The 71,415-nt window shown below is 35.5% G+C and overlaps 6 protein-coding genes and 2 pseudogenes across 8 annotated transcripts; 4 read left to right on the forward strand and 4 right to left on the reverse strand.

Annotated features, from left to right (window-relative positions):
* Positions 1-4,026: 4,026 nt before the first annotated feature.
* LOC143622904 (histone deacetylase HDT1-like) lies at positions 4,027-7,886 on the reverse strand. Its single transcript, XM_077093920.1, has 9 exons — positions 7,812-7,886; positions 6,672-6,742; positions 6,316-6,580; positions 6,082-6,144; positions 5,882-6,012; positions 5,035-5,094; positions 4,863-4,953; positions 4,625-4,745; positions 4,027-4,269 (listed from the first exon to the last, which is right to left on the reverse strand). Exons 1-9 carry the CDS (start codon positions 7,822-7,824, stop codon positions 4,215-4,217), a joined length of 870 nt encoding a protein of 289 aa, XP_076950035.1. The 5' UTR covers positions 7,825-7,886; the 3' UTR covers positions 4,027-4,214.
* A 1,813-nt stretch (positions 7,887-9,699) lies between these two features.
* On the reverse strand, positions 9,700-14,895 carry LOC143622999 (histone deacetylase HDT2-like). Its single transcript, XM_077094005.1, has 4 exons — positions 14,878-14,895; positions 14,149-14,219; positions 10,231-10,489; positions 9,700-10,161 (listed from the first exon to the last, which is right to left on the reverse strand). Exons 1-4 carry the CDS (start codon positions 14,888-14,890, stop codon positions 9,884-9,886), a joined length of 621 nt encoding a protein of 206 aa, XP_076950120.1. The 5' UTR covers positions 14,891-14,895; the 3' UTR covers positions 9,700-9,883.
* A 1,612-nt stretch (positions 14,896-16,507) lies between these two features.
* On the reverse strand, positions 16,508-23,328 carry LOC143623000 (serine/threonine-protein kinase CTR1-like; annotated as a pseudogene). Its single transcript, XR_013151810.1, has 15 exons — positions 22,903-23,328; positions 21,687-21,988; positions 21,386-21,530; positions 21,192-21,295; positions 20,493-20,695; positions 20,260-20,400; positions 19,577-19,617; positions 19,411-19,482; positions 19,223-19,323; positions 18,606-18,690; positions 18,434-18,532; positions 18,278-18,346; positions 18,055-18,186; positions 16,924-17,018; positions 16,508-16,818 (listed from the first exon to the last, which is right to left on the reverse strand). The product of XR_013151810.1 is annotated as a serine/threonine-protein kinase CTR1-like (transcript).
* A 1,928-nt stretch (positions 23,329-25,256) lies between these two features.
* On the reverse strand, positions 25,257-29,200 carry LOC143622905 (heat stress transcription factor A-6a-like; annotated as a pseudogene). Its single transcript, XR_013151799.1, has 4 exons — positions 29,145-29,200; positions 27,633-27,914; positions 26,478-26,737; positions 25,257-26,039 (listed from the first exon to the last, which is right to left on the reverse strand). The product of XR_013151799.1 is annotated as a heat stress transcription factor A-6a-like (transcript).
* Positions 29,201-31,617: 2,417 nt separating this feature from the next.
* On the forward strand, positions 31,618-33,859 carry LOC143622825 (3-dehydrosphinganine reductase TSC10A-like). Its single transcript, XM_077093867.1, has 3 exons — positions 31,618-32,265; positions 32,963-33,110; positions 33,533-33,859. Exons 1-3 carry the CDS (start codon positions 31,732-31,734, stop codon positions 33,838-33,840), a joined length of 990 nt encoding a protein of 329 aa, XP_076949982.1. The 5' UTR covers positions 31,618-31,731; the 3' UTR covers positions 33,841-33,859.
* A 2,437-nt stretch (positions 33,860-36,296) lies between these two features.
* LOC143622826 (3-dehydrosphinganine reductase TSC10A-like) lies at positions 36,297-38,478 on the forward strand. The gene is made up of 3 exons (XM_077093868.1): positions 36,297-37,121; positions 37,689-37,836; positions 38,176-38,478. Exons 1-3 carry the CDS (start codon positions 36,582-36,584, stop codon positions 38,472-38,474), a joined length of 987 nt encoding a protein of 328 aa, XP_076949983.1. The 5' UTR covers positions 36,297-36,581; the 3' UTR covers positions 38,475-38,478.
* A 4,048-nt stretch (positions 38,479-42,526) lies between these two features.
* Positions 42,527-44,582, forward strand: LOC143622827 (3-dehydrosphinganine reductase TSC10A-like). Its single transcript, XM_077093869.1, has 3 exons — positions 42,527-43,068; positions 43,880-44,027; positions 44,269-44,582. Exons 1-3 carry the CDS (start codon positions 42,547-42,549, stop codon positions 44,565-44,567), a joined length of 969 nt encoding a protein of 322 aa, XP_076949984.1. The 5' UTR covers positions 42,527-42,546; the 3' UTR covers positions 44,568-44,582.
* A 1,420-nt stretch (positions 44,583-46,002) lies between these two features.
* LOC143622828 (protein BUD31 homolog 2-like) lies at positions 46,003-47,794 on the forward strand. The gene is made up of 4 exons (XM_077093870.1): positions 46,003-46,083; positions 46,408-46,509; positions 47,221-47,408; positions 47,503-47,794. Exons 2-4 carry the CDS (start codon positions 46,416-46,418, stop codon positions 47,656-47,658), a joined length of 438 nt encoding a protein of 145 aa, XP_076949985.1. The 5' UTR covers positions 46,003-46,083; positions 46,408-46,415; the 3' UTR covers positions 47,659-47,794.
* The last annotated feature ends 23,621 nt before the right edge of the window (positions 47,795-71,415 follow it).

Genomic DNA, 71,415 nt, shown 5'->3' on the forward strand with positions numbered 1-71,415 from the left:
CGGTTACTTTATTTCCAAGGTATTCCTGGTGTCAATTCCCTGCGGGTGCTAAGTATGTGAAGGGTTTTGCCTTGACACTGTACCTGCACCCGTCTTATGGTTACTTGGTTGCCAAGGTAAGGGGTATTTTCCCGCCTACTTTTGAATCTTTTTTGAATTTTTTGAAATTCGAAGAGTTGGTGAAAGGATAAGAACAGTCCAAACCTCTGAAACGTCGTGCGACGGTTTCTTCTGACTGTGTCAGGACGTGCAGGAAGTTATGGTGACGTGACAGTACATGGTCATTCCAGACGCCTTTTCAGGCGCGTGGGCGCGATTTTTCGGGCGCGTGGCCGCGAAATTAATGGTACGCGTCCTTTCAACAGCTGTTGCCAGCTTGCTTTTTGCCACGTGTCATAGTTTCATTACACCTTCGATTTCTCTCTCTTCCGCATTAATTTCATCGCGTTAATTGCGATTAGTATATAAAGGGGGAGAGGGTTCTTTGTAATCCACACTTTCACTTTTCTCTTCATCTTCAAAGCGATTTCCGGCGAATACTCAACTTTTCAGTCGAGCATTCTTTCGAAATCGTTTTCTTCTTTCATCTGCAAGATGTCTTCTCACGATCTCGAAGCTACAGCCCAGGAGGCTGGGGTGTTCACCGATGACAAGAGTACTGCTGGCGAGTGCCAGTGTGCTCTGCCTGTCGATCTGTACCAGTACATCGTCAGGAAGTTCATGCTCGAGTCTCTCGAGCCTGAGTTTCCTGAACCCCATCAGACGGTGTATGATGCCCCCAGAGGCAAGATCGGGGTATATGCTGCATTCTTTGTTTATGGGAACCTTAGGTTCCCATTGACAAAGTTTGTGTACCGTGTCCTGGAGAGGCACGGTGTGCACCTGACCGAGGTGCACCCGATGGCGATCGCGAAGATTCGCCACTTCGAGTGGGTGTGCCGGATTCTGGGCATTGAGCCCTTCGTCGACCACCTGATGACCTTCTACTCCTGGAGGTGCATCCAGGGGTGGTATACCCTGATAACCCGAATCAAGGGTTTGAATATTTGCGCAACCGAGCGCAGTCTTCGTTCGTGGAAGAGGGAGTTCTTCTACCTCTCTGCTCGCGCCATCCCCCTTGCCATGAAATTTAAAAATGGGCAAGCTCTCCCAAGCCTTCACGCCTCCAACTACCAGGAGGCGGAATGGTTCTCGAAGATATCCCGGGTCCAATCTCCGGTTTACCGGTTTGCGGAGTCCGGGATGGTGATGCTCGGGATGAGCCGGGTGTGGAAGGATGCGGATGCGCGAAAGATCCCGATCGTCCTCGAATACGGTTCGAACTCTGTTCCTTATGGTATGCTCTGTTTCTTTTTGTTGATTTAGAATCTCTTCTAACTTTTTTCCTGTTTATTTCAGAGGGGAACGACTTGCAGTCACTCCTGCATCCGCGGGAGGCTGACAGTCCCGCTCGGATGGGTACTCGCGCTCTAGACGAGAACGAGTTGCCCATCCTAGAACAAACGGCGGATCGGTTCGTGGAGGTCTACCCGCTAGGCCACGAGATCCTGAGCGCCAGGCGGCCAGGTAAGGCGCTATTCGAACCTCGACCCCTCAATGTTGAAACCTCTGCTGGAATTCCTCTAATCTTATGTTCTGATGAGGAATCCGCAGATGGTCCTACGTTGGTGCGGAAGAAGAAGGCTGCCGGCGGGAAGGGGAAGGAGAGGGTGGCCTCCACTGCCGATCCGGTGCCTCGGTCTGACTCCGAGGCCGAGAGCGAAGAGGTGGCGGGGAACCCCGGTGGTGAGAAGACCACCGCTCCGGAGGCTGTGACGACTGTCACCTCCGGAGAGCCCCGGACGACGACGGTGAGCGGCGCAAAGAGGCCGGCTCCATCTGGTTCATCCCCGCCTGTCCGTACTTTCAGGCTCAAGAAAACCCGTAAGTACAAACTTTATTTTTAACTTCATAGTTTTCCCTCTAATACTTTTCTTTATGCAGGCGTGGATGTTGACGCATTCCAGGGTGGAGCAGGGAAGAGTACCCCGCCCATGACGGTAGGCTTGGTCAGCCTACCTGAGGCGACGACCCAGGCGGCTGCGCCTGCTTCCGCTGGTTCAGTTGCTCAATCCATTGAGCCAACTGTTCCAGCTGTGACGACATCACCGCCGGCTGTCAGTGCCATTTTTACAGCATCTTTCACTGAGCCGGCGGTTACTTTTGCTGCGGACTCTGCAACGGCGACCGCGGCGGACTTCACCATGCCTCCTCCGTCATCGGCATCGACGGCCGATCCTTCAGGTATGCATGGGGCTTCTCGCCAACCTCTGCCTCCTTCCCGTCTACCTGACCTCTTGGACGGATTTCCCTTGGGTTCAGGTGATGGGTTTGGCGGCTATCGGCCTGTTATCGACCCTACAGGTGCGTAGGGTTCTCTTGGCCTATTATTATATATATATATATATATATATTTTTTTTTTATATATCATCTTTTCCTAACTGCTTTTTGTGTTTTGCAGTGTCGGATTCCAATGAAGTGTATGTTCCACGCTGGAACATCCGCCGAGGAACAACCCTTCGCACCCCTGTGGAGTGCGTGGATTGGGCTCGTCACGCAGCTCCCAGTGGTGCGTTGGGGGAAGCCATGGCTAGCTACCAGGAGGGTAGGCTAACCAATGAGCTTCGGGTTCTCCTAGCCCGGATGCAGCCGCGCGTCGAGCTGCTTTGTCGTGAAAACGACAAGTTAAAAGCAGCTCGCATTCAAGAAGTGGCTCAGGCGCGGGCTGTCCGGGAGGAGAATAGGAGGCTCTCCGCCGCGGCTGCAGAGAAGGAGAAGGCGTTCAAGGCCCTTGAAGTTGAGGTTCAGGCCCGTCTCAAGGCCCGTTCCAAGGCTGCCCAAGCTGTTAACGAACAGCTTCGGCTGGCTAAGGAAACTGCTAGGAACGCAACTGAAAGGGCCACCAAGGCTGAAGCTGTTGCTGAGCCTCTACGCCTCGAGAATGATGAACTTAAAGCTAAATTAGAGGCGCTCCAACAGGCTCATGATGCCTTGGCGATGGAGGACGCGAAGAAGCTTCAAGAGATCCTGGACCAGAGGGGCGTGCTTGACCACACTGAGCGGAAGCTAAAGGGCGTCGAAGAGGCTGCTGCAAAGGAAGTGTTGCTTGCCAACCTTAATAAAAATGAAGCCGAACGCGCCTGTACCCAAGCTCAAGCCGCCCTCCAAGAAGTTCTGGTTGCCAAGGAATGGCTTCTTCGAGAAGCGTTGTCTCAGGTAAGCTTTTCATGTCTTTACGCTTTTCTTTGTAAATAGAAAAAGGTTTTGATACTTGTATTTTTTTTTGTAGGTTGTGCATCGGGTCTTTACGGAGACGTCTTATGACGATGCCATGAGCACAGCCCTCAACGCTTCTCATGAGGATGGGGAAAAGGCCGGCTTCCTGCTTGGTCTAGGGTTTGTAGATTGACAGCATTTGAATTAGTATGTGTTGAGCCAGTAAGAGGTAGTTCAGTGCTGTGCAGACAACGTCGATGTGGTGGTGGAGGTGGTACTTGAGGGGCAAGACTAAGGCTTATGAACACAATATATATAAAACTTCCATTAAACATTGTGAACTAAATATATTTTCATCTTCAACGGGAAAAGATAAAAGATTTGGAAGTGAAGAAATTTTGTGTTCATGTGATTTTTTTAGAGAAAACGAGAGAAGAAAAGGAAAATGAATGAGCTTTTTGGTGTTTATATCTTTTCTTTGAAATTAGAAGGATTTTGGGAGAACAAATGAGAAACATCACATTCAAAATTATGCTAACCGACTAAAAAAATGAAATTAAAGACTTACCAGACAGGCCATAACTAAAACCATGTACTCATTTGTTTACCTAATGATCAATTAAGTGGCCTTTCAATATCGCATAGCTCAACATAACAATCCAAAAGGTTAAGTGATGTTAGTTATACTCTCATTTGCATACTTAAGAGACGATCAAAACACGAAATCAAAGATATTGTGTAAAACTACTAGCTTAAGAACAATTTTTTACAGAAAATAGTTGTCCATTGGACTTGATTCATCTCGTACTTAGAATAAAAACAAAACTAGGACAATAATCATGTGACAGTAGCATAACCATCCAATTCACCGTCTTTCAAAACAAAATATGAAAATAGAACCCTACTCATCAAAAACCACTAGCCACAGTCATTCTTAAAGAAACATAATCAACCAGTTTTACTTGTGCTTGGCCTGGTTGTGAGATTGCAGAGCCCCATCTGATTTGAAGGTCCTACAAACAAATCAACAACCAAAACATTAATCTTTAATTTATAAAAACAAATTATCATCATCATCATCATCATCATCGTACTCAGTATATCCCACCAATAGCAATGCTATGGTAGGGTCTGAGGAGGGTAAGATGTAGACAGCCTTACCTCTATCCCATAGGGATAGAGAGGCTGCTTCCGGTGAGACCCCCGGCTCGATAGTAGTTTTGAATCAAGCCTTGGACATAAGACACATAACACTCAATCATCGGGACACCGGCTGATTGGTGCATGTGCCCTTGTCTTTCGGCTATCAACGCCACCACATGATGCCTGTATAAAAACAAATTATAACAATAATAATAATAATAATACCTGTTGCAAGACTGGCAATGTGCACCACCAGAAGTAGAAGCAGGGCTTTCTTTGTTTGCTGGAGTCTTCTTACCCTTTGCAGGATGAGGTGTTGCCACATGCACTGCACCTTTCTTACCATCTGTCACACAAAATATTTATAATAAAATATAATTGTAACACTATAAAAGGTTCAGTTCTATGAATATTTCAGATTTATGTTTTGTATTTCTGAAAAAAGTGTAGTAAACTAACTAACCGGTCTTTTGAGGGGTGGATGTTTTTGCCTTCTTCTCATTTGCAGGGGTCTTGATAGCAGACTCGTTAGGCCTCTTCTTTCCAGATTGTTGCTAATATAAGTAACAATAATAATAAGCCAAAACAATGATAAATATGGAAAAAGTAAGAGATTATGTCACAATTTCACTAACCTTCTTTGGTGTTTCTTCCTCCTCATCACTGCTATCATCGCTTTCTGAGCCCTCATCATCCTAAAAAGTAAAAAAGCAATTAATACCAAAAGATCCATATTCTATGTAATATATCAAAGGAACTAGGCACAAATATGAGCCATAGTTTAAATATCACAGGTTTAAATAAACGAGTTCGGGTCAATAGTTAGGATTCCTATGCCAAAATTTGAAACCAAGAGAAACAGAACATATTTAATAGTTTCATATAATGTAATTTTGAAACATTTTAGTATTTTCTTACTCAATTTTGTTTGTTCTTTTTTTTTGTAAAACATAAAAACTAAAAAATTAATATAAGGAAATCGTTAACCTAGAAAAGTTTCAAGTCAAACAGATCATTTTGTGCCAACCCGCATATATGCGTGCAGGGGTATTCAACGGATTGACACGAACACAACCAATTTGAGCCATAGTCTATTACTTTTAATTGTTTCATATATTAATACTTTAAAAATACATTGAGTTACACAATTGATGTCAATTTTCTTTTTAGAAATCATGATGTCATAAAAGACGAACCAATTTAAATTCTTACATTAAACACATTTAAAAAAAGAAAAAAGATAAAAAGGTTGAACAGATCAACATGCAAACCAAACAGTTTAACCTAAACACCCTCGTTTGTCTAAACTGAATTAATCAAAAACTAAGCCAAACTTGTTTACAAACAAAACACGCAAGTTTCGTGTTTCATGTTGTGTCAGAAAATCACACCCATAGTACCTACAGGATTTTTGGTATCAGTTCATGCCGTGTTGGAACCACAAACATAACCATTTTAGCACCTCTAGTTTCAAATGCATACCTCATCTGAGCTTCCAGACATCGAATCATCTTCAGAGTCAGACTCAGACTCAGCCTTCAAAGGTTCCACAATCTTCACCTTTTGCTTGTTATCTTTCTTGTCATCTGCCACCTTGTTCTCTTCTCTCCTGCCTGCAAGCCAACATAATAATTTTATTAACGTCAATCCAAAACTCATAACCGGTGAACAAAAATTCATACCATTAGGAACTGGAAGTGAAATAGCATCTATGTCCTCCTCAGAATCTAAACAAAACAGCAAATACAATAATCAATTAAAAACCTAATACTGAATAAAATAGTGTGCAAAACTGTTGACGTATTATGTGCACGTACCAGAATCATTATCAGCAGTGATCACACATCACAAAGAAAAACGAGTCAAGGAATCAAACAACACACAACTTCTAAATTGACATAACTATAGCTAATAACTGAAAATATTAAGAAAAATAAATAAAACTAATTGAAAAAAAGGATATGGTTCATCATAAGGCTGGTCAGCTTTGTATCCATAGAAGAACACACTGCCATTTTTCCAGTTGTGTGAGAGCGTAAAGTCTCTGTCAAACACCAAGTCAAACATTTGTTGAGGCAACCTCTCAGAGTTAAGGGTTCCGAGAACAAGCTTTTTGCCATCAACAATGACATGCAAGCAAACAGTTTCATTCTTAACATTCTTCATTTCTCCCAGACATGCCTACATATCAGGAAAAAGATAAGCCATCTATACTTTATATAACCAAATAAAATAACAGTAACACATATCATTGTATAATAATGTTTTATACCTGTGAAAGGTGCAAAACTTTATCTTCACCAAGCTCTACTAGAAGTGGCTGACCACTTTTAACCTCAGCAGCTGCAAATAAAACAATATTAGACTATTGAGAACAAAAGTTATGATGTCATATGCTGATACAACCGATCAATTTCTACAAAACTTAAAATACTATAAATCACGTGGTACACAGATATAAATTAGCCAATAATTAAATGTGCAAACAAGCTGAAAATACAAATTAGCCAAAAAGTTAAAGCAACTGTAAATAAAATCAATAAAAGACACTAAACAAGCCAAGCCTTATTGAGCTCGAGCCAAACCAAGCTCAAGCAAGCCTCTAATAAAGTGCATTTACTTATCAAACCCGAACACAAGCCTTGTATGAGAACATCATTTAAGCTCATCAAGACTTAAACAAGCCATGTGTTCTTTTAAGTTTAAAGGTTGTTCGATTTCTGTGTATTTATATCACACTACACAGCCGAGCTCGAGCCGAGCTGTGACGAGGCTAAAATACCACACACGAGCTCAAGTCAAGGCTCATTAAAAATTTTCTTAAACTATATATATATACAACAATTCAAATTCAAATTCAAATTCAAATTCAAATTGTGTATATATTAAAATAAATAAATAATTAAAATAAAAAATGTGTATAAATTAACATATATAAACAATTAAAACTAAACATGTGTATAAATTAACAAATAATAAACTAACCGCGCTCTCAAAACTCAAAACAACTCACAAACTTAACTCAAGCTCTCGAAAGTAAAAACAAGCGGTACTCGAACCAAGTATAGCTCGGCTAGTTTACAACCCTAGCCAAAAGTATAGACCATACTATATTGTTCACAAACCCTAGCCACTAACATTCCTCGTTAAACCCTAGACAAACGTTTCAATATCATTCTGACCTAATTACTCACACTAACTTCTAATTAGAAAAAGAAAACGAAGCACGTAGCATAATCGGAACAGCAGATACAACATGAGATGATAATATTAGACGAATAATACATAACGTAACCGTTAATAAACGAATCGATTGTACAGGTTTTAATCGCCTTTAAAGGAACAGTAATAACAGGTATGAAAAGGAATACAGAATATTATTATTATTATTATTATGAAGATATTATTTTACCCCAAAACTCCATTGATGCAGATAGAAGAACAAGTGCGGCAGAGAAGAATGAATGTTTGAGCACAAAAAAAAACGTTAGGGTTTTAGAGCAGATAGAGTGAAGTAGGATGGAGGTGTGGTTTGCTACATCGCGGACCACCGTAAGTTTTATAGAACGAATTTTTACTAAAAAAAATCAAATTACATGTTTTCCCTTTTTAATATCAAATTACTAATTTACCCCTCTTCAATATACAATACCACTACTAGGGGACTAGGGCGCGTGATTCGGTTTTAGGCTAAAATCAAAACTTCGGTTTTTGGATTTTTTTTGAAACCACTCGGTTTCAGGGTTTTCAGTTACGGGTTTTTCAGTTTCGGTTTTCCGGTTTTATTTTGGTTTTGATTCGGTTTCAGTTTTCTTGTTTTTTTGAGCTTGAAATTTTTAGGCCGAAAAGAAAGCTGGACGAAAATAATAAATTCAGGTATAAATAATATTGATAACTGTTAACTAAAAGACTATTATGTATTTGCCCAAAAGTATTTGAATTACATACTTATTAGATTAGTCAAAATAAAAAAAATAAAAATTTAGAAATTCGGTTCGGTTTTTATTACATGCAAAACCAAAACCGAACAATTAATTCGGTTTTTACAAAAGCATAAAACCAAGCCGTTGGTTTTTTTTTCGGTTCGATTTTTTCAGTTTAAGATCGTTTTTTTCGACTTCTTGCACATCCCTGACCATAATGAGAACCAAACAAAAGGTTCCTAAATATTCATTCCAGTGTTACAAAGATTAACTAGATGCATATGATATAATCAATTGTTTCACATTACTTTTAAAAGCTAATTGCCTCGAGATATCTCATTACCTACTCCAATGTGCTTTTTATAATATGTGATTGGAGGATAATGAGCACATGGTGCCGTGTTGTAATTTTATTTCAGTGATTTGGACATAAGCTTGTATCTAGGTGAGTTCGATTGTGGAATTACTCGAGTATCCATAAATGTAAAAAATAGTGAGTCACAATGCTGGCAAGGTCATTGGGGTGACATTAAGGGGGTGTTTGGGATTGTTTATTTTCATCATCTTATAACTTATTAACTTTTTAAAAAGTAATAAAGAATTTGGGATTGCTTATATTGTGAGGAAGAAACTTTCATAAGTTACAATGTTGTAACTTATTAACTTAATTAAAAGTTATAAGGTGGTAAAATAAGGAATCCCAATCTTGATCAAGAACTGGGCAAAATTGAAAGCACTTGATTGGGAGAAATGGAGCCGATTAGCTTTTAAAATTTTCTTTTTGATTGTAATGTCTTTTATCTGTTGTTGTATATGACTCTAGCTTTTGCTAGTTTTATAATATAACCGCCTTTCAAAAAATATTTAACATATATAAATGTAAATTTTATTATGATATAATAAAATCCTAAAAGACAATTTAATACTTCATACCATAAAAATATAAATAATGTTATCATATATACGTTAAGATTCACCCAATGAAACTACTAGAATGAACCGTTACTTGACTTGGGGTTAATGGAAGATAAACGTTATAAGTTTGGGGCAACCAATTCAGGTATCGCCTAGTCACATTACAACGAAAGCTAATCCCACACCTAGTCCACACCCAAATACATGTCTTGAATGTTTCGGGTTTGGTTTGATTAGAGTGACTTCCTTACTGATGGATAGATGTGATCCCAAGAAATCATTGCCACATCATGAACCCGTTTGACTTCAGACATCTTTAGCAAATGAGCATGAACGAAGGATATGGTTACTAAGATTACGCCCCCAAGGGGCGGAAATGGCGTAAAACATACTAAATGAACAAACTACTAAGTTCAAATTAACACCTAAATTAGAGACCACTTAATAAACAAAGTTAAGTTCAAATTTTAAGATATTAAGTTTGATTCAAACTACAAACATAATCGAGACTATTAATTATGATAACAAGCAAACATAGCCATTACAATCCCACTTGTGACAAGTACATTTTCCGCTATCCCATAAGAAAGACTGCTCCCGTTGAGACACGCGACACAAAAGATCTCTTTACTTAACAGTGCAAATATCATGCACCTTGCTTAAGCAACACGAAGCAAAACAAAGCAAAGATTACTACCATGCTACCAATGACAAAAAATAGCAGTAGAACTATCAACACTAGTAACGGTAGTAACATAGAGTTGGAATCATCTTTTTTAGGTTCCACAATCTTCACCTTCTGCTCACCGTTTTTCTTGTTAGAATCAGAATCATGTTTCTCAGTTTCCACAATCTTCACCTCAGACTCGGAATCATCTTTTTTAGGTTCAACAATCTTCACCTCAGACTCGGAATCCTGCTTGCCTGCAAAAGTCCAACATAAATGTTACAAAACAAAACATAAAAAAACTTTAAAAAAATACTAATCTATACCATTAGAAATTGGAAGTTGAACAATATCTTCTTCCTCATTGCATGATGCATCATAAATAGGTTGGTCAGCTATGTATCCATGGAAGAACACACTGCCAGCTTCCCAGGTGTGTGAAAGCTGAAAGTCTTGGTCAAACACCAAGTCAAACTTGTACTGAGGCATCTTCTCATAATGAAGTTTTGCAAGCAAAAGTTTTTTACCATTAATGTTGATATGTAAGCAAACAGAATGACACCAATACACGTGTTCTAGACAAGCCTATGCATCAAATAAATAACTTGTTATATAATCAATATTCAATACAACAAATAAAACATATCCCATGGAATGAGATTATTAAAATAGACCTGTGAAAGATACAAAACTTTGCCTTTCTTAAGATTTACAGTAAGTGATTCACCGCTTTTAACCTCCACGCCTGCAAATAGAATAATATTACAATATCAAGAACAAAAGTTTTGAATTTATATGTCGACCACCGATCAAATTCTACAAAATTTTAAAAATTGTACAAATGCACTTGTTCAATAAGCAACAGCATAGATTGTGCGTAAAATGAAATACGAAATAACCAATGTATCATAACCCATCCCAAAACAACCGTTTAATTTTACATTTTTTTCATAAACTGAATTTACAATTCAGTTTCGGTTTTGAGCTCTATTTCTAAAGCTTGAGCGCCACTAATTTATTAATTAGGGGGTGTTTGGCCTAGCTTTTTTAACAAAGCTTATAGCATTTTTAGCTTTTTTTTTTACAAAATAAGCTTAAATTAGTGTTTGGCTTAGCTTTTTAAGCTTATGCTTATAGCTTATATAAGCTCATTTGAATAAGCTTATTGAAAGATGGTTTTTTAGCTTATTTGATAAAGCTTATTTGTTTAAGGGTGAAAATTACTCATTTGTCCTCAAATTGTGGTGGGTTAGTAATTATTACTCTAACAAATTAAAGAATGATGGATTTAACAACTTATTAAGACACATAATTAACTTGTAGAATATAAGCTAATCCAAACACTTAAAAAGAGCTTATCAAAAAATGGAAAAAAAACTATAAGCTAATTTTTTATATAAGCATAAGCTTAAAAATAAAAGCTAGGCCAAACATCCCCAGTTTATATATAATTATAATCATTTATATATGTTTATTATGTAGTTTTTATCAGACTTTTACATATAATCATAATGATTAAATGTATATACAATAATAACTTAAATAAAAATCATATAAATAATAGGCTTATCTAGGCCCGTGAGCCGGCTCGAGAAGTGAAGCTCGGTCTCTGTCTCGTTCATTGAACAAGCTGATTTTTAGACTCGAGCTCGCTTAAACTTGGCTCGATCCGGCGAGCCGATCTCAAGTTGTTCGCAGACAACTTGAATCGTTTACACCGCTATTTGTATGTACCAAAAAACAAACCAAACCGACTTTTATAACCAAATAATATAGAACCTGACTTTTGTAAGTTATGTTATTAAAGTTATGGATTATAACTTTATTTTTCAACTGTTTAATAATTTTTGAATATATAATAAACATTGTAGCCAAAATAGTTTAGTCCAAGATGTGTAATAATTAATTGATAATTATTTAATATAAAATTTAGGTTCAATATATCACACCCAAATTTATTATTTTGTTTTTTTTCTTTCCGCACATAAATTTCAAAATGGAATGAAAAATAATAAAAAAATGAATCCGTCACATGAAAACGAAAGGAATATATGTTTTAATAATATCACGAAATGGAAACAGAAGAAGAATAAGAATAAAAACAAAAAAGATATTATACCCCAAAACTCCATTTTGTTGATGAGCGGCAAACAGAACTTTGAAATGAAAATACGTTAGGGTTTATATATAGACAACACACCAACTTTTCATATTAGGCGTTTGACCAAATTCTTAAACTAGCCGTGTGTCTGTACGACTTGTATGGTCCCATAGTATTCTCGTGCAACTAAATAATACTCATTTGGGACGTTTAGGAAAAGGTATTCAAATTCATCTCGTATAGTCCCATAGTACTAAAGGGCTATAAGCGAACCGAACGTCCGTTCGATAGGAAGTTCGTCCATTTAATAACTGAACCAGACACGGACAAACAAATTTTGTTTGGTAAGCTTAACGGATGAACACGAACAAATGTCACGTTCGTTCAATAGTGTTCGTGAACGTTCGTCCAATTACGTTCGGTAACGCCGCTTGGTAACGTCCGTTTAATAGTATTGTGTATGTTGAAATTCCTTAAAAAATGAAGAATTTGAAGCTTGTTACTCGTGAAACACTAGAAATTTAGGGATTTTGAACACCAAAACAATATTTTGATATGATTATGTGTTTGGTTATTATGTTAAGTGTTTAAGTATTTTTTGATATCATGTGGTGTAATGTTCATTAGTGTTTATGTTAAGTATTTTAAAATGTTTATGTTTGTTTGTCCATTAATGTTCACTAGCATCCATTGGTGTCGCTTTGTCCATTAGTGTGCGGTTGTACATTGGTGTCTGTTAGCGTTCGTTTACAAAACTAACGAACGGACACAAATGAACACGGACAATCTCAATTCCTTAATGAATGGACACGGACACGAATTTTCGTTCGGTAGAGTGTTCGTTAACCGTCCGTTTGTCTGACAAAAGCTTAATGAACGAACACAAACAAGGTCTCGTCAGGTTCAGTCCGCTTACAGCCCTAATCAATGCTCGTATGGGAGGTAGTCGTATAGTCAGTCTCGGGAAATTTGGTCAAAAGGAATTTGACAAAATAAGTTGTCATCTTGTATAGACCATACAACTCGTATGGCCTCCACTCGTATACGAAATTTCAAATTATCTCGTACGGGTCAATGCTACTCGAATGTGCGTAGCTTAGTTGAGGCCAGGGGTGGCCCCAACCCTCTCTGTTCTTTTGCTCGGTAGTATAAATTTATTGTTTTTGGGTAGAAAAATTTTATACGTGATGTAGTTTTACATGTTTTTGACCAAAATTTTGTGTCCAACCCCCTCTTGTTTACGTAATTTCTTAATACATGTAGAGCCCTCCCTCTCGTTTATGAAATTTCTTTAAAAAGGTGGCATAGAACAGACCTAAACATTAATGCCCCTAACAAGGTTTGAGGCCAAAGGAATTGCGGTTTGTAGAAGTCTCTAAATGAAGCATACCGCCTTGAAAGGAGTCCATTTCACTCACACGAAGTCCCTGAGAGATGATGCCAAGTCAACAACTTACGACATACAGACATAATATGTCTAATGTGCTGCACGATGCAGATTCTCGAACCAACTCAATGCCCAAAATTATCCGCTATGCCCAATAGGCAGGATTAACTACCAACACTTAAATTAGAGACCACTTAATAAACAAGCTTAAGTACAAATTTTAAGACATCAAGTTCGATTCAAATCGCGAGATTATTGATTATGTGCGGATACTAGTATTCATAGAACACATAAATACATAAGAAACATTATTACACATACTCAGATAACAAACAAACATAACCGGCATGGCGAGTAGAGTCCCATTCCCATAAAGCTGAAATGAGAGCAAACACCTTTATTGTTATACATATTCAGACTCATAGTTTTCAGGTTCAACAATCTTCACATTCTGCTTGCTATCTTTGTTGCTGTGTATCCATGGAAGAACACACTGCCATTTATCCAGTTGTGTGAAAGCTGAAAGTTTCGGTCAAACACCAAGTCAAACTTGATCTGAGGCATCTTATCAGTATGAAGTGTTCCAAGCACAAGTTTTTTGCCATTGATGTTGATAAAAGTGCAAACAGGGTCATAACTGTAATTCTTGTTTTCTCCACATGAAACCTATACATCAAAAAAATAACTTGTTTATATGATCAAATATAAAAAAAATAAAACACATCCCATGGAATGAAATTTATTATTATTTTAAACCTGTGAAAGATGCAGGATTTTTCCTTCACCAAGTTTTACATCAAATGTCTGACCAGTTTTAACCTCCACGCCTGAAATTAGAACAATATTAGACATTTAGACTATTGTCGGGTGCAAATGAGCCGAGCCCCTCGAGCTAGCCTCGTTTAACTTACACAGAGCTCGAGCTCGGCTCGTTCAACCTGTATTTTTAAAGCTTGAGCTCGGCTGAATAGTTTTTCAAGCTCGGGCTCGGCTGGTATACTATTTCTTAATTAACTTTTATATAATTATATATATATATATATATATTAGTTATAAATTTATATATAACATATAATATATGTTACTTAGCTGTTTTTTTCATAATATTAAATAGTTTAATTAATAATTACTAAATATATATAAAAATATATATTATAAAAATAATATTAAATTTTTAATGACGGATTCGTTTAGGATCACGGCTCAAGCTCGTTTAAGCTCAGCTCGTTCGAGCTTTTTCACTAACAGATCTCGAGCAGCTCGACTCGTTTGCACCCCTAATGTCCATTGAGACAAAAGTTGTGAGCTAGTCGAGATCGGATCGATTAAAAAACTCTAAACAACCCGAGCCTTATTGAGGTCGAGCTGCAAACAAACCCCAGGTTCTAACATTGTTCGATAAATTCAAGACAATGTCATTTTGACCTAATTATTTTTATTATTATTATTCACACTAATTTCGAATTATGAAGAAAGATATTTTACCCCAATACTCCATTGTGCAGAGAGAGTGAGTGAATATGAGCGGCAGAGAAAGAATGAATGATTGATTTAGTAGAGTAGACCACCGTGAGTTAAAAAAAAACATAAAAAGACAAAAACAAAACAAAACTTCGGTTTAATTATCAATTTTGTTTATTAGTTTATAGCTAGTAGGGTCTATTACTCTATTAATTTGTATTCATGTTTATTCACTTAAATCGGATAAATATTTGTGTTTATGTTCCCAAGCATAATTGAACGAAGATAGACGATTATAAAGGAGCATGTATGAATAAATGTAAACGAATACAATCAAACATAAATGAACACAAATAAAGACTCATAACTGATAAAACATCAAGTAGATGTTTTATCAAAACATTGAACATAAATAAACGAATAAAACCTGTGTCCCTGTTCTTTTTTTCATTATAACTGAACGCAGATTATTCATTTATGATCGTTCGTTTATTAAATAAACGAACTTAAATGAACTTCCAGTCAAACGGTTCACCAAACTTTCAGTCAGTTTGCAAGCATAGGCAAACCAAAGCAAATGAAAGCAAAAAATATCAAGACAAGCCTTCATCAACATTAAAAAAAATTAATCGATGTCTGTCTCAACTAACGAAATAACTGATAAATATTTTTAGGTGTATTGTTCTATATTAATCTTAATTATCATCTTTTGATCGATGTCGGTTTTAACTAACGAAATAACTGATAACGATCCCACCTCTTATCATATTTATCCCCAATGGTTCGCGACTAACAAAACCCTAACGCCGTTAGTTGTAGGTCGCCGAAGAAACGTTTTCGTCGGATAACTCTCATTTTTTCAAGCCAAAACTATTTTCCGGCGACCTGCAAATAACGACGTTAAGATTTTGTTAGTCACGGACAATTGGGAATACATACATTAAAAGATGGGATAGTTAGCAGCCAACTCGTTAGTTGAGACTAACACCGACCAAAATATGATAGTTGAAACTAATAAAAACTAATATACATTTAAAAAAAAAAGCCTACAAAACAACATATATTCTTGGATTAGTTTCTGGCTCGTTTTGGTCACCCTTACAATTGCAAAAGAAGATTTATCGTTGTATTATTATTTTTTTTAGTGTAAGTTCATAAAGCATATAATATACCAAAGTATAAAATAAAATTTATGTTGTGCAATTGTTATTCATGTACGTAAAATCAAATGAGTACAATTGTTTCAACTTATCAGAATTACACAAATTTAGTTTTGTATGGACCTATCATTTTTACACATTTAAAATTAATTTTGTATGGGATTGTATTTTTTATTAAGCACACATATCCAATAGGCTTTACCAATTGTAAAGAGTCAAATATAACTATTAACATCATAAGTTCAATTGTTTTCATCAATATATGTGTAAAATGTTGTTTTACGTAATTTGTAATTAGTTACTAAGTTATGTTAGATGCATAACTAACGAAAAAATACTTATAAATACAATTGTATACACATAAAAAAATCATTAATTAATATAATGTCAAACACAAGCATTAGAAATAAAGCTTATAACGAGTCAACTTCAAGTTCTCTTTAAGTTAAACAAACCGACAATCCATTTCGTTTACTTGCAAACGCAAGGGTTTATTATAGCAAACTGTACGGCTGCAACATTTTACAAAACGTTTATTATAGCAAACTATACAATTGCAACATTTTACAAAACTTCTATGTGGTTTGCCTAAAACAACGAATAATTTTTTTATAACTATAGCTTTAAACATAATTAAGAAAACTATATTACCAAATTAACACTCTAAAGCTAGAAATATTAAACTATTAATAGGAGTCCATATATCTGCACATTTGACACCAAAGCTTTCTGCACACCATCATGGGTTTTTAGAGGGGTCCAAAGATTCATGATACTTGAAAAAGAAGGCCTCTTTGATGGATCACTGCAATATCAACATTATATCAATTAGTCAAAACACTTTGTTCAAAATAAATAATATGTTTAAAATATAAAAGAAATGCGTAAATGAAAATATCAGCGAACTCACGGTGCCCAACAAGCTTCGATCAAAGCTGCCACTTGGCGATTTACATAGTGAGGGATTTTAAGCCTTTCGTGCTTACAGACTACTGCTGTCACAACCTACAATAAGAAATAAAAAAAATCATAAAAATTGTTGATTTAATGTTTTTTTTCCTAAGTTAAGACGGTTGTGAACAAGTCAAGTTCGACTAGGCTCTGGCTCGGCTTGTTTAATTTACGGGAGCTTAAAATCAGCTCGAGCTAGGCTCGTTTATTATCTATTGATTAATTTATATACATTTTTATTTATTTTGAAAATATTTTTAATTATTTATATATATATATATTAATTATAATTTTATATATAACATAATATATATTTTTAAGTTACTTTTATCTTAATTTTATAAATAAGAATGCTCTTGTGGCTTTAATGTGCCTTCATTCTTAGGATATTAGGAGCATTAATTTATGAGAACACATGAGATGGTGTAGTGTCAAGTACAAATCAAATACTTCACTTTCACTGCTCCAACTGATATTAGAGTTCTCTAGAAACTCAGCATAACGAGTTTCTACTGTGTGAGTAACATGGCAGGGCAATAGAATCTAAATCCCTTTGATTGATTGGGATATTCTATAAATTAGAAACTGACAGACCTCATGTCACGTTTCTTTAGCAGAGGATTATAAAATGAGCTCCAGTAGTTTGCGAGCGGCTTAAACTCATTCAATAAATAAACAAATTTTTAGGCTCGAGCTCGCTTAAGCTCGGCTCAATTTGAGCTTTTAGCGAGTCGTCCTTGAGCAGCTTACGGATGGCTTGACTCATTTTAGGCTTCCCGAGCTTAAACGAGCCTATTATTCTTGAAAGTTTTATTTCATAGTATTATTCATGTAAATATATATATTTATATAATACTTAATTATATACATAAAATTATGACAAAACAATTAAAAATCATATATTATAATTCTACATAAAAGTTATAACTATAAATATAGATAAACACAATAATTAAATAAATAATAACGAGCCGACCTCGAGCATGATATACTACTCACGAGTCGGGCTATAGCTGAGCTTGGGCTCGGCTCGGCTCGGCTCGTTTACAACGTTATCTAAGAATAATTATTAATAATCAATGGCACAGACCTGAGCAGCATTTAGATCTCCCCATGGCAACTGCATAGTAACAAGCTCCCATAAAATAACACCAAAGCTATAAACATCTGATTTCTCATTTGATGCCTCGTTAATTAAAACTTCTGGTGCCATCCACTGGGGCTGTTATTATTATTATTGCTATTATTATTACAAACAAATATAACTATAATCATACAAACATAAAATATATTTCACTAATAAGTTAACTCACAGTTCCTGCTGCTGATTTGGATGACAGGAACGTGTTCGCTTTCAATCGCGATATGCCAAAATCAGCTACCTGAATAATAAACAAAAAACAACACAAATATATAATCTAATCCATTATAATAGCCTTAATAGGGAAAAGAAAAGCCTCACTTTTTACCTTGACAGTATAATTTATGTCAACTAAAAGATTGGGAGATTTCAAATCGCGGTGAACAATGGGAGGATTGCGTTTATGAAGATAATTCATTCCTTTTGCCTGTATAAGAAAGAAGCATGTCATAATTATTATTATTACTATTGTTATTATATTGCAATTTAACATTTGTTACCACATCAAAAGCCATCCTCAACCAAAGCTGCTAATCCAATATCGTGTTTGGACCGGATTTGTGCAAAAGCCTAAACAAACTACCTCTACATCAAAACAAATAATTTGTAATGTTAGGCCATCATACATAATAATTGTTTTCAAAAGGGTCAAATAAAAAAAAAATAGGCTAAAAGGGGGATAATTGTTTTTAATGCATAGAATCTACAAAATTGTTTTAACTTAAAAGATATAGATTATTAATGTAATAATGTTTTTGTAACAATAAATAGTGTGCTAATAATTGGTCTAATTTTGGTAAGTATACACAACAATGTCTTGACTTAATAGTTATACCTTTTATAAATCAGTAACTTTGTCCAACTTAGTGTGGACACGCAAACGATATACCAAGGGCAGTACGGTAATTTTGAAATGGACTAGTTTGGTAATTTAATACTAAGCTACATGCTCATTAGAAAAACTGTCACATAAGCAAGAAACGAGTCATCAGGTGATCAAATGACCAAATTTCCCTTAAAGTGTTTATATATAACTTTAGAAAATCAACAAATAGGGTGTTTGCAGATCAACCCATTACCCAATCAGCCAGCCCGTTCATAATGATGAAAAACCAACCTTGGTAAATATTCGGTTACTATCGAAAGATTTGGGGGCTCGGTAACAACTCCCATAAAAAGAACAATATTTGGATGTTGCAAACGTCTCATTATCGCAACCTAAAAAATTAAACAAAGCAACATTTTAAAAATAATAAATTCACAATTTTAACAAAAACAGATAATTAATAACAAAAAATTACTTGCCTCCCGCCAAAATTCATTGAATCTTACAGAATGAAATTCTTGTTCCAAGGAAATTGTTTTTACTGCAACATCCTATAATATTAAAATAAAAATCTAAGAAATAATGCACAATTAACAAAATAAAATAAAAAATTAATAAAGAAAAATAAAGTGTGGTATCACTTACTTCTCCATTCCAATCAGCACGACGAACAATACCAAAAGTACCTGAAAATGGAGTTGGTAACTGTCTGAATAATTGGTCGATTTGACTCGTCTATTTCCGCCTAATCGGTCAATTTGGGTTATTTTTTCTCTCTAACGGGTCAAATGAGTATAATTTGACAATATACCTCAAAAGGAAATGAGTCAAATGGGTAAAATGGTTTATTATTGCAAGAGTAAATTGCACAAATGGTCCCTGTGGTTTGTGGAGAGGGTTGCACGCTTAGTCCCCACCTTTAATGATAATAGATTTTAACGAAAAAGTGATTCCATGTGCCGTTCATGTGAGAGTAATTGTGTCTTTTCAAATTTGGAATCATGATAAAAAACTCTTTCTAACCCACAAACTCTTAGCATTGACTTCAACACCTTTGATTATGCACTGAACCTTCGATTTTGCACCAATCGAAGGTGATGAAGTTGACGTTAGGAGTTCTAGAGTTTCATTTGGGGATTAAGTCATTAAACTTGCAATATGGTCAAACCACAGGGTCCATTTGCTCAATTTTCTCTTAATGCAACAACCTCCAAAATAATTTTATTAAATAAACTCAATTATTATTTAAATAATATAACCTTTGTAATTAATGTCGACACGCTAATTATGTATCGGTTCATACAAACAAATGAGAGAAAATAGCTTACCTTCTCCAATTTTCTCTTTCATAACCATATCATCCCATGGGATGTCAAAAACATCAACATCAACGGAAGTCCTATGTGGCACGATCTCCACCCTTTGATCAGATAAGCCAGCATGTGATTGATCATCCACATGTCTAACCTCTACATATGTTGTAAAGAGGATTCTTCATATAATAGATATGCTTCATTTAAAGAAAATTATTTAGAATCAGAACGTTTCTAAATAAACTTACCAATCGGTGGATCTTCAAATACCACATTTAACGAGTCACAAAAGTATTGTTTGGCAAGTGACTCAATATTCACCATAGAGTTGATACTTTTAAAACGCTGACTACTCAGTGGAGATAATATTGAGATTGAATTTGGACCATTGATCAAAGAGTCAGGTTCACTGAGGCCACCAGGGTTTCCAATTAAATCAACAAGAAGCTCCCTGCAATGAACGAACTAAATGTTCAGTGGATCGTTCAGCGGAAGTTCGTTTGTGTTTTATTTTAATAAACGGACGAACAAGAACACATATATAGTTTGTGAACATTCGTTTAGGTTCATTTATGTTCTTTAGTTTACGTTTGTTAATATATTCATTTCAAATTTTTAGGCCCATTACAATATAATCAAGTTTTAATAACTATTTAGACACAGCATATTGTTGTTCACAATGTTCGTTTATCTATGATTTTTAGTTACGTTCGTGAACCCTCATTTATACTGTTAACGAACGAACATGAACACATTCATTTTCTTAACGAACGAATACGTACAAGAAAACCCCGTTCCTTTAATGTCCGTGTTCAATCGTTTGTTTAGTTAAGGTTAAACAAACCAACACAGACATACTCTGTTCAAGTCCGTTCGGTTCGTTTACAAGCCTAGCACATAGTTTGTGGTAACGTTTGGAAATTGAACTAAAAAACAATAAATCTTACTTGTTTTTGTCAAAACGAACTAGACAAGATGTTGCATCATCTCTTTCACAATATTTGCAACCTTTGGCTATTCGACATGGTAAATCGATAGTGTCGGCTAAAACCTATATAAGATACATAAAATATGCGTAAAAATGGTAATATTTTAATAAAAGTATTCGACAATAACGACAACAAACAAGCGTATAACATACTTTAAATAGTAAAGCGCGGTGTCTGCAGAGGCCGACAGAGAGGCCACCAATCGGAAGCGTGACTGATTTTAAACGTTTCTTGAGTTCATCATTGCACTTCTTCCATAACGGAACCAATTCGCTTTCTCCATTTAAAGCCACACCTCTTGACAAAACGACAAATAAATTGGTAAGATAGTGCATAGATGCTACCGTTTGTGGATTTTGTAAAAATATTTAAAAAATGTTTGGATGAACTCAATGCTTATTAATTTAAATGAAACATAAAAATCAAGTTTCATGCTAAATTAAAAATTCTCACCCCATTTGATTGCAAAAAAGTGTTGCAAGTTGACTAACAACGTCGATTTTGGTGGCACTTTTACTGGAAATGTCATGACACTGGTTCTGAAGTTCCCTGAGGTCGGGATCAGTAAGACGGTCAATGATGGTAACTCCTAATGCAGATTCAAAATCAGAATTAACTGATTTTAATGATTCTAGTGATGGAATGTGACCACTTTCTTGTGGATCACTGCATACACTCCATACATATGGGTCCATCCCATTAATAAAGTAAAATCCATCTTGCATCTTGTCAAAGTAAGATAAGCAGCCATTTGCCTGGTACAAAAAGAGTATTAATATGTCAAATTACATTTTTCAAAAGTGTGTGAATGAGTGTAGGACAGATGCGCGTGTATCATGTATGGAGGCGCTTATTTACAACAAGAAACTGCATATCTTTGTTTACACATAAACATATTTATAAATTAAATCTTTCATAATTAATGTATGACTTTGTTTGTTTTTACATATAAACGTTAACTTTGACTAGGGGTGCAAACACGCCGAGCCGCTTGCGAGCTATTAGAGATCGGACAAAAAAAACTCGAAATGAGCCAATTAAGAGCCTTAAATAAAGCTCATTTAGTCAGCAAGCCTGGTATTTTCTAAGTTTCAACTCTTTTGGACTTCTTTATAAAATTGCACACTGCACAACGATGCTTAGCCTCGTTAAGGTTTTTCTAATAAAATATATAAATTTTTTAAAATGCTTATAAATTAATTAATAAATAAAAAATGAGCCGAGCCCGAGCCTTAAATAAAGCTCATCTAGTTAGCGAGCCTAAGTTTAAGCTTCGTGCATTTTTAAGTTTAAACTCTTTTTGACTTCTTTGCATTAATTACACACCAGCCGAGCTGGAGCCGAACTTAGGTTTGCTAAGGTTTTTCAAAAAATTTAGTAATATATAATAATGAGCCGGATCCGAGCTTAAAAAAAACTCACGAGCTGAGGTTGAGCCTTAAAACAAAGTCGAGCTCAGTCTTGGCACGGGTTGCTTACACCCTTAATTTAACCAATTTTGACCGAGAATTGTGCGACTTCGCCTTTAAGCGTATCTTAACAGTCAATCTATTTCCTTTACATCTAAAAAATTAGGGCTAGTGACCAATTGACCAAATATAACAATAATTATACACAGTTAATAATAATAATAATAATAATAATAATAATAATAATAATAATAATATACCCAAAATCTATTTGACAAAGCTTCTGCAGAAGACACAGTTGCTTCAGATTCATCCAGAAAAATAGTTAATAAATTAGGATCATTAGCTCTAGAAGCTTCGGAAAGGCGTAAAGCCAAGGCCCACTGCAACTGATAACACTCCATCATTTGCTGCGCCCAGCTTATTACTGACGTATTCACTCCGTCGTCTTCATCACCGCCACTGCTCATGTAAGCTCCCGAAGACGAACTTTCTGACCAACTCCATTGATTCGGCATCGGAGAAGATTAATTGTGAGGAATTAGAGGTTAGGAGGTGTGATTAGATTGTAATTCAAGCATTTGTGTTGGTGGAGTTAGAGATTGTGTGAGTAATTGACCATGAAATTCAACATTTTGATGGAGAATGAATGAATGAATTGATTGTAAAGATGAAGAAGAAAGCAAGGGGGGATGAACTTTATGTATTAATAAATAATAATAATAATAATATTCTGAGCTTTATGTTTTGGTTTGGTTTGTTTAGATTTTAGAAAGAAAGAAAGACTGGCTTCCGTTTTAAACGGGATACACCAGCCAAGTGGAGATGAATATAAAATAGTGGGGAGGTCAAATATAGAACGTATTAAATTATACTTTTTTTTATCGGTGAATGATTCGTTCAAATAAACTACTGGTTAAATTCATTGCATGTTAGCTACATAAATTACTGGCTAAATTACATTTTTTACACGTTAACTATTATTATTTAAGTAAATTTTGTTTTGTTGTTTAATTCGTTAATTATGTGCCACATTTTATATCTTGGAATATGTACTATGTGCTATTTATATGGTATGAAAAAGTGTTTGAAACTACATATGTCACAGAATGAGTCTTTTTAGGTTGTGTGGTATGCTTTAATGCATACGACGTAAAAGTTGAGTTGGTATTGTTTACGTGACGTGAAATCACTTTCTTAGGAGTGTTTAAAAGCCAGATTCATATAATATTAATGAGCGTGAAAGAGGGTAAAAGGTAAGGGATTTGTAAATGGGTGTTAAAGTTGCAAATGGATGATGTGCTTAAAGCGTACCACATGATCTTTTGTTTGGAATATATGAAAAGTTTACCCGTTTTAACATTAAAGTTTTTTAAACACTTACTATATATACACCTAAATCTATAGATTTTGTTGATGATTGATGATAATTATAGACACTTAAGAGATACATAAGACTACCACATTAGTAAGGAAAAAAAATATTAATATTGAAAATTCAACAAAAGATATCAAATAAAATAATTTAGTTGGGAAATTTGATAGAGGTTAGCTAAAATGAGCGACACACACATTAGGTAACGAGTCAAAAATGTTTTGTTAAGTTAGGTTCATGTTAACACTTAAAACATGTCAATTACAAGACGTGTCTGTTTGGTTAAAGTCAAAGCGAATTACAACAAAGAAAGACTTCGTTGAAATGAATTAATATAGACAAAAAACATAAATTTAAGTTCACAAGCTATATTTTTTTACAGGGCTAGTGTCAACGGGTTCAACAATTTAGCGTTTGTAGTGGACCCGCATAAACTCATGCACTTATTTATCGCTAGATCAACCACCTTCTAAATAATGAATCATAATTGCCACCAATTGAGAAAGTATAAAAATAGTACTTTGTAGTGTGAATACATGCATCTTTAGTGCGAAATACATGCACACCCTCACCGGCGTAATAACCATAAATCTAAAACATAGAAAGGAATATGCCATCATTTATGGTCACACTTGTATTAGTGATGTTCACAATACATTAAAATTGACCTAACCATCCAAATTTGTCAAAACAATTTATGGTTCAGAATTCACATATAGTGATTTGGTTCAGTATACCTGACTTCGGAGTTCGGAATTAACGTGCAAAGTTGAAACATATTACTCTTTATCTTTAACTTTTTTTTCTGTAATGGTATATGTATAATATATGTTATTTTAAAGAAATGAAACTCTTCACTTTAAATGCCCGCACCATTAAACCGAACCATTTTTTTCTGATTAGGCCGGCCAAACCAACCCGTGTGGTTCGATGTGAGACAAAGACATAGATGATAATATGTGTATTTACGTCTAAAGGGTTGTTTGATATCCTTTTAATGATCATTAAAAGGTAGCCTATCAAATAGCCCCAAAGCTCAGTTAATCATAGATTTACTTGTGAATGTAAGTAATGGTCATGACAAGTACGTTTGGTCAAAATTAGTCAAACAAACTTCTTTGGTCAAAATCATCTGATTTTGGTCAAACTGGGGTCCAATTTAACTATATCAAATAAAAAAAGAGAAATATTATTAATTTAATATACCAAAATGGAATTCAAATCAAACATTCTAAAGTTCTAATCCATTTTCTTATTACTATTATCATCTTGCCTTTCAATATCATCAAAACATATATCGTCACCCTCCCAATTCTCACCACCAGAAGTGCCTAAATTCCAAAACTCTGTCAACTCACCACCCGCGGCACCGATCTCCGGCAACTCCGGAAACTCATAGTTTCCAATATCACTCCAAATAGCCTCTTCTTTAACCAAAATGTCATCAATCCCACCCGAAACGGGCTCCACAAAGTACTCGGGCACACCCGTCGGTTCAACCTCTAAGACGTTCTTCCCTTTCGAATCATAATCTTTGGGTCCTGCACCCAATTCAAGATTTCTTGATGACCCGCCAAACAAAAGAGGATTCGGTTCATCATGTTGATGCTTAATAAACTTCCTAGCGGTCCTTGCAGACGATATTTGAGGCGTTTGCTGGGTTTTTCCACGCATTGAAGACACGAATGTCGGGTTTTTAAACACTTCAGCCAAAAACGAGACCATTTGTTTATTTTTATGCTCAGCTGCTTCGAGTTTTTGGTTTATTGATTCGATATATTGATGTGTTTCACGGTTTTCAGTTTTTAATTCGATAACTTGTTGCATCATTTCGGTCTTTTCTTTGTGTAATCTTTCCATCTCGGCTTCCATGGTGTTTGATTCTTCATGAACTAAAATGTTGCTAGAAGATGTTGATTGATTCGGTCTACGCCTTTGAATGTTTTCCAAAAGGTAACGTTTTCCTCTCAAAAAGTTTCTATTTGCAAACTCCCATTTGTCCGGATCGATCTTGTGAAAGCCCTGAATCGAATATCATAAACAAGTAAAAACAGAATGTGCAAGAAACTATAAATCATCAAGAACATATTTAATATAATTTAAAATCCACATTTAAACAAGCAAATAAACAAACAAACGTACCAGTAAAATTCCAGGCTCGAAAAACTTTTCATTACATGTAAAGTATAGTATCCAGATAATAGTAAACCTTTTGATACATATCTCTAAAACCGTTACAATTATGTGAAATCTAGTAATTACATTTCATTTGAAATTACATTGAAATCTATACATATGTCAAGAACACATACGGATTACAAAGAAGAAAAAACATACATAAACTGAAAAAAAAAACAAAACAAGACAAAAATAAATACAAAAAGAAGCAGACATATAACAAAGTCATGACCCCATGATTTGGGGTTCAAAAGTGTTTGAAGCTAATATTTTTTTACCCACATATGTGTTAAGTTGTCGAACGAAGCTCGAGAAATTGTTGTGTTTGAAGTTTCGTGGCAAGATTATTCTGGCGAACTCCACCGGGTCCCACACGACAAAGCTCTGCCCGCTTCCGCCCCATGAGATAATCGGGTCTAGTATTGGGTCGTCCACTAAATCGAAAGTTTTTGATAAAAATGCCGGAATTGGTGTTTCGTATAAACGCTCGAGCGGTTCGGGAATTATTTCCGTTTCCGCTACCGTGACCACCGTCACATCTCCTGTCATCAATTTCCAATATAAATATAAAAACATAGTAGAAAACGTACACAAACAAATAAAACAAGATATCCAGTAAAATTTCACTTATAGGAAAAAAAAGTAATAATTTGAATGAAATGAAATAGTCAAAATACTTGAATTTATAAAACAAAAATATGAAAAATTGCATCAGAAAAGAGTAAACAAAACAAACATACCTAGTGAATGGTCAACTTATTGAAGGGGAAAAAAAAAGGTGATTTACCCAAAATGAAAAATACTGAAATTTATAAAATAAAAATATGATAAACATAGAAAAGTAAATAAACTAACAAAACAACCACTTACTATCTATATCTAGTTAAATCTCATCTACATAAGGAAAAAAAAGATTTAGGTGTAAATAAAAAATGAAATTAGTAATATGAAAACCAGAGCAGAAAAGGGATGTAAATGAGTCAAGTCCAAATAAGATTTGTTTTGACTTACAAGGGCTCGAGCTCTTTTTTTAAAGCATGAGCTCAGCTCACGAGCTGCTTTTTCAAGCTAAGGCTCGGTTTGTTTATTATTTATTAATTAATTGATATACCTTTTTTTATTTTTTTGTTTTATTTTACGAAAAACCTTAAATGAGCCTAGGCTAGACTCGAGCTCGTATAGTACCTCAAACGAGCCAAAGCTAGGCTCGAGTTTGGCTGCGAACTGTTAACCTAAAAATACACAAGGCTCGTTAAGGCTCGACGAGCCTGAACGAATCTTCCATACAAGGCTCGAGCTCGGGCTTGATAACTAAACAAGCTTTATATTTGTCTCGAAAAGCCTCAGCTCGTTTCAATCTTTTTATCGATCCGAACTCGAGTAGATCGGCTTGATTCGGGGAAAAAGAAGATACAAAGCTACTAATTAAATACTTACCAAAGGCCGATGAAACCGGAATCGGGTGCTGGATCGGAACCGAAAGAGGAGACCACCCAAGTGAAACCGGGTCGGATCCTACCGGAGAAGATGAAGAAGAGGGGGGATCCATTGAAGATAAAAAATTGATTGAAATTGTAAATGGTCGGTGAGAATGAGGATGTTGAGGTATATATAGGTATGGAGTACAAATATCTTGTGAGAATGGCGGTGGAGTCCAAGGATGTTACTGGACAGCGTGTCAGTGTCGGAGCCGCCGACCATGGTACTTCTGTTCTGTTTCTGTGTCAGATATTTTTTGGTTAAGGTGGTTTGGTTTTGTCCAATCAGGTGTTAAGGATCTGAGGGTAATACGTGTGGGTCCGTGAGTGAGACTAAAAGACAGTCAAAAGTTCAAAACCTTCCGTGTTAAGCAAAACGTTAAGCTACTTTATTTTTTTTTAATAATTTATGATTGTGATTTAAGTTAAAACCTACCATAAGGTCCATAAGAGCATCACCAACTAGAGAAATTCTTAGAATGTGTTTTTAAATGCCAACAAGTCATATGATCCACCAAAATACACTCTCTCTTCTATATTCTCTTTCCTCTCTCCTACATGTCCTCTCACAAACAAATTCTTGAAGATTCTTGTGAAAGAATCTCATCACAACTTATTTCCTCTCCATTATCATCTCTCTCTTCCAATAAAACGAAATATTTAGTATAAATTGGGCTTGTCAAATGTTGAGCAAGCCTTGTTAATATATATATATATTTTTTGTTTTTTTACACAAGTTGATGCATCATGTATGTAAAAGGCAAAATAATATTTTTAACATATATGGTATATATTAAATTTTGGGTTATAAGTATATATATCAAAATTTGGGCTTTAATCTAAACAAGCTAACGAGCGAGCTTACCCTTCCCCTGGTTTGGCTTGTTTACAAACCAAGCGAAAATTTTTTAAAAAACACTACCATAAGATAAAGAGGCTACTTCTACTGAAGTTTAGCTAAACAAACACGTTTTAAATTAAAAATTATTTACAAAGAACATAGAATATAGTCTACTAATAAAATTGAAGTTAGAAAAGCACATATCGGTGAATATGACCATAACTAGTTTGGGGTGTGGACAACAAGGTTAATAACCGGGTATGACAATACACACGTCGGGTGTGGAACTGGGTTTTGAAGAGAAAGTCATATGACATATATCTTTTGGTTATGTGCATTTTCCCCTGTTTTGATCGGTCCAGGCCGAGTAAAACGGGATGTAACATGTTTAGATTAATAGGGTATGAAACATATCGTTAATTGATAGGAAGGGTCGGATATTGAGGAACCAACTTTTTTAATACCTGGTTTCGGGTAAGGTTTAATGCTCAGGATTTTCTTTTTGCGCATCTGTAAAAAGTGCCTTTTGTTGCAAGTTCTCCTAGTCGGTTGTAATGAAATATGTCTTTGCTTATTTGATTGGATTTGATTCAAAAGAAAATCCTTCATTGATCATATTATCCATCAAACATTATCTTATGCACCTTTGTGTAGCTACTCATACCTTTTGTGGGCTTATTGTGCATCTAGTTATCAAAGTTCCACACATGTTAGTTTGTTTATGTTTTGAAGGATTATTGTGTTCCTTGATACACGTTTTCAATAAACAGGTCAGCATCTATGGTTACACTGTTTATTCCGCTAGTAAGTATGGCCTAAGGGGTTTGGCAGAAGCACTACAACAAGAAGTTATCGCTCATGACATTCATGTTTCACTCGTATTTCCCCGGACACAGAAACACTTAGTTATATAGAAGGTCAAGATTTGTTTGTATAGAGCACAACCATGACATGCAAAACTATTACCGTCTATAAAGACTAAAAACACGTATAGACATGCTAGTCAGTTGCCGCATCATATTTCCAATAATCCTTTAAATTCACGTATTTTTAAACTACAAACATTCTTTAAAAATTCCTTAAATTTCCACACTATCAACACTTTTTATATTTAATTTTCATAGTCAACCTATTTGCTATACTAGATAAAAATTTTTAATAACCTTTTCTTCTACAACAATTAGTTTGTAGAACCCTCCATCTATGCCCTGTAAGGGTGGTTGCCACTTTGGATGCATGCATGAACACAAACCCTCTAATGGATCTAACATAAGATCTTATATATGATAATTGTTCATGGTTGTTGCAGAGGCAAAGAAAAGGCTACCATTGACAAGCATCATAGCAGCATCCTCTAGTACAATGCAGGCTGATGAGGTGGCAAAAAAGACATTAATTGGAATTAAATCTGGATCTTTCTTTGTTTTCTGCAACTTTAAAGGATTCATGTTGTGGATTGGAACCGCGGGTGTCTCTCCACAGAGATCATATCTCAAAGCGTTTGTTGAGGTTATTTTTGCTGGTATAGCACGTATTGTGGCTTCGTGCCATCTTTGGTCATGGTATGGTAGCATTGAGAAGTGGCACGCGAAGAGAAACAATAAATAGTGTTCTTAAAGAACTGAAAGAATTGAATTCTATTGAAGAAATTGGAATAAGATCGAAGTTAGTCTTTGAATTTCGTGGTGTTTATGTTTCGGGGCATCCGGATATATGTTGAAATATTGATTACTATTAGAAAATGGCTACCTTTGAAATTCTGAAAAGCATATAAGCCATTCAAAGTTGTAACATCCAAAACGTCCAAAAATAAGATTCCGGTTCATATCAATTTACTGTTTGGCTGTGAATCAATCAACTCTGAAAAAAAAAGTGTGATTCGGCTTGTTGATAATCAAGTTCTTTTGAGTTTTTTATTACGATTCAAATACCAAATACCTCTAACGTGAAACTTTTATATGACATTTGTTACTGTACATTTAGTACATAAATACTGGATGCGGATTATCTTTAGTGATGTGATGCGGTGTAACATATTCAGACGTATTGTGTTATTTGAAATAATTTCACTCCTGTATAATAGTAGGCATTGAGCATTCTCCTCGTAGTTCATATGGTTCTTACTTTATTTCTAACATATGAAAATTAATAGTACATTCCCAATTATAATAACCATAAAAAGAACAATAAGAAAACAAGGTATCTATCTATTAACTTTCTAACGGATAGCATTAACACATCCTACATATCCTTTAATCATACTTCTAAATCTACACACATATATATATATCATGGAATTTAAACTATCAACCACGTATAAAGAAACTCGTTTTCTGCACGCCTATACCTACAAACTTGCTTCCCATAGTCATGTAATTCATGCACCATGAGCATGCATGATCATCCATGAGGCGTCATCGATAGCGGGGTCCGCTCTGTCCACATGATTTCCCTTCCTTCTTTTGTTCATGCATGTTATTAGTTATTTTGTCTAAATTATGGGTGCAAATGAGCCGAGCTTTTCGTGAGCTACTGGAGCTCGTATTAATAAAAAACTTAAAACGATCTGAGCTTTTTCGAGCTCGAGCCAAACCCGAGCTTCAAATAAAGCTCAGTTAGTTATCGAGCTCGAGTCTTGTATGAAAAGCTTGCTTGAGCTCGTTAAACCTTGCATATTTACAATTTTACCTCTTTTGAACTTCTATATATGTATTAATATTCTAGTGTAGAATCAAGTAGCCAAACCTAGGCTTGTTTAAGCCTTTTCTCAAAATATATATAATAATTAAATTTTCATATTTAAAATAAATAAAAAAACAAAATGAGGCGCACCCGAATTAACTTGATCAGTAAACAACTCAAGCTCGGACTTTAGAAAAAGAGCTCGAAGTGAGCTGAGCACAAGGTCCCCTAAGTCAAACGCGCCAACACCAGGCTCGGCTATTTACACCCCAAGTCTAAACGCATGACATGATAATACCTTAATCCTAATCTCTTGTTAATTTCTCTTTGGTTGTAAACATGTAAACACTTCTCTTATTCTTCTTGATAGTGTTAGATCACATGACGTTTGGTATTAAAACATTAGCTACAAGTAAAATCATCATTTACTTAAATGGTTTAACATTTTGCAACTCTTAAAAAGTGTGCATTTAACACTCTCTCTTTAGTACTTCAAATACCTCACAAACTCTACTCTCTTCACCATCAAATTAACATGGCAATTGCTGATCTCTCACTTCTTGATCTCTGCATTCTCCTCCCAATCTTCATCCTGCTCTTCCTCAAACTCATCGTCCGGCCCCACTCCGTAAACATCCAGATCAAATCACGCCACGTATTTATCACGGGCGGATCCAGAGGCATCGGCTTGGAGCTAGCTCGCCAAGCCGCTGCCGAAGGTGCTCGTGTGACTATTTTAGCTCGTAACCTCGAGAGGCTCAAGGAAGCCAAAGACTATATCCGGGTTTCCACCAGAATAGATGTTAATATTGTGAGTGCGGATGTATGTGACTTTGAAGCAGTTAAAGAAGCAGTTGAGAGTGCTGGTCCTATTGATGTTTTGATTTGTAATCATGGCATTTATTCAGGTAATGTGGTTGAGAATCTGGATATCAAGGAGATTAAGAGTATCATTGGTATCAACTTGGTCGGGACTTTTAATGTGGTTAAGGCCGCGTTGCCGGGAATGAAGTATCGGAGTGATCGGAAGCCGGTTTCAATCGTACTCATGTCGTCTCAGTCCGGTCAGGTATGTTTGTTTGCATGTGTTTATGTTCTTCAAGTTTTGTGAGTGTTAGATGAGGGCAAACCTTATATCTACTTATATCTATATTAGATATGACTATAAACGGAGTGAGCCGGGCCAAATTGAGTTTGTGCTCGGCTCGTATTGAAACTGAGCCAAACTGGCTCGCCAAATTATCGAGCAAGCCTGGTTAACTTTTTTTCTAAATTTTTTTTACACAAGTTGATGTATGTAAAAGGCAAAATAACATTTTTAAAGTATATTGTATATACTAAAATTTGAGCTTTAATTTAAACAAGCCAACGAACGACTTATGTTGTTTCGGGCTTGGTTTATTTACAAACCAAGCTAAAACTTTTTGAATAAACCTTTTAAGACAAGAGAATGAGGACACCCTTTTTAAAGTTTTATATAATAAATATAAGAATAACATCAAATGCATTCTACTATTAGAATATTAATAAATTGAGCACAAATTGGGGTGTATGAACATAACTAGTTCCGGGTGTGATCAACAACGTCAAAGGCCGAGTTTGACAATAAGCAGGTCGGGTATGGAATTGAGTTTTGAAGAGAAAGTGATATGATTTTCGGTCCCTTATACCTTTTGTGGGCTTATTGTGTTCAAAGTTCCGTACATGTTAGTTTGTTTATGCTTTGAACGTTTATTATGTTCCTTGATGCACATTTTCAATAACAGGTTGGCATCTATGGTTATAGCGCTTATTCCGCTAGTAAGTATGGCCTAAGGGGCTTGGCAGAAGCACTTCAACAAGAAGTTATCGCCCATGACATTCATGTTTCCCTTGTATTTCCTCCGGACACGGAAACACTTAGTTATACAGAAGGTGAAGATTTGTTTGTATAGAACACAACCATGAAATTTTATTCTATTACCATCTATAAAGACTAAAAACACTATTAAACGTGCCTAGTCAGTTGTCGCATCAATGAATCATATTTCCGATAATCCTTAAAAAAATACCTTTTTTTTCATCCTACAAGCCTTCCTATTAATTTATTTACATTTCTGCATTATCAACACTTTTAACACTTAGTTTTCATAGTCAAGCTATTTGCTATACGAGATAAAATTATTTAACAAAGTTTTAGTTAACTTATTATAATAAACAAAAATTTTGTTGGTAAACATTTTTTTTTACAGTTAAATAACCCATTTACAATTTAAGATGATTTAAAGCTAGCTAAAAATAAATGTTATGTACAAGTTGTTAAAGTTTATGATTCATAAGGTCTATGGTTGTTGCAGAGCAAAAGAAAAGGCAACCATTGACAAGCATGATAGCAGCATCTTCTAGTATGATGCAGACTGATGAGGTGGCAAAGAAGACATTAAACGGGATTAAATGCGGATCTTTCTTTGTATTCTGCAACTTTAAAGGGTTATTGCTGTATATTGGAACCGCGGGTGTCTCTCCACAGAGATCATATCTGATGGCGTTTGTTGAGGTTGTTTTTGCTGGTGTGGCACGTTTTGTTGGTTTGTGTTATTTGTGGTTGTGGTATCGTAGCATTGAGAAATGGCATGCTAAGAGAAACATTAAACAATGTTTTTAAAAGAACTTAAATTTGTTAAAGAATTTGTAATAAGAAGTTATTTAGTACTAGAATTAGTTAGTCTTTAAATTTCTTAAATGTAGCACGCGTTGTTTCCATTCTGAAGCATCAAATATGTGTTTTTTTTTCTTTTTTTTCGAACGGTGACTTTCTCAGTTAAGGGTAATCACAACTCCTACGATAGGAGCCCCACCACCCCACTCAAGCCAGACTAAGCCGGATCCACGTTGGCATCCGAGTTTGGCTTGGGCGTTCCTGGTAAAACCCGGCAGCCCCAACCCGCTCGAAGGCACGACAATCGAGTTAACCAGAATGAGTCTGAAAACAAACGGTAAAATCCAGGCGGCATCGGGATTCGAACCCAGGCCAAAGGCCGGGTCATCCATCATTTGCCATGTGAAATGACCACTCCATTGAAATGTTAATTACTGTTTTGTTATTTTAAAAAGGTTACTATAAAAAATCTAATAAAAACAAATAAATCATTTAGAGTTGTAACATCCAAAACTTTAAAAACAGATGTTGGTTCAAATTAACTTAGCGTTTGATTGTGAATCAGTTGACTCCAAAAAAAAAAAGGATGTGACATTAACAACTTATGCATTAGTGGATTAGATGTTTGATTATATTCCTTAAATTTTAACTTGGAATTTTAGTCAATTGAACTTAAAACTAATCACTCATCTCCATTTAAGCAAAACTATTTTTCAAAAACAGACTTCTTTTAAAAGTTTTTATTTTATTTGTATATATGTGTATTAAGAAGAACATGTGTGTGCACATTTGCATATATGTACACACATGTTTAAAATTGAGAAGTAAGTATTATATATATGTATAAATTAACAAAATTAACAAATTATGTGATTAGATAAGGAAACGATAATGTATGTATATATAAATATATATACAAATTGTATAGATTGAGAGGAAAATAATAATGTACATACATACACACGCAATTAAGAGAAATGATAATGCATGTATGTGTACATTATTTAATTTGAAATTAATTGATAATGTATATATATGTACAAACAAAAAAAATGATTATTATAAAGGTTCTCAATTCTCAAATGATTATCACACGATTCCAATTTTATATATATGTGCATTATTTGAATTCAAATTTCAAATCTAATCGAATGATAATCATACATCTATTTGGATTATTGAAATCAAATCAAATCAAATTTGAATTTTTGAAAACCAAATATGATAAATTGGAATTGTGTTTTTCGATCCGGGTCCAAATATCAAACACCCCTAATTACGTTATACTCTTATTCAAATATAATATCTATTATAGTAAATTAGTAAATAGATGTTGGGTGCAGATCATCTATAACGATGCAATACACCGTATAAACCATTCAGATGTGGCGTCATATTGGAAATAATTCCACACATATAATAGTAGGCATTGAGTATCCTCTTCACCATTTACAAACTTGTTGCTATAACAAGATGATGATACCATCATGGTTGTTTAGACCGAATTGGTAAGAATGGACTATTGCTTTTTCATGATTTGAACGTGTAGTATGCCATTACACTCGTGTCAGGTCAAGTATTAGATGTTGCATTGGAACATTCATGTCGGCCAGGAGTTTAAGCGATCGGGTTGTAACTTGTTCAAAGTGTAACCTCCAACAATTATTTGCGTCATAAACTAAAATTCATCCGAACAAAAAACTTTAGTTTCCATTCGGGTTAGGCTTAACGTACCCGGCCTCCTCACTTGCCAAATGTACTCCCCCAAACTTTCATTTCCGATAACATGTTTACTTGACGTATTAGTTTTCTCTTAACATTTTTTTTATATTTTTATAATTTCCTCAAAATATCAAATATCGATAATATTAAAAATATAAACAATATTACCAATAATACAAAAGGAAAAAAGTTAATATTTTTTTTATAAGATATATAAAGAGTGTTATCAAGTTAAAAATGATGAAGGAACTTGTATGTAAGTAAATTATGTTGAATGAAAACTGAATCTATTGGAGAACTTTAAAGTGAAAGTACATCTAGTTAAAAGAGAAAATGTACGTTTACTAACACCCTTTACTCTTTCCATTAGGTTCAGTAGATTTGCCGGATAGAACATAGAAATGGCTCAAACATATATATTATTGCAACAAATGTAAACGGCTATTTTTCTTTTCAAAAGGCCGTGTGTACAGCTAGAGATGTGATCTTTATATACCACCCTCATGAATGTACAAACCTATATAGCTCGTATAGGGCTATACGGATAGGCCACACATGACTGATAAGTGTATGGATGAGAGACACAAAATAGTTTTTCCAGGTCCTATACGGGCCGTATAGCTATATACGAACCGTATAGACGAAAGATGATGCATGAAGATTAATGATGATGTATAAAGATAATGTGTCTATTAGTATTTAATTATGTACCTGGATTCAAATGGTTAATTATGAGTATTACATATAGATTAAAAAAGAATAAAGAAAATAATTGGCAAATATCTTTTTAAAATAAAACAAGACAAAATATACCCGAAATTTAGTTAATATGATGTTTCTTTTTCCCAAAACAAATATATTCTTTAGTACATGTCAATATCTTGACAGTGTTAGATCACCTGATCACCTTTGGTATACAAAGATTAGCTACAAGTAAAATCATTAACCTAAAATGATTTATAAAATGCTACACTTCTTAAAAAAGTGTGCCTTCAACATTTCTCTATTTAATATTTAAATAGTCCATGCAAACCCTTCTTCCTTCACCAGCTAATATGGCTATCTGCTTCTTCCTCCTAATCCTCATCTTAATCTTCCTCAAACTCATTGTTCGGCCACACCCCGTCAAAATCCCGATCAAATCACGCCACGTATTCATCACGGGCGGATCCAGCGGCATTGGCTTGGCGTTAGCTCGCCAAGCCGCTGCTGAAGGTGCTCGTGTGACTATTTTAGCTCGTAACCTCAAGAGGCTTGAGGAAGCCAAAACTTATATCCGGCTTTTCACTGGAATAGATGTTAATATTGTGAGCGCGGATGTGTGTGACTTTGAAGCAATTAAAGAAGCAGTTGAACGTGCTGGTCCTATTGATGTTTTGATTTGTAATCATGGTTATTCGGCACCTCAAGAGCTCGAGAATCAGCATTTGAAGGAGATTGAAAGTCTCATTGATGTGAATTTAATCGGGAATTTTAATCTGGTTAAGGTGGCCTTGCCAGGGATGAAGAATAGGAGTGATCGAAAGCCGGTTTCAATTGCGCTCATGTCATCTCAGGCCGGTCAGGTATTGCATGTTTGACCAACTTTTAAAACAAGCTGAGTCGGCTCAGCTCATTTATCGTAACAAGTTAAAATGTTGAGTTCGAGCTCTTCTAGTCAAAAGCTCGAGCTTGCTTGTTTACTTTTAATTTTGTATTTTTACACATGTGTTAGATGTATATAAAACCAAAAATAATATTTTGGCGTAGAATTTACAAACTACTTAATTGATAATTCATAGTATATTATAAAATTTTGGTTATATATATGTGGAAAACCGGGCTTTAATTTAAATGAGCCAACACACGAGCTTACCTTAGCTTGGACTTGAATCGTTTACAAACCGAGTCGTTAGCATTTTAAATGAGCTTAATCCCAAAAGTAAAGAGTCTGCTTCAAGTGAGATTTAATGAAAGTACAATTGACATGAATACATTATACATACTAGTGGTGTAAAATAGAAAGTGACTTGTCGCAATTACAAACATCTTTTAGGCGTTTTGTAGGCTTTCTGAGCATTTCTTTATTCAAGGTTCCATACCTTAATTTAGTTAATTTTTATGCTGAAGGATGCACTTTTTTTGAATAATAGGTTGGCATTTATGGCTATACCACTTATTCCGCTAGTAAGTTTGGCCTAAGGGGTTTGGCAGAAGCTGTGCAACAAGAAGCCATCGTCCATGACATTCATGTTTCACTCATATTTCCTCCGGAAACTGACACACCTGGTCTTAGTGAAGGTCAAGATTTGTTTGTATAGAAAGCAACAGTGAAATTTTAGATTATTTATATTTATAAGGGCTAAACACACCAACAAATGTGCTTATACATCTATCACATTAGAGTGATCCACTATTTTTTTTTAAAAAAAACACCATTTTTTCTCCATTTTACAAATATTAATTCTTTCAAAATCTTTACATTTTCATATCATCACCGCCCATTTCATTTATTCAAATTATTTACTATACAATATGAAATTATTAATCAAAATTTTAATCAACTTACTATAAATTAAAGTTTTCAAAATAAAAACACTACATATCGGCTAATTACTTATGTTTATGTGTGTTGCGCAGCAAAGACGAGAATGCCACAATTGACAAGCATCATATCAGCTTCCTCTGGTACAATGCGGGTTGATGAGGTGGCAAAGAAGACATTAAATGGGATTAAACGTGGATCTTTCATTGTTTTCTGCAACTTTGAAGGTTTCTTGCTGTGGATTGCAACTATAGGCGCCTCCCCACAGAGATCATATCTAATGGCCTTTGTTGAGGTCTTTTTGGCTAGTGTAATACGCATTGTGACTTTGTGTTATCTGTGTTCGTGGTACGGTAGCATATTGAAGTGGCATGCCAAGAAAAATAGTAAATGATGTTTTTTTTAAGAATTGGAAGAATTAAAATTTGTTAAAGAAATTGGAATAAGAAGTTAATATTCAGTATAATGTGTTAGCCTTTGAATTCTATAAATATGACTCAACTGCCGCATACTCGAATGAACGATTGAATCAAGTAGAACTGATGCGCATGAATAAAATACGATAGCCAACCAACGATCACATATTATTAAAGCTGATTCGGGTATTTTTCGTGTTAAACTAAATACCAGTTACTCAACCAGCTGCTAACTGATCCATATAACTATAGTTTGGTTCAGGTTTACAATTATAGTAACATGTTCTTCCGGTTTCGTTTAATTTGGGCTCGGGTGGCTTTTGTTTCAGGTCTCAGTTAAATAAGCGCGTGTTTCATATTAAATGCCTAAACATTGATGACCATATTACCCTTTTTGTTAAAAAATTTAGACTTTTATCTTTCATATTTATTACAAGTTTGACACTTCTATTATAATCCATAGATTAACATATTGAATTGTCAAGATCTATTTCTCGCACTTCTCGCTATAATATCACTTCTCGCATGATCGATTCCCGTAGTAACTTATTCCATTTCTAGAAAATATTGTTATATATTTCATTAATTGCTTTTAAATTATTCCATTTTTACAAAATATATTTTTTTATTTCCTTATCAATATAAAAAAATAACTTTGGGAAAAGAAAATTTATTAGATTGTCACACTGTTGATCGAAAACTTTTAAACTGGTAAAACAAGTTGGTCCGGCCGACTCATTCAATCCTGACGATTTGATGTGTCGTTCCCGAAACCATGGTTAGTAGTTCAGCCCGTAAGTTTTATTAAAATCGAGTGAACACAGGCTATAAGTTTTATTGAAACCTCTCTCTTTTTATACATCTTTATTCAATTGTTCATGTGAACGAATCGAACATATTGTAGAACAAATTTTCTTGTTTTTGTTTGCTCGTTAAGAAAGTGAAGTTGTTCGTGTTTGTTTATATTCATTCATTCGTACGTTAATATTTCAAATGTCACCAATTATAATACTAAAACTAATATCTAAATACCATCAACAACGTTATTTGAATAATTAACATAAACAAACATAGATTAAGGAACGAGACATATATATGTTCAAGTTTTTTTTTTACAAGTACACATTTTTTTTTATGTGGCAGCGAAGAAGACGATGCCACGATTGACAAGCATCATATCGACATACTCGCGTTCCATGCATGCTGATAAAGTGGCAAAGAAAGCATGGAAAGGCATCAAATCTCAAATCCGGAAGGTTTTCTATCATCTGCAACTTTGAAGGATTTTTGTTATCGATAGCAACCGCGAGTCTATCTCCACAGAGATCATATCTCATGGCGCTTATTGAGGTTATTTTTGTTGGCGTAATACGTATTGTGGTATTTTTTGTTCAATGGTCGTTGTATAGAACCATTGAGAAGTTTTGTGAAGTTAAATAAACTATGTGATGAAACGAACGTAGCTAATTATTGAATATTTGAAAATTTTATGGGTTGCATCAGTTTAGTGTCATTTATGTTTTTATTGTTATTGGATCAAGACTTATTTATGTTGTGTATGTATTATGGGTTAGGCATGCTTCTTTGCCCCAAGTGTGTCAAGTTATATAAACAAGTGTGTCCAGGGAATTTTCACACAGGGGTTGGAAATATTTTGGGCTGGTACCCAGTTATATATATATAAATAATATTTGTTTCCGATTCGCCCGTTCAGGTCGGGTCAAATCGGTATATAGTTTTTTTGCCCGGTTCAGCCAAAAATATACGTAAAATATAATTCCTACTTGCATAAATGTATATAGAATGTATTTTTTTCTTGTTGATATACAGCCAGCCACCTGACCATTTTAAGTTGTTAACTCTAGACTAGACATGTATACCGGTCAATATTTGTTTTGATATTTTTGTATTGAAGTAAGTTACAAAAAGACATATAATATAATAAATAGAAAAGATGATAATGTGAAATTAAATAAAATATAAATAAAAAGAATTTATATGATTTCATATTAAATTGAACAGAATAATAAAATAAATAGACAAACTACATTTATAGCTATCATTTTAGTTTTTATTTCTTTTTTACTTTTGAATAAAGAAATGGATTTTGATATCTAAATTTTTTACATAAAACCTCTATGGTATAGCTCCATTAAACACTTTCAAGCCCAAAAATATTAACTCTTTTAATTGGCCAAAAATAAACTCTAAAAATACCATATAACTAGAATTCAATTAGGGCATCTATCAAGAAAATTTTTTTATTCATGCTATTCATTTTTCTACTTTTCATTTATCATCCATCATATTTCAAAATTCTACAAGGGTCGGTGTCAAAATTTCACAGAGATCGATCAAGATTTTAGACCTATCATACTACTATTTGTTTTTTTTCATTGGGGTCGGCCGAGCCCTGCACGATAAAGGTAGATATGCCCCCTGTGTTTGTGTATGTCGTTATATCAAGCGACGCGGCTATTTATGAGACGGTTATCAAACAATTACACTGTTTCATCCTCTATTTGTATGTGTTGTCGATATAATCATATTCAAGAACAAGTTGCCTATGATCATTTCACTAATATTTACATGGGTTTGTTTATTCAATTCTTATTCTACTCTTACTCAATTCTATAGTATTGTATTGTTTATGTGTTGTTCATCATTTATTATGAAACCTTACTAGAAGAATCGCGACAAATTTAACCCAAATGGCTTGTAATTTGTTGATAATGTCCTACGTTATTACACATATGCTCTTGGGTATTGTGTTTCTTTATAAAGATGTCCATCGTGATCGTGTAAACTTGGCGTACAAGCGATTTGTTGGTGACATATTCGAGATCGGCTTGTTAAAAGCTTGAGTTGAACTGAACTTAAACAAGTTCAAGTCAATCTTGAATTTCTTACAAGCTTATATTTAGGTCCAAGCTCAAGTTTGTTTAATCTAGCTAGCGAGAGGATCTCAAGTAGCTCACGAGCGTCTTGACTCGTTAATCCCCTAAATGACTAAATGACGTATGTCAAGATGGGCTCAATAGCTGATCAACTTGACTCTTTTACTCGAAAAGTTATCATTTTACAATTATCTAGCTTTTAATATCATTTTAATAAGAAACATTAGCTAAAGAACATACCCAGTGCCTCAAATCAGTTGTAACAACTAATCAAGCAAACAACTCATGATAGTAACAAGAACATGAAACCAAGTTTACCTAAGAGCCTGTAACTTCCTCAAACTGCTTGATCCAATCCTCAACATCGCATCATCATCATCATCATCATCATATCCAAAACCACAACTTGCTATAGACTCCAAACTCTTAACAACCTCCCTCAACTTATTTAACCCCAATACTAACCCTTTAGGCAAATAATATTCCTCTTCTTCCTTAAATCAAAAGCTTCACAAAGTATGGGTTTCTAACACGATACGATATGTATAGTTAAAAGAAAATAAAAGTAAATTTGTCAAGCATGCCACATGATCAAACGAATAACTGAGGCAACAACTTAACTAAACATACAATTAAAATAATAAATAGTATAAACCTAAAGTAACATTACACCAAACCAAAGTAACAAAAAAAAAGTTAAAGTTAGAGCTAACAATTAATAAGTTATCTAAAAACTAAATTAAACAACAAACTAAATGTGCATACCATCTATTAAAAAGTTAGGGAAAACACTATAAAGGAAAACTCTATAAAATAGTAAACAAGTTTCATGTTTGTTCCAATTAAGTAACTCATATTTTATTTTGTCTAAATTAAGTCACTCTACTTTCAGTTTGTCTTAATCAAATCACTCAACTTTTAATTTGTGTTTTAAAACGAGGGGAATTACTATATTAACCTAAATGACATATTTACTAATAAAAAAAATATAAAAATGTTAGTTTAAATGACTTTTAGTTATTTATAAACCTATAATATGAAGGTGAAAATGATAGTGTTTAAGTTAAAACAAAGTTTAGGAACATGTTGACAAAAGTTGTATCGAACACTTCGCTACCTAATATTTGCAACCATACTCTCCTCACCGGAAAACATGTCGGACACGTATCTTTCACTTGTCGCTATCTGCGTCTTCTTCCTTATCTTCCTCAAACTCATCGTCCGGCCCCACCCCGTCAAAATCCCAATCAAATCACGCCACGTCTTCATCACCGGCGGCTCCAAAGGCATCGGCTTGGAGCTAGCTCGCCAAGCCGCTGCCGAAGGTGCTCGTGTGACTATCTTAGCTCGTAACCTCAAAATTCTCGAGGAAGCCAAAAACTATATCCGGGTTTCCACCGGAATAGATGTTAATATTGTGAGTGCGGATGTATGTGACTTTGAAGCAGTTAAAGAAGCAGTTGAGAGTGCTGGTCCTATTGATGTTTTGATTTGTAATCATGGCATTTTTGCAAGTCAAGAGGTTGACAATCATGATATCAAGGATATTAAAGGTATTATTGATGTCAATTTGATCGGGACTTTTAATCTTGTTAAGGCGGCCTTGCCGGCTATGAAGAATCGGAGTGATCGGAAGCCGGTTTCCATCGTGTTCATGTCATCTCAGGCCGGTCAGGTATGTTAGATATTTTAGTGTAATTAGATTGACTTGTCGATCAATGTAAAGGAATAGGTTATTCCCACACCATATAAATTATTTGGACACCATATGCACCTATACGAGCCGTATGTACCGAAAAAGTTGTCATCCGTAGATTAGTTAGTCATGTGAGGGCTATACGACTCGTATAACCACACTATGGGGGGTAGTGTTTGAGTATAACAACCCCGATGTAAATCATAATATGATGTCAAGGGCAAAAGGGGGTTCGGGGTCGATCTACCAAGGGGTGGCAGCCTCTAGCAACCCTGAAGGGCAACATTTCAGCTTGTTAAATAATGAGCTGAGCTGGTTCGGTTTGTAAATGAGTCAAAGCGGTCGACTACTCATCTCTTTTAAAGGTAAAATTTGCCCTCATATAACCCGCTCAAAAAACAAACACAAACATACAATACCTTGTTGGGGAATTTCGGCATTGATTACTTGAATTATCTGAAAGTTATATGCATTTTTCACATTGAACGATTTCGAATTTTAAATATTCATTAAAATCTGCCATATTTTAACTTACGTTATAAACGTAGTAGTATTTGAAAATTCATATTCTTATGAATTTTTAATACTACAATAATAGTCAAAATAATAAATTTTCCAGCCAAGGGCACTGTGCCTTAGACCCTGCCGGATCAGGCTTGCTGTTCAGAAGCTAGAGCTGCTCTTTTGGTCTTTTTCTGCATCCTTTGGTTCTAAGTTATATATCTGTTGTGTCTTTTTGATGCTCTAAAGGAATATTATTATGTTTTTTGATGTGTTTTTTTAATAATAGGTGGGCATTTATGGTTACACGGCTTATTCGGCTAGTAAGTTTGGCCTAAGGGGTTTGGCCGAAGCACTTCAACAAGAAGTTATCGCCCATGACATTCATGTTTCACTTATATTTCCCCCCGACACCGATACACCTGGTCTTGCAGAAGGTACCCCCAACCTTTTCTCTAAATTCAGTATGTTTTTTATTAGGGGTATGCATGGGTCTATTTTGGGTTCAAAGTTCAAACCGAAAAGCGTGGTCTTTGAAAACCGTTGCTTTTTTTTTGTTTTCTTTATGGGTTCGGTTTAGTTTTGGTGTTGTCATTTGAGCTTGAAAATTTGGCCGACAGTTTTGGCTAGGTTTTTTTGCATACACATAGTTCTGATAAATGTTTGTGTTTGTTGAAGAGTTAAAGAGAAGGATACCAATAACAAGCATCATAGCAGCATCCTCTGGTGCCATGCAAGTAGATGAGGTAGCGAAGAAAGCGTTAAACGGAATTAAATGTGGATCTTTCTTTGTATGCTGCAACTTTGAAGGATTAATGTTGAGGATTGCTACCGCGGGTGTCTCTCCACAGAGATCATATCTCATGGCGTTTGTTGAGGTTATTTGTGCTGGTGTAATACGTGTTGTGGCGTTGTGTTATCTACGATCGTGGTATAATAGCATTGAAAAGTGGCATGCAAATAAAAAGAATGTGTAATGTTTTTAATAGAATTGGAATACAAAGTTATTTAGTATTAGAAATTTAGAATTCTATATTCTAAAATGGCTACAATTGGATTTTGTATTCTGTGTTTAACAAAAGAATTAACAAAGAGAACCTATATGATTTTAACCAAGTTTTACCATAGCAAGTCTTCAGACAACGGGTTTTTCTTGGAACTTAAGATTGTAGGATTGGGCTACCCATTGTTGTTTGCAATTATGAGTGTATGGGGTCGTCTTTCTTTATTGGGTTACCCTGGATAGCCGGACTTTTATTCGTTGTTAGCTCAAAAAAAAAATCCAATAACTAAATTTTATACATTAACGACTTAAAAGGTTGGTAATACAAAGCCAATTTTAAGGGAAGTTTTTCAAAATAGCGGTACTAAAAAAAATTTATTAAAATAGCTTTTACGTTTTTCAACTATCTAAATAAGCTTGACTTTTTACTCCTACGCCAACACTTCATCTCCAGTGCCAACCACTATATCTCTTGCGCCATTTTTTTCCCTTCTCCTGCATCACATGACGCAACACATTAGGCCCTGCCCAAGGAGAGGGGAGGGTGAGGGACCAACTCTCCCAAGAGGCCCATAATTGTTAAAAAAAATAGAATATATACATATTTTATATATAATTTTGTTTTAACACAAAAACCTACAAAATGACTCTTTGGTTGAATGAAAAATTATCTAGAATATGGAAACAAAGGTCCGAGATCAAATTCTACAATTAGTGTTCTTTTTTTTATATAAAAAATAACTTTATTTGTGTTTTATGTGAGTCATTTTAGCAACACGTTTATTAGTTGTTTATTTTAGGCTTTTGAGTGACAACCTTATTAGTAAAATTGTCAAATTATATATTACATAATTGAGAAACCGATTTTAGGGCTCGTTATTTTAGCCCCAAAATTTTAAGGGGTTTTCGGAGACGGCCCTGCATCACATCACCTCATGCGACAACCTTAAACTCCTACGCCACCATTTCTCACGCGCCATTTTTCATCCTCGTGCGCCAATAAAAATGAGTAGCAATTTAAAAACTTGTGTTACTGTTTTGCTAAATTTTGTAGTCAACATGGCTATTATGTTGATTATCTCTAATTTTAACTCAACTGACATTGTATGTTAGTGAAAATTTGAGCTAGAGGTCGCAAGCTCTAAAGTCTGAATCCAATCTCAACCTCGCAATGGACCTTCGAGCAGCAAGTTTCCACCAAAACAGGATATGGTGGATTGGTGGGCTTGTGCGACCAAAGCTGCATGTTAGCGTCATGACGTCATCGGATAGTTTAAGTTTAAATTCGATCTCAACCAGATTTTACCACAATAAAATATCTTGCAACTAGTTTTCTCCGAAACTCGAGACCATAGAATAAAGTCGATAGAAAGGGACCATCGCCGCTCTTTTCATCCCCCCGCCTTATTAGTCTCCACTAAATCGATCATCCTCCGGCGACTCTACTCGACGGAACCACCACCACTGCAGCTCCGGTGATACCTTCTCCGGTAACGCTTCTATCCTATGTTTCCGGCTAACTTATTCTCCTTTACCACTCGCATTTGAAAACCCTAAAACTGCTAATTCCTTCTATACTTTTTGATTAATTTGTTTATTGTAACATATAACTCAGACCCTTGAATTATATTGTTCATTAATTTACCCGTTACTCTTAATTTGAACTCGAATGCAAAAAAGCCCTAATTTTGAATCTGCAAACCCTAGATTGATTTTTTTTGTGGGTAGCTTAAATTAGATAAATTTTTAAGCTTTATTGTTTAAGAAATAAGGAGTACATAGTTTTAATTTATGTATTGGATTGATTATTGCAGTCGGATCCATGCCGAAGGTGAGGACGAACCGGGTCAAATACCCAGAGGGCTGGGAACTTGTGGAGCCAACTCTTAATGAATTGCAGGCAAAGATGAGAGAAGGTTTGGTTTATATTTAAAAAAAAAATCTTAATTTTATACATTTGATGTCATATTAATACGCAACAGTTTCTTTGATTTGTAAAGTTTTGAAGGACTAAGGTTATTACCAGCAGTTAATATGTTAAAATGCTACATAGGACTGTAAACTAAACGAACTAACACGAACGGGGCATGTTCATGTATGTTAGTTTGTTACTAGTATAAATGAACGATTCACCAGCGTAAACAAATATAAACGTATGAGTATTACTGAATATAGGTGAATGAATACAGATGAACATAACTTAGCAAACACCAATTAAAATAAACTGGAATATTAATTTGTCGTTCTGTTGGGCCTATAAAGGTAATAAAACTGAATTTTAATATATGAGATTTTGAATTGATAAAACTAGACTAAATTGTAATGGGCGTAACAATTTAAATGAATACATAAAACAAATGTAAGCTAGCGAACATAAATGAATGTAAACGAACTAGCATAAACGAACGTTCACAAATATGAATGAACAAACGAGACATGTGTTCATGTTCATTCGTTTAGCTAAATGAACAAAAATGCTTGTTCGTTTATTAAATAAACGAGCTTCCTCCCAAACGGTTCACTGAACTAATATTATATTATGAAACAATGTTTAAAATCAAATGCTATGCTTTATTTAATATGATGAATTGAGTAAATATTTTTTATACTTGTTTTTTAATGTACAGCTGAGAATGATCCACATGACGGAAAGAGAAAATGCGAGGCCTTATGGCCAATCTTCAAAATTTCACACCAAAAGAGTCGTTACATCTTTGATCTTTATCATCGTCGAAAAGAAATTTCTGCTGAGCTGTACGAGTTTTGTTTGGATCAAGGGTATGCTGATCGCAATATTATTGCTAAATGGAAAAAGGCAAGTTATTGTTTTTTTATATACATATTTGCAATAAATCAAACATACATTTTATTTTACAATGCATTATTTTGTTTTTGTGTTTGAATTTCAGCCCGGGTATGAAAGACTTTGCTGTTTAAGGTGCATTCAACCACGCGATCACAATTTCAACACCACGTGTGTTTGCAGAGTGCCGAAACATTTAAGGGAAGAGAAGATGATTGAGTGTGTGCATTGTGGTTGCAAGGGATGTGCAAGTGGAGATTGATTGTTGTTTCAAGTTCTAGTTGTCTTGTTTTCTTTATTTGCAAAACATTTCGTGTTAAACATGTGTTTGTAGCCTATGTTTATGTACTCTTGATGTTTTCTGGTAGTTGGAACTTAAAAGACAAGTTTATTCATGAGACGTGTTGCCCATGTTTTCATGTTTATATTTCATGTTTTTATTTAGTTGGAACTTTAAGACTAGTCAATTCTTTTTTTCTTTTAAGAATTGAAACTTAAAAGAATAATATTTGGAATTGATGTTTTAAAGTAATTGGAATTTGAAATAGCATTTGTAATATGGTTGGTTTGTTATATTGTTTAAAGAAGTTGGAATATGTACATGGTATGAAGGTAATGGTAACTTGGTGGGGGTGGCGTTGAGGGTCTGACGACAATGAGGGTAGCGGCTTTTAATGGTGGTGTGCAAATGGTAGTGTTGGCTGTGGTTGCACGGTTGATGGCAAAAATATGGGTGGTCATTGAGCTATGACTATGATAGCAACGATAACAGGGCTAGTGACGACTAAAAAACCTCAGATAATTTATTTCAATTCAAATTCCTTCTTATATGATACTCTTTGAATTCATATTCATATCCTAACAAATTAGTCAAAAGTCAAAACATAAAATTCAAATTTTAGTTATATTGAATCTCAACGAACTAAACATTTAAGATACTACTCACTACTTAGAATATAGAACTAGGATACTGTATACATCAAGGTGAAAAAAAAAACTGTCTAGAAAAGTATTTAAAGTGCTCATAACCTTTTGACTTAATTTATTTGATATTTTTTTATAAATAGACAAAATAAATAAATAAATAAATTTCTTTTGAAAACTCGACCAAACCATTTCAACAAGTTAGAATCAAAACATGGTGCTGGTTACCACAATCAGTTAGCCCAAAGTAGTTGGGTCAAGTCCAATAGTAGACTTAAAAGAGTTAAAGCAATAGATAATATCATAAACAAAAGAAAAGGAATAAAAAAATGTTTTTCTTGTAGATGAAGATATGGATTGAGGTTCTTCTTTAATCCTGTGATAAAGACAATAAAAATATTTGGTGATAACTTTAGGAGAAAGAAGATGACCCCCATTATACCACCGGCACTTTGGTGGTTCATGTGTTCCCATCACTATATATATATTCTATATAATTTAATAACGATTTCCAACTATAATTAAAATATGTATTTGTTTTAATTAAATATTTCTATAAACATGATAATTATATTTATTCTTGAACTATCTTGACATTGTCTAGAACCAACTAAAAATGTTTTCAAATTGATGAATCAACACATGCCTAGTACTTGCATACTTCTTTTAACGTCTTAATAGCTCCAACCTAAGTTATACATGCATTTTAAAGCCAAACGACTAAAAGAATTCTTTTGCATGCGTATGAAATAATAAAAATATCACATGTGCTTAAGTGTATATAAAAGTAAATAAAAAAATACATTTAAATTTTAGTGTTATGAGCTAATCGGATTCTTCCAAGTCATCTCCGGATATCTAAGTCAAGGACTAGGCTTTGCGCTACAATGGTCAAGTGACATCGGAGAGAAAACTTTTATATGTTGTTTAGTTTTAATATGTCATTCGAAGAGTTCTAGTATATTTGAAAAGCTACACTAGTAATATATATATATATATATATATATATATATATATATATATATATATATATATATATATATAAATTCCCCATTCTTGATGTGCAAGTTAGTTTGTAGGTTTATTTGGGTGAATACATTTGTTAAGTTTGGCTGTTATGAATTTCAAGACTACGAAAAACACAGCAAAGATAATAAAGTTTTGTAAAATATCATATGAATAAGAAACTTAATTACTATACAATATTTCACAAATAAAAGAGTATAGCGTTATGAATTATCATTGTCACAGGCTCATGCATGCTTCCTGCTATTATGTTGAATGAGCATTTCATTTATACATATGATTAAACAATGTGCTTCTAATTAGCCTACGAGCAATGACACGATATCTAAACCGTTATATGTGATAAATATGATAGTCATATTTATTTGATATATCACGTGTATCTTCGTTTTGATGTCTATTGGGAAGGATCACAAACACATACAAGAGTTTTGATTATGAATTTCACAATGAATACAAAGAATCTAATATGACCAAAACTACATGTTTTGACTTCTATATATGATTTTATTTCTCTTTCTAATACAATTCAGTCAAAATTTCTAAACAAGTTATTACAATATATCGTGACACATCCCACACGTTACATGCACCTAACTCTTAAGTGTCAACTCGTTGAAAGCTTTTGTTAATGCAGATTGGACTTGATGTATATATGAGAAAAGGTCCACACGTGTGTCCATCTTAAGTAGTTTATTTTATTATTATTTTTCTAACATTGTTTGAAACGTAAGGTCTCGTTCCCGGTGCTTTACTTTAGCGTCGTATTTACTTATAAACACAGTTCTTACAATCAGAGTTTATTAAAACTTTCGCGGAAATGTTAACTTAAATCATTCATTACAAAACATTAAATCCTTTCTTTAAAACCATGATGATAAACATCATATTTAAAACACCATTTATTTCATCTTCAGATGCCAGCCGCTCAATCCGTGCCATGTGGCAACCTCATGCTAGCTCTTTAATCATATTCACCTGCGTGCATACTAAAAGTCAGCTACGCTGAGTGAGTTATAGTTAATCAAGCAACTTATCATACAACCACTACATGCATTATATACGTATCCGAAGACACGTAGTCCACTATCTAACCTGCTCACCTTACGACTTAACCTCTTATTTACCCCTACCACTTTGCCACTTTGCCACTTTAATAACGTATAACGTTATGCCACTTTACCATTTTAATAACGAAGTCACGTATAGGCTTACCCTACCACGTACTACCGTCATGCCACTAACACTCTTACTAGACTCTTGCCACTTCTAACACACTCTACCTCTACTTGTCTACAACACACTTCATAACATTACATCATTTACATAATAACCAAGTTACATCATAACATTTACACACACTAATAACCACTTGACAATCACTATCCTTGGCGATACGTGCAATATCCGAAGATCGTTCACGCACCGACAAGCATTATATAATAGCTACCTCGTATAACATCTATAGCATACACTTACCACTTAAGGTAAGTGTATTCACACTTCACATCGAGTATGCACACAGCCCCGAAAACATAACAAGGAAAATGGGGCTAGAAACTCACCTGAACTCGGTTAACAGTTACTCCTCCTTTAGCTGAGCGTGACTAACTGTATAACAATTACACACATCAATTAACTATTACTATTCATATCCCGTTTCTAGTCTATTTACAACCCTCAACGAACTGGGGTCCGGGGGCAGCGCCCCTGACTGGGGTTAAGCTGCCAGGTCAGCTTGGAAAAATTTTATTTCTATTAATTGTCTTATCACATTTTCCACTACGATTTTAAATTATTAATCCGCCCACTGATTGCTATAATGAATTAAGCCTAATTCGTTATCACAACACTGCCTAATTCGTTATCTTGACTTAGCGAACTGAGTGAGCTAATTCGTTATCTGGCCTTGACGAATGGACGAGTAACGAATCAACTAACATGGTCTGAGTCGTTATCCTCATTCGTCATTTCTCCTTAACGAATCACTTAGCGAGTTGCTTCTAGTTCGTCCTCCCACTATAACGAATTGCCATAACGAACTGGCTACCCTTCCGTTAACGAATTACCGCTAATTCGTTAGAATTCTGTAACGAATTAGGGTTAGGGTTTTGTCAGACGTCAGACGTCACATATGATGTGACACAACCTCCGGCGCCGCCTTTCCGGCGCCGCCGTTGCCGGAAAAACGTGAATCTCGTCGGAAAAGCGAGATCTCACTCGTTTGGCCACCGTTTTCACCGTTTTTCGTCCCGTTCGATCCAGATCTGAGCTAGGGTGATCCCTAAGCTCATCTTAGGTTCGGTTTATACCCGATTCCACCCGGATCTTGTGACTTCAACGTTTAACAGTGTCGGCTCGTTGTCTCGCAACTAGATCTAACGGTTTGGACCTCTACAACAACATACTATCATTACCTCGGGTCGGGAATCGGTTCTCCTTCTTCTTCTTCTTGGTTTCGACTTAGAGAGAGAGAGTAGGATGAGAGAGAGCTAAGTGTGTGTTTTGGGTGGTGTATGGAGTATGAGAAATGAATGATAATTGGGTTATTAAGGCTTTTATAATTATGGATAATGGGCTTAAGCCCACGGTCTCATCCTTCCTTCCTTCATGACCCAAGTCCATAACCCATATCCATTAACCAACACTAGCCCGACCCATACTAGCTCCTACTCTATTTTATTATTTCCCTGCTTACCCGAGTAAACTTTTCCGCCAATATTAAATAATACAATTAATATTATTTTAGAAATTTCAGGATGTTACATGAAACTATCACTAACCTAAGTAACCTTTTATAAGACATTATGTCAACAGTTCATACTGATTTTGACGTTCCAAACTTGACTTACCTGGGAACACAATCAAGGAGGAAACCCACCACTGTGCCTTCAATTTGTTTTTAAATTAGACCTCTAAAATCTCAAGTCTTAACCATCATTTCTATGCTATTGAACCAGAAGACAAATTGTACATGGCTTATCTATATTATTATTTTTTAATTCTATTTATCTTTGATTTTCATGTTCTCCAAGTTATTATCCCCATGTACAAGACTTATTTGTATATGTTGTTATGCAATCATCAAATTATTATTTATAATTTTTTCTAATCTACTGGGTTTATTAATCAGGTTACTTAAACAAATAATATATAGAGCAGAAAAACAGCTTACATAGCAGTAAACAATAAAATAGTTTTGTATATTATTTATCTATTATATGTTGTTTTGAAAGGCCAAGATTCTGTGATATTTAGTTAGCCAACATAAGATCCCAGTGATGGTATGACGTTGAGTTTTTTTATTAAACATTTATTTCAATATGGTCACAAGTCACAACTACAGTACCGTGAGACTAATAATGCCAAAAAGAATTAAATACAAAATCTTTCTTTTTCATTTAGAGGTTGATAATGTTATTAACCTAATAGTATCAAATCAATAAACAGAGAGAAAATAATTACATATTTATTTTAGGTATAGTTATAGAAGTGTTAACTAATGTCAAATTAAAAAATATATATTTCTCTACGTTATTTAAGAAAAGCAAACTTGATATAAACACGCACCTGGTTAGCAAATAATTAACCCATGAACAAGAACCAAACAATTACATGCAAAAAATGGAATTTTCAATCACTCGGTTCAAGAAACTCTAACATTACTAAGACTATAACATCTCAACATAAGAAATTGAATTAACAGAATTCAGAAAAGGTTCTTTACTATCACCGTGTCGTCCAAAATTCTCTTCATTCCGAGCATTTTAAATAAACCATCATGCTATGAAAACAATGGCTAATGTTCTTCTCTTCATTCCGGCCATTTTTCTAGTAGTGCTTATCGGCTCAACAATGTGTTGGATGAAACAAGTAGAGATACAGAGTTAAAGTGAATAGTTGTCATTTTATTATGTGACTTCTCACAAATTAACTTTTTTTAAATGATAAACGAATAAAACTTGGTTATATGGGGTAACTAGTGGCAAAATGCGGCTCTATACGCCCGTTATCGCAGACAGCGTTAAATAGCTTAAACGAATAAAATCCGCTGCCTGAAGACTCACTGTGATAAAACTAGGTCGATATTAGATTTGAACTTAAGACCTTATGACTTATAACTCAAATATTCACTTCTCCTTAATGTCAGTTATGTTAAAACTCACTATTTAACTACTAACTGCTTACATAAATATAAGAATAAATCAAATCCTAAAAAGTAGAAGTTTCTTGATTTTATGTGTATTTAATCGTAAGCATGACACACAAATGATTGAGTTTTGAAAGTAAAAAACAGAATGAAGGCGTACTTTGCTTTCTGCTCTTCATTTTATAAAAGTTGCCGTCTGACGGTGATGCTCTCTTTATTTAATAATTACCTTTTTTTCTATATAATATATTATAAAGTGGCTATACGATTTATTTCTTTTCTTTTAATTAACTGTTAATATTTACCTTAAACTCGTATATATGTTATTAACCTGTACTAAAAGTACTTCTATACTGCCAACAATGCTTTGTTTATAATAAATACTTTTTTTAAAAATTTTAAGCACAACCTTAATTTTCGTAAAAATACTTTGCATCCATTTAAATTATTAAACAATAAATATTGTTTTGTGTAACCAATTGTATGGTAGCATAGCCTCTTAATAATTTTATTAAAAGGCTACAAGCCTCTCAATCAGTCAAAAGTAAAGTATATATTTGATTCACTTAAAAGACATTTCATTACACGAGTATTTCATAATTTTATAACATGTCACATAACGACATACAGTCTCCGTGCAATCCCTATGCACATGAGGTATTATTTTCATTTGTGTCCCTTTATATTATACTTAAAGTGTAAACTATAATTCCGTTTTTAGAATATGCCCGTCTCTCTTGTAATTTAAACTTATATCAATGAACCCGAGACATCAATCTCCCAAACTTGTTATAAACAAATCCCATAACATAAACCAATATTCCTTCATCCATCGTATGATATCTATCTATACATAAGTACATAACTTTTTTCCAGGTGTAATCTATGATCCATTATTGTGAGGAAGTTGAGATTGAAGAACTTTACAGAAAGAATCATAACAACTAAAGTAAACAAACACCTTTACCAACTCATACCAACATTCAACAAACCACCCTAAACAGGTGTTACATATTACATATGTGTATAAATATATATACAACTAACTTGTATCTACATATGTACAAGCTGTTTATGTGTATGCTAGCTACAAACAACATAGTAGATTCTTTATTAGAACGTGCAAGGTGGCATCATTTGTCAAAGGAGGTTAGCTTAGCTGCTGCTTATCTTTATACCCATACTTCTTTTATTTAATTGAAGTATGATTAGTTTATTATATATACACTCAATCATCTATAAAATAATTATATTCACTTTTTTTAATATTAGCGAGTTAGCGTGTTCGCCTTGTAAAACAACGTAGTCTTGGGATGTCTTTTTCTAAATCCGTTTTAGATGGTTACATGCAATGAATGATTCTGGCCATAAGCATTTTGATTAATTTGGTTATTGAAAGGGATCGTTTAATAAATTCGATTAGCTATCAACTATCTAGTAGTTGTCGCCTTGTCAGCTTTTAAACTCCTTTTTTGAACAACGTTTGGAACTACTCCTAATACACGAGTTAGACCACCCGAGACAGGGTGTTAACCGTCTCTACACTTATTTTGACGTTCTAGGTCTGACTCACCCAGTAACACCATCAAGAAGAAAACCTACCATTGTGGGAAAGCCTCTTTGAGTTAAGTTTCGAACTAACACTATAAGATCTTAAGTCTTAACCGTCATTCTCATGTCATTAGACCAGAAGATCTACTACATGTCGGCTTTTAAATCACTTTCAATTAATAAATCTAATTACATATTGAATGAAATAAAATATTAACAATCCTATAACTATACAAAGAAGATTATCTAACAAATTATTAGTTAAAAAAGTATACAGATTAGTTTGATTTTGGTATGATTAATTCAATTATTTCTACACATATATCTATAAACTATTAGAATAAGCTATCAAAAAATCATAACCTGAGCATGGTATAAGGTATTACCTATTTGTTTTATTATTTTATTAATTATGTTTCAATTTCAGTTTATGGGTTAAGCAGAATCCAATAATAAAATTAGAGATGAAAAAGTGAAAGGCTCGAGTATCAAGGTGGGGTCGACTCATCACGAGGAAGAGTTTCTAGATTTTTGTCTCTGTTCTGTAGTTTTTCCTTTGAATAAATAAATATAACGTCGGTAAAGTTTTTTTTATTTTCTTCTAATTTATAGAAACAACATATTAAACACCTCAAGCATTGCGGTTTAAACTTGGTTCACGAAGGAATCCTAACGTCTTACTGGAAACTCGAAAGGATCCAAACTCTCTCTCTCTTTCTCTCGATAGTTGTTTTAAATTAGCAAGTTGCAGCGGGAGACTGGCCAGTAACGGCTCTGGTTTATCACACACTACTGTCAAAAAAATATTTTGTGACAAAAGTTGAAAGTCTGGTAATCAAGTTTAGAAAACAAATAATTTGAAGTCGGCTTTAATTATAAGCTTGATATCCAAAGTATAAAAGACAAAAGGAAGTTTATTCATGTATGCTTGATATAGTACTAACAAACATAATAGTATCGGTACCACCAGAAATGGCCAACTTGTATGTGATATTTGTAAAGACAGAAGTATACTGGTCGTCGTGCAATAGGGTAAAGGAAAAGACAGGTTTATTTCCTATCGGGATTGGGAGACCGGAGCTAGGGGTACAACTCCTTGGAGGTGCGGTTAGCCGGGATGCTGGGTTTATCAGTAGTTTGGCCATTACCAGAGCTTCAAGAGCCGTGGAACTAATGAGATGTCTTACTCATCTGCGTGACCCTCAATGTGAGCTTCTCTTGCTTCGCTCATGTATGGGGGTGGCTAAATTGTTGTTCGGACTCCGAACATGTCAGCCTATGTTTGTTAAGGAAATTGTCTCTGTTTTTGACAAAGGGCTTCGAGCGGCGATTGAGGATATTGTGGTGTGTGGGGGTTCGTTTTTTGGGGATTTTCAGTGGAGACTAGCCTCTCTCCCTATCCATTTCGGTGGTTTAGGGTTATATTCAGCTGAGGATGTTTCCACCTATGCTTTCGTCGCCTCGAGAGCACAATCTTGGAAGTTACAGGACCACATTTTGCGTGATTGTGGTGGTGATGGGTTAGATACCGATTTTGGGTGTGCGATGGATTATTTGCACAACTCTATTCCCGATTTTGATCTTGGCGGGTTCGCTAATAAGGACACCGCCCCCCTAAAGCCCAAAATGCTTTGGCGAGTGCCCTTTATAGTAAAACCGTCCAAAGTTTGGGAGAAAAGTTTGGCATGTCCTCTCGTCAAAGAGCGGTATTAGAATGTCTTCAGGCTCCTCATGCTCAAGACTTTTTTACTGTCACCCCAATCGAAGGGTTAGGCCAACACATGTCAGCAGTGGAGTACCGAGCCATTCTTAAATATCGTTTAATGATCCCCCTGTTCCCAGTTGATGAGCCATGCCCGGTCTGCCGTAAGGTTTGTTTAGATAATTTTGGTGAACACGCGGTTCATTGCAAAGAACTCCCCGGGTTTACATATAGACATGATTTGGTCAGGGATGTCCTTTGTGATGTGTTAAAACGGGCGAGAATCTCGGCAAGAAAAGAGGCTCCTGTGAATTTCTTGTCGGATCCGCGTGAAGGAAGGTCTACTCTCCGACCAGCGGACATTCTTGTGTTTGGGTGGGCGGAGGGAAAGCATGCTTATGTGGACCTTACTGGGGTGTCCCCTCTTGTCGGGCTTAGGGACACCGGGTTTGTTGCTAGGCATGCCGTGCTAAAGGCAGAAGCAGGAAAAATTGCTAAGCACGAGAAGGCGTGTGTGGAGAATCAACACGTCTTCATTCCTTTTGCTTTTGACACATTTGGGTCTCTTGCCCCAGATGCTGCTACGTTTCTAAAAAGAGTTCAGCGGGTCGTGCACAGTAACTCATCGACGCCGAAGAATGATAACTTTATTTTTGATAGGATCGGTTTTGATATTCAAAAGGGGGTGGCGACGCAGCTTGTTGCCCGCTTACCTGTCTCTTTGTTGTAACTGGGTCCTTTTATTTTTAATATTACGAAGTTTGCTAATTCATTTCAAATATGAAACCAACATAGAGAGAGCTCAACCACTCATTTTGTGAAATAAACCAAATTTATGAAGAGTTATCCTTTTCATTTTCGATTCTTTTCTCTCAATTTTTGGTCACTTAGAAACCAACCCATATGTTCATCATACAATACAATAAAAATGGATATTGAAATTGTAGGTTTTATTATAGTTTGGAATAATTTGGGTAGAAATATTTTAATGGTACTTTTGGAATCTCAATTAGATAATTTAAAGATAAACACATACAAGCTCGCATAAGTGCTATGTAATGAAAATGTGACAAGAACTGTCATAACGTATGCTAAAATGACAGTATGACACAACTCTTAGTCAAACGTATGCCAGTTGGTGGTTAAAGCGATTGACGATTATTTGGTTGCCATCAACACTAGCTTCTCGCAGTAATAAATCTTACGAGAACTCTTTTAGTAGTAACTTAGTTTCAGTTGATCATTCAAGTTGCTGCTAATGCCTAGTTATTTGTTAATAGCATATGTTAATGTTTGCAGCCTTTGGAGATCATAGCTGTCAGTTGTCACTAAAGGATGAAGTTACTGTCGTTTACAATTACCACAGATGATATGCTTTTACAGTTTTACTAACAATGAAATTCAATGCATGCAAATTTTCATTGACCATGCATATCCAAAGCAATTTCGAAATTGCATTCAACAAGGTAATCAAATTAGAACAACAAACTCATATATATTTTGTTTTCAAAATTAGACCCAATGATAAACTGACTTTTCGTTGTTAACCCTGTTCTATTAGTCAGTTTGATTGTAAAAAAGCATCGGTTGTTTTCCATCTGATTATTATTGCTCCAGTATCACTTGTTTTGCCACGTCCGGTTATAATCAATTGAACTATTTGTTTCCGGTCTATTCGCTCATATGCAAATCGATGGCAACAACAAGGTTACTTTACCTACATGGATCGACTTATCCGGGTTAAACTTACAAAATCACTTATATACACCATATATAGATTATGATGTTATTAATCAACTTACACCATTCGGTTCTCATAGTATATATTATTATAACTTAATATATGTGTAGGTGGGAATGGTATACCATTTCGTCTACTCTACCTAAGTAAATGCCCTCTTACAAAGTCATTCTTTAAAAAATATGTTTGCCCTTAGAAAAAGAATATAAATATAAAGAAATCAACACTTTATTATGTTTAAACGAGTTGTCATCGTGCAACATTAGTTTATAAGGTACAAGTAGATAACACGTAATTTATATATATTTATGGGTGTAAAGTATAGACAAATATTCTTGTCTTAGTAAGTTTTATATATTATCTATTTTTCAGCCGGCTTAATTGAATTAACCGGTCTTCTCACTTTCTTTAAATATGCAAGTTACAAGTGTGTGATAAATCCAGACTAGAAATTATTAACTAATATGAAGTTCAACGTTCAAACCAGAAAACGGTTTGTAGTGCAATTGTGGACAAAAGTAAATTAAAATACAATAACTTTACTTATATTGATCAGAAATCATATTAATGACATAAACAAATACAAAAGTTTTATTATTTGGAACTCAAAAGTACAATACAGTGAACAAATAAACATTAAACAAATGGATTACAAGAAGAAAAACAATCATAGTTATAACTGAATAAAACAAATCAGCTGTGGTGGCTAATGATTTTTGTTAAACCGGGATCACTTAAAAAAAAATTGGGCCACCCAGATATCTTCCAAGGTACAACATATAACGATGATTTAATGGTACCGGATACCCTGTACCGGATATTTCGATACCAGTTGAGCAACCACCTTTTATGTTTACCATACCGAACTGGTACCGTATGTTACCAAACACTTTCGGTACCATGATTAGCCAAGCATTCGAAGGTAGCGATACATGAAACTATGGCGTGCAAGATCGAGAATGCTAGAAATTCTTATAAATCGGATGTTTCGCACCCTTAAACCGCCACTAGGTGTGTCTTGTTATACAAGAACAGGGGAGGACCTAGCCTATGGGATGGGAGCGATCGCCCACCTTATATTTTTTAGTTTTATTTGTATGTGAAAATCCTTATCGTCCTCCTTAAAATTAGTATTAAGCCCCCCACCGTTCCCTTAAAAATAATTTTTGGGTTAATTATTACAAGAATATAATATTGTATAAGATCCCACTTATGAAACCATTCTTGGTTTATTGTTTCACAAATATGGGACACACGCATTTTCTATAGTTTCAAAGTTTCAAATACACAACCTAGAGCATTGATAACTCATTTCTCTTAGCTTCGTTTGGACACAGTTTGATTCGTTGTGATACCATCCAATATATATAAGAACACGAACGTACTAACTAATATTTATATTAGTAACAAATACAACTAACTGTTTGTGTCTAAAATAAGAAATGAATTTGTACGTATATGTAGTGGGTGTGCATCAAATCATTGTTTTCATTTTTATACAAATTACCCTATTTTCGGCAACTCATGGTAAATTCTTTTACAAATTTAATTACCAAAGAGCACGTTAGGGAGTAGTTATTTATAGCCGTTTATGATAGTAAACAAAAGAATACAAGAAGTCAAGATGAAAGGGTCAAAAAGGTAATTTGAAAGGGTCAAATGTTGGTAACCAAAGTCAACGGTGTTACCAAGTCCTCCCACAACACTAGACGTTAAATAAGATTCTCCAAACATAAAATAAAGAAACATGAAATACGCGTTTAATTCTACAAGTAATTATCGAAAGTAACATCCATATGTCACGATGTTGATGTTGCCACTCTACTAAACACAACAATGAAAGTTGATTTATATAGTTCATTCATATAATATTATTATAATATATTTTAAAAATATCATCCGAACGATTTGGTATTTTTAAATATGCATTTGTATCGTGCTAAGAATAGATATTGTGATTATGTGAACCAAGCAACGGATCACCAACACGTAATACTGACGCGACTTAGTCTAATTTAATTTTTAGCTTGCATACTTTGTCATTTTAGCGAAAACAAGAGGAATGGTTTTTTTTTACTGATTACTAAGCAAGGAGTGCTCTAGCATTAAAAGAATGTATGTTAAGATTTATATGAATGATCGCCATACTCTTATATTTATATAAAAACAACGAAATATAATTGTCAGATCATTGACCTCGTTCTTCGAATTTCGGTCTCTTCAGATTTATCGACGAGGCAACACTTCAGCATGCAACGACTCAACTTAAACATTGAGGTTCATTCTTTTTTCGTCACTCAATCTATCTATCTATATGTCTATCTAGCTATCTCATTCTATGTCACCTTTTGATATCAAAGTTTATTACTTCTTTGTTTATACTTCCATTTTTATCTTTTTAATGGATTTTTACGCAAATCGGCAAACTCAAAAGTGACTCAAATCACGAATTATAAAAATCTACATATAAGCTAATCCTCGGGTTCACAACATGCTTTATGGTTGTTGGACTTTTCACTCTTAAAATACTTGATTTGGACTTAAGTACCTTATGTTTTTCTGATTGTATTGCAAATGTACTAGCGACTTTTAAGTTTTAAAGAATAACATGAAAAGTGCACTTTGTTTTAGAGAAGAAGATGGTTTGCTTTATGATCTTTAAAAGTCATCTCCAACCTCACATCAACAAGGAACTCAAGGGATGAATTGGAGGCTCAGGCGAGGGGCACAATCGGAGTAGGACGTGGGAGGTGGGCTGACTAGGTTGATCATCTTACTAATCTATTAAATCAATACAATTTTGCCGCGTGTTCTTCTACTAGGGTGTCAACCTAGGCCTCCATGTCATCTCATTTCCATTCTAAGACTCTCTAATATGTTGTCATGTGTCATCTCACACACTATTTAAACCTTAGAATTTTCCACCATCATTTTAATTTCTCTCCCTATCTTTCTCTCTCTCTCTCTCTCTCTCGGCTTAATTACTAACTCCACCATCTTCTATATTCCGGTAATGTAGATCGAGATTAATCGTTTTCCGGTAATGGTGTCACACCCCCATTCTAGGCCTAGGAGTATGAACCATAGTTGGTACCATATTTGTAAATAAATCAGAGTAGCGGGTTAATGCGGAAGACTTTATAAAAACAAAGGATCGATAAAATATTTACATTACAAAATACGAGACGAAAGTCTCGATTTGTTTTACTTGTTTATAAGATTACAAAAACCACCATGTTTTAATATTTACATAAAAGTTATCCGAGCCATTGGATACTCGAGCTTCTTCGTCCTTCAAGCTCTAATCCTGATTACCTGCAAAATGTAAATAAAATACGTCAGCAACGTATGCTGGTGAATATGCTGACGCTAAAATATTTTCTTTACTTAATTACCCCTCGAGACCACGTAAGCCTCGGCTCATCTTGGCTTAGGAATAATCAAGTTAAACAATCATCATAAATTCGAGTCTCTGTACTAGGTCACCTCAGCGAAACACCGCAGCGTTTATGACATAACTTAGGTACTATAAATATACACATGGTCATTCCCCACTCAGACGTAACTTAGGTCCGGCCCATCGTGGCTGGAGGTCGTGATCAGGCGTGGTGCGATGTGCCCACCGCGTTCCACATATGAAAGGATCCAGACAAACGTATAACATAGCCTGAGGGCTGGCTTATACTCTTATTTATAATGTTTTTAGAAACACATAGCCTCATGTAAAGTTTTTCATATAATCAAGTTGACTCATTTGAAGACAAGTTTGTAAAAAGTGGGGCGTATTCACCTTTTCAATGGGATCGGCTTCCAACACCGTCCGTTAATCTTCCTTCGCTATCTCGCACCTATAGTACGAGTATAACATTCATTAGTCGGATACACGATCCGGCTTAAGACCTTTAGTCTTATCATCTCGATGAACCTTTAGTTCATTATTTTATTTTACTTTAAAACCTTTAGTTAAAAAGTAATCTTTATAAACCTTTAGTTTATTTATAAAACCCGACGTTTCTTCTTCTTTAAGAAACGTATTCTTTTTCTTCATTATTTAAGTATATTCATTATACTTAAATAATATATTATAACAAAGAATAATCTTATATATATCTATTCATATATATTTTATCTTTTCTTTTCTTTATTTTCTTTGTTATATCTTTCTTTGATTATCGAGAATAACTTCGACTTGGAGTATTAAGCCCCTTTCAATATTTTATTATTATTTTGGTTGGGCATTATGCCTACCTTGCTTGGTTTAGAAATACCCTTCACACTCGGGCAACACTTCAACTCTATCCTTCTTATCAATATTCGCCTGATCAACCCTTGGCACGCTTTTCGAGATACCAACACTCTTGGCACGCACTTCGAGGTAAACGTCAAGACGTCATACAGCACTTCCTCTTAATTCGGAACGTTGACGGAATGTGGCACGGAAATCGAGGTAACGAGCACGGAAAACTAAGTTTCGGGGCACGTTTAACGAAGTGGATCGATGGCACGTTTTACGAGGTAGTGAGAGAATCTAGAGAGAGTATGTGTGTGAAAATTTGGTGTGCTTGAATCAAACCCGGAGCTGCCTATTTATAGGCTGAAATTGGACCCCATCACGGTACGCGATGGGCTCCCTGACTCCCCCATCGCGTACCGCGATATAGGGTTGATGAGTCACAGGGTAGGCCTGCCATGTGTCAACACGTGGTAGGCGCCGCCACACGTGTCAACACGTGGTGACACGTGGCAATAGGCGATGCCACCATGTGCCACGTGGCACACGTGTCAGTCTGTGCCAGACACCCCATCGCGGTACGCGATGGGTGTCTTTCTTGACCCTATCGCGTAGCGCGATGGGTCAGAAAAGCAGATTTTACATTTTAGCCCCTGGGGTTTGGAAATTGGCAGAATTGGTCCCTTAACTTTGGAAACTTGACATTTTTGGCCCGAATTTACGTGATGTTACATCCTCCCCACCTTGAAATAAATCTCGTCCTCGAGATTGCATATGAGAATAAGTGGGGGTATTTCTTTCTCATTTCGGACTCGAGTTCCCAAGTATACTCGGGTCCTCTTCGGGAGTCCCATTTTACTTTCACAATTTTCAAAGTTCGTCTTTTAAGTTTCTTTAACTTTGAATCTTTGATTTGGATTGGCCGTTCTACGAATTTTAAGTTCTCGTTAATTTCTACGTCTTTTAACGGCATTGAAAGAGATTCGTCAGCTAGACATTTTCGTAGATTCGAAACATGGAATACATCGTGTATCCCTTGCATTTCCTCGGGTAGTCACAATCGATATGCGACGGTATCAATTCGTTCGAGTACCTCGAAGGGTCCAACGAATCGAGGACTTAGTTTACCTTTCTTGCCGAATCGGACTACGCCTTTCCACGGCGAGACTTTTAAAAGAACTCTATCACCGACATTAAACTCTAACGGCTTACGACGGACGTCGGCGTAACTCTTTTGGCGATCACGTGCCGTCTTGAGTCGTTCGCGGATTTGAATAACCTTGTCGGTAGTTTCTTGGACTATCTTAGGTCCAGATAATTGATTATCTCCGGTTTCAGACCAGCACACGGGCGTTCTACATTTTCGACCATATAATGCCTCGAATGGTGCGGTTTGAATGCTCGTGTGATAACTATTGTTATACGAAAATTCCATTAGGGGTAAGTGGTCATCCCAACTTCCACCTAAGTCTATAACACAAGCACGGAGCATATCTTCCAACATTTGGATTGTCCTTTCACTTTGCCCATCAGTTTGTGGATGATAGGCGGTGCTAAGGTTTAGCTTTGTGCCGAGTGCTTGTTGGAAGCTTTTCCAAAAGTGAGACGTGAAACGACTGTCTCGATCGGAAATTATAGATAGCGGTAATCCATGCAAAGCAACAATGTTGTTTACATATATACGCGCTAATCTATCCATTGAGTACGACTCATTTATATGTATGAAATGTGCGGATTTAGTTAGACTATCCACAATCACCCATATAGCATTATGTTGTCGAGTCGTCTTTGGGAGTTTGGTTATGAAGTCCATAGTTATTAATTCTCACTTCCACACGGGAAGTTCGGGTTGTTGAAGCAATCCCGAAGGCCGTTGGTGTTCAGCCTTGACCTTTAAACAAGTGAGACATTTCGCCACAAGCGAAGCAACATCCTTCTTCATTCCGTTCCACCAATAATTCGCTTTAAGATTTTGGTACATTTTGTCGCTTCCGGGATGCATCGTGTATTTGGACTTATGGGCTTCGTTTAAGATTTTCTCGCGCAATCCTCCAATGATTGGTACCCAAATTCTATTTCCGAGTCTAAGGATACCATCGTCACCTTTGACCAATGAGTCAATGGTGCTGTTTCGTTTCTCATCGGAGATTTGATTTTCGTTGATCGCTTGAGTTTGCGCGGATTTGATTTGGTCAATAAGATAAATTTGAAGTTCTAGCCTTAACGCTCGGACTCTTTTTGGCTTTTCGTGCTTTTTACGACTTAAGGCGTCGGCCACAACGTTGGCTTTACCTTTATGATAGACAATTTCGCAGTCATAATCGTTTAGAGTTTCCATCCAGTGTCGTTGGCGCATATTAAGTTCTTTTTGATCGAATATGTGTTTTAAACTCTTGTGATCGGTGTACACGACAAATCTTACTCCATAGAGATAGTGCCTCCATATCTTAAGTGCAAAGATTATGGCGCCTAACTCTAGATCATGAGTTGTGTAGTTCTTTTCGTGCACCTTGAGTTGTCGAGAGGCGTAAGCTATAACTTTCTTGCGTTGCATCAACACACATCCTAAACCGGAATGTGATGCATCGCAAAAGACCACGAAGTCTTCCATCCCTTCTGGCAAAGATAGTATAGGAGCTTGGGTAAGCTTTTGTTTAAGTATATCAAACGCCTCTTGTTGCTTTGTTCCCCATTCATATTTAATGTTTTTACGAGTTAGACAGGTTAAGGGAACAACGATTCGGGAAAAAATTTCGATGAACCTTCGATAATATCCGGCCAATCCCAAAAAACTTCGGATCTCGGTTGGCGACTTTGGAACCTCCCACTTTGAAATGGCTTCAATCTTAGCGGGATTTACTTGAATTCCGTTAACGTTTATTATGTGACCAAGAATTGCACTTCGTGCAACCAGAACTAGCATTTCGAGAACTTGGCGTACAACTTCTCGGTCCTAAGGATTTCAAGTAAGGTTCGAAGGTAAACTTCATGATCATCCTTTGATTTAGAGTAAATAAGTATATCGTTGATGAAGACGATAACAAATTTATCCAAGTAAGGCTTGCAGATACGGTTCATCATATCCATAAAATGCGGCTGGCGCATTAGTGAGTCCGAATGGCATAACGGTGAACTCATAATGGCCATACCTCGTTCGAAAGGCAGTTTTCGGGATATCTTCGGTTTGAACCTTGAGTTGGTGATAGCCGGAACGAAGATCAATTTTTGAAAAATAGCTAGCACCTTGAAGTTGATCGAACAAATCATCGATACGCGGAAGTGGATATCGATTCTTGATAGTAACTTTGTTGAGAGCTCGGTAGTCGATGCACATCCGCATAGATCCATCTTTCTTCTTGACGAATAGTATCGGCGCTCCCCATGGCGATGAACTTGGTCGAATAAAGCCTTTCTCGAGTAGTTCGTCAAGCTGTTTCTTCAATTCCTTCATCTCGGGCTTAAGGGAGTATAAATACCCCTTAAAACCCTAATCCTTTCCATTTTCATACATCTCTACACCATAGCCTACACCATCAAAACACACACTTAACCCAATTCCCGTTTTTGAGAAAACCACCCACAAAAACACAAAGATTCCCGGAGATCTAGTCGTCGGATCGATCTCAAATTTTAACTAAGTGTTCAAGGTATATAAATGAAGATTCCCACCGATTAGATCTTAGATCAGAGGTCGGGAAGTATGGTTTTTATCAGCAAAGACATAGCAGCTCAAAATAAAGATTTCCGGCCACTGTTCCACTATTCCGGCGACTGTAGCGGCCATTTCTGGCGAAGGTGAGCTGATGGGTTTTAGATCGGGACAAGACGGTTCCGTGGCCGCTTGAATCACTCAAATCGGAGTTCGTTTGATATAGTTTTGAGCCTCTCGAGTGATTTCAAACAAAAACCGCAAAGGTACGTTTTTGCTAAAAAGGCTTTCTTTTCATGTACGGATTTACATGAAAATTGGTAGGATGATAGATCGGGTCATGATTATTGATAAAGTAATGAACTTGATAATAAACGGGTTAGTTGGTTCGTTTCGGGTAAAACGAGTAGTGTTTGGTTTGTGAAAAGAATGAGTAAACGAAGTCGGTTTTGCATAAAACTTTGTAGGATGGTAAATCGTACCTTATTATGTGATAAAGTTGCAAACTTGATGATTAAAAAATGAACTTAACGAACCTGCGGTTATGAACGGCTCGATAAAGAAATCCCTAAATATAGTTTTGAACGTTTTAGCTTAAAGGTCCAAACTTTATGCTTATCCGAGCCGAGTCTTACGGAAAATGACCTTGGGAATGATCACGGGTTTGGTTAATATCATATACAAGAATTTCACGATGAAACGGAGATGATTTTGGGGGTTAAGATCGAACAGTGGCAGCTGCCGGGCAACTTCGCCAAGTTAAGTTCGCCCGTAGATAACTTAACTACATGCAAGTTCGCCTGTGGTTAACTTCGCTGTACATGTTCGCTGCTAAGTTCGCTCTTTGGTAAGTTCGCTTACATAGCTAAGTTCGCAGCACGCTAAGTTCGCCAATTGTGAACTTCGCTATATCTAAGTTCGCCTGGTCTTTAAGTTCGCTAAAATGTAAAAGTTCGCCTTATAACCAAGTGCGCTTATATTGTAACCCAGGTACATGGCAACCTGTATATGCATACCTATATGTGCATACGCGTGGATGTATGTAATGTAAGAACCTATGAGATAACACGCTAGAATGTTAAAATAAAGAAAAAACGTAAAAGTGCTAAGTAAAAGAGAGCTAATGCTAGGCCACTAGACTAGATCAAACGAGTATTGATACTTGTAACTCTTATACAGTCAGCAGAGCACAGTTAAAGAAAGGAATTACGATTTACGATGAACGCAACAGGATACAGGTGAGTTTCTAGCCCCACTTCCTTGTTATGTTTTCGGGGCTGTGTGCATACTCGATGTGATAGTAAATACTCTTACCTTAAGTGGTAAGTGTATGCCCTGTGTGAATTATGTATGATGATTGCTTGACGGTGCATGAACGATCTTTGGATATTGCATGGACCGTCAGGTGGTAGTTAATGATATGATTGATATATATGATGTATGAATGTTGTATGTATGAATATATATGATGTATAAATGATGAATGAATGATTAAGTATGATATGTTGCTGGTACGTGAACGCTCTTCGGAGATTGCACGTATTGTCAAGGAAATTATGTAAAGGACATGTATGTTATAGTAGTACGAAACAAAGGGACCAGACCCTAATAATATCTATGATGGTAGGGACCAGACCCTAATAATATCTGTGATGTTGGGGACCAGACCCTTTATAATATATGTGATGTTGGGGACCAGACCCTTTATAATATATGTGATGTTGGGGACCAGACCCTTTATAATATCTGTGATGTTGGGGACCAGACCCTTTATAATATCTGTGATGTTGGGGACCAGACCCTTTATAATATCTGTGATGTTGGGGATCAGACCCTTTATAATATCTGGGATGTTAGGGATCAGACCCTTATAATATATGTGAGGTTATAGGGCGGAAGGCTCTTTAAATAGGTGGATATCTATATATGAAGAGTAAGTAAGTAAGTAAGTATATATATATAAACGAAAGCATGAAAGTATGGGGGTATGTATGAAAGATAAGTATGAATAAAGTACACCCCTTCGGGCATGTGTGCAAGTATGTGAACCGATTGTATGTTGTATGATTTACTAGAACTCACTCAGCGTAGCTGACTTTTAGTATGCACGCAGGTGAGTAGAATGAGACAGCTCGCTTGAGGGGAAACACATGGCATGGACTTGACGAAACTGGCATCTCAAGAAATGTTATGTTATGTTATCTTAAAAGACGATGTCTTATGTTTAAATGATTTGAATTCTCGTTCAGACAAGAATTGATGGTATGTAATATATTGGTTTGAAGTTTTTAATATTCCGTGAACGTTTTTATTAACTCTGATATTAAGAACTGTGTTTATGAGTAAATCCAACGTTAAAGTGAGGCACCGGTAACGGAGCCTTACAAGTTGGTATCAGAGCATAAGTTCGAGAGAATTAAGCATCCTACATGCTTAGACTCGAACAGAGAATGGGATTTAAATAAGAAAAGAAAGAAGATGCCAGTTCAAGAAAGCCATGTGTCTCTGAAGCAAGCTCGGTAACGGTAAGTTGCATGAATAAATCCATGTAAAGATTTAGAAATATATGTATATGCATATTAAATGAAAGTGAAAGAGTATATGATGTTAGCTTAATTGCTAAATAAAGAATGTTCGTATGCTAGCTTAATTTCTAGAGAATGAATGTATGAGTGCTAGCTTAATTGCTAGAGATATGAATGTATGTTATATGTATATTATGATTGTGTGAGAAGTAGAAACTAGCACAAGTGAGATCACAAAGGGAAGTATGTAGAACCTGAGAAGTAATGTAAAAAGTTAATTACACTTGGCCACTGTTATTAACTATTTACCTTACGAATCATGTGCTAAATAATTCCTAGAGTGATAACGTTTGTGTTTCCTTAGAGATAAGATAGATGGCCGATACAAAGGAGGTCGTACTGGACGCTGCGGTAAAATACGTTCCAACCAGACACCCTTTTTGAAGAAGGTGACAAAGCGATGTACGAAAGCGGCAGGACTTCAACTTTAGGAAGTATTGAAGAAGGGCCACACTTGGAGCTTGTAGTCAAATATTAATGGAGTTGCTAAATTGTATCGCGCTACAATGCCAACAATATTTTCTGAAGCATCAAATGCAGCCCGAACTGGGAAGTCCAAGTGGAGGCAACATAAAAGAAACGGAGATAAGCCAACTAGAATGAGTCAAGAAATGTAGTATGTCTGCAATGGTTAACTCCATAAAGGAACTTGCTGGGATCGGGAGTAACGAAGCGAATGATGAGGAAGCGGAGGTGATCGAGAAGGACGTGTGATTTTCAAGATATCCTGAGTGAACATGCATGAAAGGATGAGGCTACATAGTGTAGCGATTATGAAAGAAGACGCTAAGAAGAATGTAGTTGTGTACCTGAGACCATATGGAAGAGACCACTAGCGATACTTTCGTTAAAATATGAGGATGGTTAAGAATTGTAAGGTAGAATTAGAAGGACGTGAGTTCCTTGCTACTCTTTATGATTGACCTTAAGAGAGTTCGATGTCGTTTGGGAATGGATTTGACGTTTGAGCTTAAAGCTCGTATAGAAGGTAAGAATGAGTTGATAATGTTTAAGTCTTTGGATGACGGTACAGTGACGGTTTATGGTATTAAGGAAAGTTCAAGGCTTAACGTCATTCCGATGATAAAAGCTGAAGGTTTTTTAAGACGAGGGTGCAGTGCCTACCTGGTGTATGTTGTCAAAGCTACGGCCGACATGAAAGAAATGAAAGATGTTCCTGTAGTGTGTTACTAACCAGAAGTGTTCCCGTAGAACCTTCCGTGGTTACCACTGGGAAGAAAGGTAGGATTCCAGATAGAGTTAATACCAGGAGCACAACCCGTCGCGAAAGCACCTTACCGCATGTCGTCGTTTAAGACGAAAGAGTTAATGCCCAAACTGCAAGAACTCCTTGACAAAGGTGCTTTAATGTAGAGTATTTCCCTGCGGGGTGTACCGGCGATGTTCATGAAGGAAAAAGATGAAAGTATGAGGATGTGTATAGATTTCTATGAGTTGAACAAGCTTACTGTGAAGAATAGATATTGCCACAAATGGATAATTTGTTTGATCAGATGCAAGGTGCGAGTTGGTCCTCCCAAATAGACCTCAGAGCAGGCTATCATCAGTTGAAAGTGAAAGAGGCAGACATCCCTAAGACAACATTTCAAACGCGATATGAATACTACGAGTTTCTCGTGATACCGTTTGGATAGACGAATGCTCAAGCAGCAATTATGGTTATGATGAATAAGGTATGTCATCCGATATTAGGACAAATATGTCGTTGCCTTCACAGACGATAGTTTTGATTATTCAAGGGATAAGTCCGACCATGCTGAACGATTGAGAGAAGTGTTGGAAACGCTGAAGAAAGAGTAATCGTATGCTAAGTTTTCAGGGGGTACCATTGACACATGTCATAAGAAGCAGAAGGAACGGAATACGAGGCAAGAAGATGAGTGAGGCTGATAAATGATTATGACTGTGGAATCAAGTATTATCCTGGTGAGGCTAATATGGTTGCTGACGGCCAGAATGTGAAGAAGATATCACGACATTTAAGTAGTATAAATTAATTAGTACTCTGGATTGCATTAGCAAGATCCACAAGGTACAGTTAAAAGTTATAAAGGATGAGAGCAAGATAAAAAAATAAATGAATTCCCTAGTTACACCGAGAGTTGAAAGATAATACTTATGATGTGAAAATCAGATTTGGTCACCTGAGGATTCCACGTCATGGGTATCTTCGAGGACAAATCCTAGATGAAGGTCATAAGTCTAGATGTCGGTTATAATGAAGGCGTATACTAATTGAAGTCACATGCTTAAGTAGAAGTCAAATGAAGATGAGTCCATGGTATGTGACAGTTGTGGATTGACATGATACTTTGCATACACAGATAAGAACAACCCCAAGTGTTACGAATATGGAGGCGACAGTCACACCGCAAGAGGATGCTAGAAACCAGGGACAAAAGGTGGAAAGACATGCAAGGAAAGCGTAGATATGGTTTA

Source organism: Bidens hawaiensis, unplaced genomic scaffold (assembly GCF_021521415.1).
Source record: "Bidens hawaiensis isolate Kalapana, Puna unplaced genomic scaffold, B.hawaiensis_p1.1 tig00003244_1, whole genome shotgun sequence".
NCBI classification, from domain to species: Eukaryota; Viridiplantae; Streptophyta; class Magnoliopsida; order Asterales; family Asteraceae; genus Bidens; species Bidens hawaiensis.

Excerpts from the sequence above, each read along its gene's own strand:
- LOC143622827 (XM_077093869.1), top strand. The coding sequence starts at position 42,547 with ATGTCGGACACGTATCTTTCACTTGTCGCTATCTGCGTCTTCTTCCTT. Across the intron at positions 43,069-43,879 it reads TGTCATCTCAGGCCGGTCAG|GTGGGCATTTATGGTTACAC; the intron begins GTATGTTAGATA and ends TTTTAATAATAG. Across the intron at positions 44,028-44,268 it reads TACACCTGGTCTTGCAGAAG|AGTTAAAGAGAAGGATACCA; the intron begins GTACCCCCAACC and ends TGTTTGTTGAAG.
- LOC143622825 (XM_077093867.1), top strand. The coding sequence starts at position 31,732 with ATGGCAATTGCTGATCTCTCACTTCTTGATCTCTGCATTCTCCTCCCA. Across the intron at positions 32,266-32,962 it reads TGTCGTCTCAGTCCGGTCAG|GTTGGCATCTATGGTTATAG; the intron begins GTATGTTTGTTT and ends TTTCAATAACAG. Across the intron at positions 33,111-33,532 it reads AACACTTAGTTATACAGAAG|AGCAAAAGAAAAGGCAACCA; the intron begins GTGAAGATTTGT and ends TGGTTGTTGCAG.
- LOC143622904 (XM_077093920.1), bottom strand. Across the intron at positions 4,954-5,034 it reads AGGAAGAAACACCAAAGAAG|CAACAATCTGGAAAGAAGAG; the intron begins GTTAGTGAAATT and ends TACTTATATTAG. Across the intron at positions 4,270-4,624 it reads CATTGCCAGTCTTGCAACAG|GACCTTCAAATCAGATGGGG; the intron begins GTATTATTATTA and ends ATTTGTTTGTAG.
- LOC143622999 (XM_077094005.1), bottom strand. Across the intron at positions 10,490-14,148 it reads AAATCCTGCATCTTTCACAG|GCTTGTCTAGAACACGTGTA; the intron begins GTTTAAAATAAT and ends TTTGATGCATAG. Across the intron at positions 10,162-10,230 it reads TCAACTTCCAATTTCTAATG|GCAAGCAGGATTCCGAGTCT; the intron begins GTATAGATTAGT and ends GGACTTTTGCAG.
- LOC143622826 (XM_077093868.1), top strand. The coding sequence starts at position 36,582 with ATGCAAACCCTTCTTCCTTCACCAGCTAATATGGCTATCTGCTTCTTC. Across the intron at positions 37,122-37,688 it reads TGTCATCTCAGGCCGGTCAG|GTTGGCATTTATGGCTATAC; the intron begins GTATTGCATGTT and ends TTTGAATAATAG. Across the intron at positions 37,837-38,175 it reads CACACCTGGTCTTAGTGAAG|CAAAGACGAGAATGCCACAA; the intron begins GTCAAGATTTGT and ends TGTGTTGCGCAG.
- LOC143622828 (XM_077093870.1), top strand. The coding sequence starts at position 46,416 with ATGCCGAAGGTGAGGACGAACCGGGTCAAATACCCAGAGGGCTGGGAA. Across the intron at positions 46,510-47,220 it reads GCAGGCAAAGATGAGAGAAG|CTGAGAATGATCCACATGAC; the intron begins GTTTGGTTTATA and ends TTTAATGTACAG. Across the intron at positions 47,409-47,502 it reads TTATTGCTAAATGGAAAAAG|CCCGGGTATGAAAGACTTTG; the intron begins GCAAGTTATTGT and ends TTTGAATTTCAG.